This window comes from Pipra filicauda, unplaced genomic scaffold (genome assembly GCF_003945595.2).
Source record: "Pipra filicauda isolate LSUMZ 115617 unplaced genomic scaffold, ASM394559v2 scaffold58_size5111680_pilon, whole genome shotgun sequence".
Taxonomy (NCBI): Eukaryota; Metazoa; Chordata; class Aves; order Passeriformes; family Pipridae; genus Pipra; species Pipra filicauda.
The window spans coordinates 1,920,269-1,973,662 of record NW_024104742.1 but is presented as its reverse complement, the minus strand read 5'-3'; the positions used below and the strand labels follow the sequence as shown (position 1 = coordinate 1,973,662).

The 53,394-nt window shown below is 41.6% G+C and overlaps 1 protein-coding gene across 2 annotated transcripts; it reads left to right on the top strand.

Moving 5' to 3' along the window:
• The first annotated feature begins 252 nt into the window (after positions 1-252).
• Positions 253-53,103, top strand: KIAA1210 (KIAA1210 ortholog). 2 transcript variants are annotated; one of them, XM_027716394.2, is made up of 12 exons: positions 253-553; positions 28,826-28,902; positions 33,444-33,612; positions 37,869-37,998; positions 39,933-40,091; positions 40,650-40,715; positions 43,565-43,777; positions 44,272-44,374; positions 45,452-47,032; positions 47,788-47,936; positions 48,423-48,528; positions 50,942-53,103. In XM_027716394.2, the coding sequence occupies exons 1-12, from the start codon at positions 540-542 to the stop codon at positions 51,112-51,114; spliced, it is 2,940 nt and encodes a 979-aa protein (XP_027572195.2). In that variant the 5' UTR covers positions 253-539; the 3' UTR covers positions 51,115-53,103. The 2 variants fall into 2 exon arrangements, with proteins under 2 accessions (XP_027572195.2, XP_027572193.2); XM_027716392.2 differs by lacking the exon at positions 253-553 and adding an exon at positions 12,914-13,072.
• The last annotated feature ends 291 nt before the right edge of the window (positions 53,104-53,394 follow it).

Sequence of the window (53,394 nt, the reverse complement as noted above, 5' to 3'; positions counted from 1 at the left end):
TTTCGGGCGGAGGCGGGGGTCGGTCGGGCCCCAGGGGTGTCCGTGCTGCTCCCGTGGGACCCCCCCGCCGGTAACACGGTGGCGGGAGGTGGGGCCGGTGCCCGGTGCCCGCGGGGCGGGGCCGCCCGGGGCGGGGGCGCTGAGCCGTGCGGGGAGCGCGGGCGGTGAGTGGCGGCGGGGACCGGGACAGGGAGGACGGGCGGGCGGGCGGTCACCGGGAGGGGCACGGCCCCGGCCCCGGCCCCCGGCACGGGAAGGGCTCCTGCCGCCGCTCCCGCCCTCCCGGCCGCTCGGTGCCGGGGGAGCTCCTCGGTTGTGTCGGGCGTTGCACACGCGGAGCCCTGGGCGCTCGGCAGCTTTGGGATAACGCTGGCGGGTGTTCCGTGGCGGAGGAGAGCGGCGTGAGCTTTCTGCGAAGCATTCTTTGTTCCGATGCTGTATTCACCGGCTACCGGCTCCCTACGTCTGCGAACGCTCCACGGGCATCCTCGTCCCGAACTACAGACTCGCAGGCTTCCAGTGTCGGATCTCCGCATTTTATGCTCCAAAACAGGTTTTTAACCCTAAGTTAGTTAGCTGGAGTAGTTATGGTTGTTAATATGATCTGGAGTTTATTTTGTCTCTTGCAGCGTTAGTGGAATTGCTGGAATTGGCGGCTGTCTCCCAGGAGTGAAGTCTTAACACTGGTATGGGCGCTGGGAGAATCCATGTGATCTCAGAGCTAGTATGAAGGAGTGACGTGAGAGAAGTAGTAAAGGGTCAGATACATGAGCTGTAGTAGATGAAAAGACACCCACTGTGTAATTTCTGTCCTCTTTGTTTTGCTGAGACACTCCATAGCTTGATCTTGCAAACAGCTGTATGCAGGAGTAATGCCTTAATGACTTTGATGAATTTCCTGTGATAACTATCCTTGTACAAGTCAGTGTGGCTCATGTAAGGGCAACTGCTTTCATCCAGGTAACAATCTGCAGGCAGGGTATGAGCACAAAATATCCAAGAACCTCAGCAAACCACCTCCAGTCTTTTCCATAGTGTAGACCAAATCCTCTCTTGAAAATTGAGGAGTTTCTCATTTAAAATGTCCCTTTTCCCAAGTAATCTGAAGTATACTATTAGGAACCTTTAAAACAGAAAAGCAGGTTTGGTGGCATTATCTTTTATTAACAGCTTCACCATCGTGAGTTTTCTATTTCTGTTTCCCTCACACTATATAATAGATGATAATTAGGACTCCAATACTTTTGCAGGTACACCGTAAGATAGGAAATACAAATATATTTGTCTTGCTGTTACAAAACAAATACAGTGAAAAATTAATCCAGTGATTTCATGAGCATGGAATTACTTTTTGCACTGTTTGGTTGTTTATAGTTTGGACTTCTAGCTATATAATATACAGACCACGTTGCCAGTGCTTCAGGCCAGTTCATGAATACTGCACCTGGAAAGTTACACTGACTTAGTGAAATTGCTCATGTGTCGGCAGATGACTTATCACAAGATGAACACAGCTGCAATTCTCCAGCTGAGCTCCTACACACCATAAGAAAATGCAGCCCTGTTGCACAGGTAGGGTGTGAGGTTTGCAAGGATTCCAGAACTGTCCAGTACTACAGAGAATTTTGATCCATATCTGCAAAACTAAAAGTTTACTCGGTTCTTACTCATTATAATATAAGAAGCGCAAAGCACTTTTTCTTACCTTGGTCTTTATGATTGACTCAAGTTTAGCTTATATGTAGATGAATGCATTTAGGTATGTATAAAAATGCTTTTTCTAATATGCGAAGCCAAGTTACTTGGATGTTACACGAACCAAAAGTAAGCTTCTCCTTTTGTTTTAGATCATTGTGACTTAGAAGACTTTTCCACTTAAGCTGTTTGTTTATGTTTCTGTCAAGATTTGATGGAAGTTTTCTGAAAATGAAATGTCACAGATTCCTGTGACCACAGTGATGGAGACATGCCCAGGGCAGATTTGATGACTCAAAATTCTTTGTCCTTTGGAACCCACAGCACAGGGGTTTTTTTTGCTATATTCAGACATTTGGGAACTAAATGCCCTTTTAGCTTCTTTTTAGTATTTCTGGGATCCAGCGAGTGCAGACTTATCCAGCAAAAGTTAAATTTTACCACTTTAGAAGATTTACTGACATTTGTTTCTGTTTCAAAGTTAGTATTTGTGTCTACTTGTTTCTTAACTTACCAGTCAGAGAATTTGCTACAGACAAATGCACACCTATGTTTTCTTATACCAGATGATGATGTATGGCAGTCAGAGAAGAAACAAGAAATTGTACTTGGTCCAAAGACCTGCTTAATACAGGCCCATTAATGTATTTAGAGATCAATGGTTACTTAGAATATTTCACAAGAAAGCACTCGCTGCCAGTGCAAATACTGGGATCATGCATAAGCCTTAAGAGAAGGGCTAAGATGTTGCTCAATTTTGAGCAGCTGTGAAAATGGGCACTCAGGAACAGTATTTTGTGTATGTGGGAGTCTGAAACATTTAATACAAACAAATACATCTTTAGTTGTTCCTGCTTAATCTCTGCTAAAATCCACTATGACTTTGACCAGAATGCTTACTGTATCTGATACTGTTGACGTGTGTTAGACATTCATTCATATGTATTTATTTATTTATATGAAATCTCTCTCTATGTAAATGAAAAGGAAATACACATGGTTTAGCAAACTGGGGAGCTGATTTTTTTTTCCCCTCCTGAGGATTTTCAGTAATCCTTATGTTTGTACTGTGGACAGTGTGCGTGGTGTGGTTGGTCTCAATATCTTTAGTTATGTAACATAAACATCAAGCTGTGCTGTAAGTCAAACAGGGGACAAAGCAGTGTGACTGTAGTCTCTGTGGTACATCAGACTGCAGGCTGACACTATGATGGGAAGAGTTGAGTTCAGTGGAAAGACCGTCATTGATTTTAATGAACTGTGGATATGGCCCAAACTCAAGGATCGGTGGCTTGGCTTCACTGGAATGCCACCAGCATCATGTTGAGTCATGCGTGCACAGATACATATACATCCTCTTAAAGTTTAAAATAGCTTTCAAAAGGAGTGCCAGTGCCACAAGCAAAGATACCATTTGTATTTCATCATTTCCTTCTAAATGAATTCAAACACACTGCATAAGATTTTGGTACTTAACACCGGATTTAGTGGAAATGCAGTTCTGTCCCCTCATCACTCCCTCAGATGTGTTTCTATGCCAGTTCTTCCGTCTGTTTAAGGTCAATCTATTGTGTAGTTTAAGCATAAAGCTACCTAGATATCTCTCCATCTGGAGAGGTTTATCTCCATATCTTCAGTTGACAGCTTGTTTGTGCAATGAAAGGAGTGCTACAGGTTAGAACTTGAAACCACCTCTTTGGCGAGCAGCACTGAGATTTGCAGCTGATGGTATTAACAAGGATTGTTGTAACTACTGTTCTTCCCTCACTCCTGCTGACTGTTGCAGTTCCCCCCAAATGCCATGAGATCTCATCAGGTCATAGCTCACACAGCCAGGTGATCGTGCAAGACTGAACATTCTTCTGAGCAAACAAAACCAGGCAAAACTGTCAAAATACATGCCTAGCCACAAAGCTTAAAAGTAGGATCTTTAATGGTTCAGAAACTGAAAATGAAGAGATCACCAAATGTTTCCAATACACCTGCTTGTTTAAGGCATCACATAATTTTACTGACTCAGGAATGCTGAATTTTGGGTGGCTGCACTATTCTAAGCTCTTAAAACTGTAGGAAGCAATGAGAATCTTATTTCCCAGCTTCTGTTGAAATTTCTGCTTGAAAGCCTGTGGGGAAAAATGGAAGTTAGTGCACATACTTATTTTGCTTACAACTTTGATGCTGTCTTTAGGGCTGACCTCAGCAAAATGGCATGTCAAGGAGTCACACAGCCCATCCTGCTTTCACTGCCATTCTTTGGCTTTTCATCTGCTGTTCCACCCTCTCTTCTTTCTGCTGAACATGCATTTCTTAAATTTAAATGACATTTGCCAGTAAAAGAGGCTGCCATTATTCATAGGAGTCTGTTAAATATTATTGCTACCATTTGCCAAAAAATGTTATAGTAGCTTGTAGTCGTGTGTCCTTTCCTTTCTCCCAGTTAATATTTTATAAGACTGTTTTGTATTCCACTAGATTACAAAGGAAGGATACCCGCCAGCACAAAAAGGGTTAATGCTCATGTATTTGGCTGGGTCTTTGCTATTTTGAGTGCCAAGACTCTTTTTTTGCGCCTTTTTTTTTTTAGTAAGATTCCTAACTTAGCAGATTTGGAGCTGCAGCTCTTGCGGTGTGATGTGGGGACATTTGTCTCTCCCTGGATCCTGGCATCTGGCAAACCAGCATCTTTTCCCAGTCCTGTGGCACATTACTGCAGGCAGATAAAAGGGCTCTAAGGCTCTTCCTCACGGTGTCAGGATAAATTTTATCCCATTGTTCAAGAAGCTATTCATGTATTTCTAAGCACTGGTGATGACAAGAGAGGGAAGGTTTAGAGAAGATGCATCCTCTGATCCTGTTTTTCAAAGCAGTGTCAGGATTTCTGAGCTCTTCTGAATTTACCCTTTTTTTTTATATGATACATTTAATTATCTCAGTAAGAGGAAGTGAAAGGATGAGTGAAAGAAAGCAGGAGAGGCAGACAGTGTGGTATACTTGACATTTGAGAAATGACCCAAGAGTTGATCTACAAATTTAAACTATAAACCCTTAATATAATTACCCAGAAACATGCTAGAAGCCGGGAGTGTTTATTAATGGTGCTTGCTTGATTTTCTTGCTTTTTCAATCTATATGTTGTATTTGAGTTTACCTTCAAGTGATATAATACCTCATAGGGAACTTGTGGATTTATATAATTGGCTTTATATCTGAATTAAAAAGGGGGAGATGTCAACACAATTTTATAGAGAATGGTGCATAGAAAACCTCCTATGCATTAGGAGACTAAACTCAGCTGGCGATACCATCTAGGAATTGCCTTCTGTACAATAGTAATGACAGTTTTTTCCAAAATCCTTAGTTCTTTGTTTGTAGATGTGTTAAGAAAGACCTTATTTACAGATGCATAAAGCTTTAATTTTTTAAAGATTTTTGTCCTTTGAAAGAGACATAGCGTGCAGCACATCAAAGTAAATTTCAAAGCCACAATGCAACGTTTGTGTGCTCTTAAAGGTTCAAGAGCAGTACAGTGAACAGAAGAACATGAGATTGTTTATACACCTCTTGTTAACTACCAGCAGGTACTTCTTTGAGCATTTATTTTTTTGTTGTTTATTTTCTTTTTTTGAATCTGTCTTTCACACACCATCACTATGTTGCTACTGTGCTGACGGGAGAGTGGATTTAATGAGTTGAACTCCTAAAACTGTGGGCTCTGCAATAATTAAAAGCGATATCTTATTGTATAAGAAAATACATTGCAATGTTAAGGTTCTTATGATAAATGTTTCGTGAGAGGATCTGAGTTTGTCTTCGTGGGGAGGTGCTGATAAAACCTGTAGAACGGGTAGGTGACTTTGCAGGTACGTGGTGACAACTGCTCCTCTTTCTGTTTGGACCCACAGTGTTGCTGGCATTTCAGTATTTGAAAACTACCTGGATGGAAGGATCCACTTAGTAGCAAGGATTCAAGGCTTGATGCCAATACCAGTGGATATCAATTTTGTTCTCTTTAAAGGAGCGGTGAGGCTGAGAGTGGCATTTATCCTAGGAAAGCTGTTGGTATCCCCTAAACTCCGTGGTAAGGCAGAAAGATACTAAAACAATGGACTTAAGTTTGTCGTGGCTCTTAACTGCAGCTTTTTTGGATACCACTGATCCTGGGGTGACAGACCCATTGGCTCAGTGATCAGCTTAAAGTATGTGCCAAGCTCTGTGGTTGGGAAGGACCAAGCAGAGATCCAGTTTAAGCAAGTGATTATGTGACTTAGTGACACAGAACTGTGGTTTATTCAACAGTTTTAGGTAAAATTCTTCTGCAATTAGCTTATTTCCTGCCTCTGGATATTTATTAGATATTTTCCCTTCCCATTATAGTGGGAACAGCTCCAGCATATTTAAGAGACAATTGAGAGCACACTGGGATACTTAAAGATTGCCAGAACTTGAATCCGAGTAACATGTTAGGCTGCTGTGTAAGGACTCTGCTGTGCTATGGGTCTGTTCTGGAGAAACTGGCTCAGTATGAGGTATTTTTTATTATGTGATGATTTTAAAACTCTGAACATGAGAGGTCAAATTAGGCAGTGCACTCGCTGATTTCTAATTTAATTTAGCATTTTGATGCCAGTGCTCCTGTAAGAATTCCCACAGCTGAAGGCTGGCTAGTGAACTTACAGTTATCTTGGGTATTTATAGGGTGACTATTCTTGTAGGGTCTTTCTGGCTGTCCTTATTGAGCAAGGGAGGATGGGGAAAGACTCTAAAACACAGTTCCAGGCACCAGGAATTTTTGAGTTCAGTTGCAGTTTATGGATTCTGGAACAGTCACTGAATTACTTGTCCTCAGTTCTCCCCACCGTATCTGCAGCATGGAGTAATACATTCTGTGCAGAGGGACACAGGTTTGGTATCTCACAGATATCAAGTGGTAGGAATAAATTTATTATTTCTTAATATTTTCAGTTATTTTGCAGCTTGTGGAATGAACCAGGTACAGTATTCATGCTTTTATACAGAGAAAAGATAACAAAGAAAACACAATGTTACCATTGCCTACTAATTTAAGTTAAATGTCAAGAGTATGCCATTTTGACTTTTATTTTTCTGTTTGCTTCCCCTTGGAGCAATAAAGCCTGCAGGCAGGACATTCTGGGACTCCACTGCCCTTCTCTGAAGGTTAATGGTCACCTTATCTTTAGCCTTGTGTTCGCAGGCTCTGGAGCCAGACAGCCTTTTCCCCAGAGCTGTGCTTCCGTGATTTCCCGTATTATTGCCTCAGCCAACAGCCACTGAGATGGTATCAGAGATGACCTTCACTTTTGAATTTTTATTTCAGTTTCAGTTGAAATTCAGGATGTTGATGGCTTTAGGAATATTATTCCAGATGTGGGAGTCCCTGATTCTCCTCTTGCTTGTACCTGCACAAACGAATCAGAAGTAATTCTGTTGAAGAGGTGGGTCTACATTAGCGCAAAGCTAATATACATGGGAAGTCATTAAACTTGATTGCTGTTCACAGCACAGGCATTAGTGGCAATGTTGATCTGATCTGTCTCCAAGGGAGCTTGGCGAGAGTGTTGGAAGGACATTAACTGGATCTATCCCTAGAGGGGAGTTTGGGAAGAATGGGGCATAGAAAACTCAATTCATTATTCACATCATCTCAGGATATTTGTTTAGACTCAGTAACTGTTACCTCTGATGTTCGACATCTAGACTAGGCGCTGGTCCATGTGCCTGTAGCTACACACTGTGTTCTCACATTTCTTTCCAGATGCTCTTGTATATTGGTGCCTGCCTGGACACCGAGAAGGAAAAGTTGTGTTGTTGGAACTTAATATTTTTTAACACGGTGTTTTCTTAAGTCAGAATCTGCAGAAATAGAGCTCCTTTGTTCACCTTCTGCACTACTCCCCCTTAGACAAAAGAACCACAGTTTCCTAGTATATAAAATATTGACCATGCTAGTATTTTCACAGGAAATACCAGCTCTTCCACTGTGTCAAAAATAATCTGCTTTTCATTCAGATTCTTTAAAATCTTAGACTTTAGCTTTATGATCTTGGATGAAAAAAGCAGAAATGTGAGAGGCAGCACATCCTGGCTATATTGTCTGTGTATACAGGGATGCTGTCACTTCTCTATTAGTAAATTATATATTTATATGCAAATAAATCCTTGTACATTTGTAAAATGTCAAACAAACAATCTATCTCTGGATATGTATTACTTGTTTGTCAATTGGTATTTTCTCTCACTGAAGTCTGAGGTTACATCTGTGATCCTGTTGCAAATCTAGAGGAAATTACCTTTTGAATGACACATGGTCTGACCTTCATCTCCAGATAATCCAGGAAGAGTTCACATTTGGCTGTGGGGACACAAAGGATAGATTTAGAATACCAGTATTTTTGGCTGTATTTTAGAATTCAGTAATGCACTGGATATCCCATACTGAAGTTTATCTTCACTCATTCCTCAGAGGTGAAGACAGTGTGTTTGTGGTAAACTGCAGGAAACAATTCAGACTCAGAGCTACCAAACACTGGAATCAAAGAGATTACATGTATTGCTGCTTTCTTTGAAATATTCTTGTTATTGAAGGAGATAGCAGGAAGTCCTCTAACAGGGAATAACAACAACAAAAATCCCCCAAATCCCACACATTGTACACAAAGTGTGAAAATAGACTTAATTAGAGCAACACACAGTAATTAGACTCCAGATAAAGTATCATGGCAAATTCTTCTGGTTTATATGCATGAATAAAAAGCAATTAATAGTGCATAGTTGGAGATGTCTGACTATACTCTCTACTTTCAGTTTCAGAGATAGGCTTTGACCCTCATTTTCCTTCTGATATTAATCACAGATGGATGTATAAACTCTGCAAGGCAGAAATCCTCTTATCTCCACTTCTTTGTTGTCTGCAGAGTGCTGTGTTTGATTCTAACCCTGTTTGTTTAAAGCTCTGATACTGCAGCTTTTAACAGCGGTGCACGTTTAGTTGTTTCTTTAGAACTGAAGGGCTTTCACAGAAAATTTCTAAGCCAGGCTGATTTGCCAGCCTGGGAATCTCACTTGTAAGAAAACTGAATCCATTTATCTTTCAGGAAAGTATTTTCTGAGAATCACGTTTATGCTGGCACACAGTTGCAGAGCGTTGTCAGGGGTACAGATGCAACATGCATGTAAGAAATGCATGGAATCTTCATGGCATAAAATCCAAGTGCCCATAGATCAGTATATGACGGCTCACCCTGTCACAATGGTGACAGGGGAACTGCAAACCTCCTTCGGTGAATTCTCAGCTGATAGACACTGTTTTCAAAACAGCAAAACTTACCAGAGGAATGCATTCAAAATGTTACAGTGACTAGGAAAGAAGAAAGTAGACTAGATTTTGGTAGAGCTTGAAGGCTAAAAATGGGAGACTAAAGTCTGCCTTGTTGAATTCAGTTCAAAGACATAGAAATCTAAAGAAAATCTGAAATGCTGTGGTCTATTAGTTTGCTGTGTGATTTTTACTCCTACCTCTAAATTTGTTTAGTGAAAAGTTCACATGAAACTTTTGTCCCTTTCTGGAAAAAATTAAAAAAAATGTAAACCAAACGTCTATGTTTAAACACAGTTTGTGAATCATGGGATTTCCTAACTGTGTGACATCTGGTCCATCCCTGCTGCTGTGCACTGTGTCTGTGTCCTGATGGACAGAGCAAGCCAGCTTTGGATGGGCAATTTGTGAAGTTGGAAGTGTTTGCAATTTGGGAGCTGGGGAGGCAAGGATGTGGTCAGCCCTTAGAGACCCAGTTGCAAGGGGCTACAAGAAAAGCAGTAGCTCTGTCAGACATGGAACATGTTTAGAATTGCTGGTTGTGTGTGGAGTTCCTGACACCTCTGCTGTCAGGCTGCTGGTGTGTACCCTATGTATTTGTAGTATGTATATATTTGAATTTCCTCCATTGGATTAATAGTTGCTGTTGGTTACTTATGTTGAAGAGGCCTTTTTTTTTGCTGTGGCACAGATCACAGTGCCTGAGAAATTAATAGCTTGCTGATTTTAGGAGCTGTATTTTGGTGCAAGCATTTTTCAGTGATTGGGTTCCTGGACCTTGCTCAGACTTGCCTCCCTCCTTTGGAGAAATTGAGAAACCCATTGGGAAGTTTACCAGGCACTTGGATCTCTGCTGCTGCCCATTCATTGCTGCTGGTACCACTGCGGGAAGGCAGCTTCCCACCAGGACTGCTCGTTCTCCCAGAAGGGGAAGCAAGGTGGATTTGGATGTGCAGTGATCACAGGGGGTGGTGCAATGTTGGGCTGTTGAGGGAAAGCAGTGACAGTGAGTTTGACAGTGAGTTAAAATGGGGAAGGCCATAATTTTCAAGTGAAAGTAGGCCTGGACTGGGCTATTTTAATCAAGCCAAGCCACAAACTTTAGAGGAAATTCAGATCTGATTCAACTTCCAGGTGTTTAAACTTGCTGTCTTCCCTATCTTTAAAGAACCATCTTTACTTTGCCGAAGTCTGTATTTGTGGTTATTTGGTGTTCACTAACTTTCCAAGTTAAAACCAGCTTTAATTAATTGGCAGTAGAGCAGCCTGTTCACTTCAGCACTTAAATGAAGAGCTAATGCAAGTGTAGCAATGTTTGGCTCTCAAACCCAGGGTGCAGCACATAACTGCTTACTTGCACTGATTTACCTGTGGATGAGGAACCATGATATTTATCAACATCTAAGATTTCAGACCTGTACCCAAAAAGCTCAGTGTGTAGCCATTTGGAGCTGTGCTAGTGATAAAGAAGCAGAGCAGTGAATAATAAATCTAACATGAAGTGGCTTGGAGAGTGATATGAAGATAGAGAATCAAAAAGGATTAAATCCTGAGGTAGGGTAATTATTTTTAATGACTGTTTACTAGTTTTTGCTTCTTGGAAAGTAAGGGGGTTTTGAGATGGTGCAATGGGTCTTGCTAAACTGCCAGTTGCTGGGAATGGGACTATGTCTGACCTAAATGGAACCCAACAGATGAAGATTTACATGTTCAGGTAAGTCACTTCAAGACAAAAATGCATGAAAGAAAACAAGAATAATGAAAGGAAGGCAAACCATCTGAGGAGGTTTGGAGACAGGGAATCCGCTTCATGGTAGCAAAAACTCCAATCTTTTGAAGCTTGTGGGCTGTATTCTACACCAGGTGAAGTGATGAAATTCTTCCAAAGCCATCAAGATTGCACCCTTCCACTGGCTTTAGGGACTGTGCCTTCCCGCTGGAAGGCCATTTGATCTTTCCAGCTTTTAAATACAAATGTGAATTTTTCATGAGGTCTCCTTCATTTCTTACTGTACTACAAATGTTTCTGTTGGCAGCATTTTCTGAACTAAATGCCAGGCAAATTTCAGATGCAATCCTACATCCAAGGTTTTGAACATTAGGCCAATCAGAAGGTTTCTCCAGTAATCTCCAGGAATTCCTTCCTGGTAGTTGTTACCCAATAACTGAAACCTTGATTTTGCATTTTTTTTTCCTGTGGGCTTTCTCTGATGGGTGGAGATTAATGCTCTCTAGTGAGCCTTTTTCTGCTGGGATTAGGAGTTCAGTATGAAGTCATTGTGACAAATGCAGTAATTCAGGACAGTGGTGAAACTTCCTTGGGTAAAACTTCAACTAGTGTTACTGTATTTTTGCTTCTTTGTCTTTTCCCAAGAGACAGAAAGTGTATCTGCTCGAGGTCAGGTTTGATTTGTAGTTCTTGTGTGGATGGCATTGAAGCTGGCTGCTTGGAGAGGCTTTCACTTGCCTGCTAAGTGGGAAACTAGACTAGAATATGATTTGTTTCCTCTTTGTGATGGCTCTTGCACTTGCTGTCATCTATTATTTGTGTCATGGCTTTCCTTTGTGAAGGGGCCTTAATAGAAAATAGAGAAATGGAGTTGTCTGTTCACAGATTTCAAAGTTCTGCACTGGTGGAAAACTGCTGTAGCTGAGTCACTTATGTGACTCCTCACCCGAGGCCCATTTCTCAAACTTCATGTTTCTGTTATCAGAAAGGTATTAAAACAAAATACTTTTTTTCCTAGTATTCCAGAAGAACTGCTCCACCTTAGATCTGGTCTTGCTTCTCAATGCCTTTAAGAGGAGCTCATACAGAAATAATAATACTGCCTCTTACTGGCTTGCCAGAGCCAAGTATTCAAATGCAGTGTACTAGCTGAGAAACACAAATAAATGTGGTTTTCTTCTGATCTTCTAGGAATGACTGTAAATATTTCTTTTGCTATTATGAGAGTTATGAACTTCCTACTTTCAAATATATGTGCATTTTTTAAACCAGGAGCTGACATTCTTAGCAAGGCACGGGACTCCAGGAACAGGCTGACGTGTTACTGGCTGCTGCTGCTCCCTTGTTGTGTGCAAGCGGCACAAACAATGTCTTGCCTCATATCTCTGCTTTTACCTCAACAGAGGCCATTAACAGCCATGATGCAAATTCATTTCCACATGAATTTAATGCAATATAATGTCAGAAACAACAGCTATGTTGTCCCCAGGACTTGGGTCATCCTTGTGAATGAAGCTGCTTGAGGTTTATGTTCCCCAGCATTTTCCTCCTTCCACACCCAGTGAGGGTGTCCTTAGTTGTGATAGTGAGTAACAACCATTAGTGTATTGTCAGAGGTCATCACCAGGCACTAATTTTGTCATATGGGTCTACTGGCTAATTTAAACTCTAGAGCTTTTAACCTGACCTTGCAATATTGCAGGGATGTAGTTGGGGTTTTTTCCCCTCTGTTAATGTGTTAGAATAGATTATGATTTACAGTGAATTGGGAAAATGCCTGTTTTGGAAGGTGCTGGGCACTCCTTACGTGCTGGAGAACAATTACAGTTTTTACTGGTTATTTCTAAGATGTTGCAAGTATTTTCTGTAGCTTTTCTCTGTCAAAAAAAATAACAATAACAATTAATCTCCTCAGGGCTTCTTCACATCCTAATTACAACCAAGCCTCTCATTAGTCCCACAGCGAGGCAGAATCAAATGCCATATGGTATTTTACACTTAGGATGCTGCGCGTACCAAGAGCTGGAAGGAGACAGGAAAAGGGGGAGTTAACAATTCATAACCATTTATGGAGCAGGCACAGCCCTCCTTGGACCCAGTTCAGCAGAGTCTGAGGGCCTCAGATCAGGAACTTTATCTGGCCAGTAATTGCATCGGCACGCTGGCTGCCTTGTGCGCGCGTGTGGGCAAGTGCTGAGCACGACACAAGGCTGCAGAACCTTTTGCTGGCATCCACACACAGGGATGAATTAAATGCACACACGCCTCCCGGGAAACACCATGGCTGGATTCTACGGGTGCCTGAAAAGTAAAAAGTAAGTGCCATGCTGAGCCCTCCCCTCCACCTTTCCAAAGTGAGCTGAGTCTACTGAGTAGTTTGAAAACCTGTCTTTGTTGTATTGCAGCTGCAGCACTGAGCAAAGTGCTTATGCCTTGGGACTGAAGCACCATTCTGAGTGCAGAAGTGCAAAAAATTAGTCCTGGGTAAAATATTAGTGTGGTGAGAATTGGTCATGTTTTTTTCCTTCAGAGGTGTAGGCATGAAATATTGAAAAAGGAATTAAGAATCTTTTCCTGTTTAATTATAGCAGGAGGAAAAATGTCCTCTTCCTTAGTGATTAGCTATATTGTTTGTATATTAACACATAAAAATGAGAAATACAGAAATGTACATTGGCTTTTATAAAAGCATTCAGCTAGAAGTCTGGCAGTAAATGCTCTTTAAGAACTTGGTGTGCTCAGTTTTTCTATAAGCAATCTGAGGTTTGTTTCTGTAATTGCTCCCTGTTGAGAGATTCAATTGTATTTAAAAGGAATGTTTTTTTATTGCTTCACTGACATGTTCTGTTGGAGTAGACTATAAAGAGAGAAGAGAATGAGATAATGCACATTAGTGTTTGTGCTTTAAACCACCATGAAGATGCATTCTGTTTCTGCTTTGACATTCTCCCTGCTAAGGAATGGAAGAAAATTTCCTGCTGCCAAACCCGAGCAGTGGTTTGATCATGTTTTGCGCCAGCAGACTGCAGAGGGCTCTATTCTTGCACCCAGTGTGGGATTACAGACAGGGAACATGCACAGTGGAAGGCAAGTGAAGCTGTGTCTTGAGGCTTAGGATGTGAATGCTGATAGTTGAATGTGTAAGTCCTAGTTAGCAGAGGGGAAAACATAGTTCAAAAGTGGTGATGGATTCGTTTTCCCTCTCCTAAAGGTTGTATCCTTCACACTAACAGTTTGTCTCATGTTACTCTGGTGGAAATGTGCATTTTCAAAGGCACACAACTCTATTGGATTTCAGTTAGCGTTTCCATCCCATATTGACTCTTTTCCTCCTCTGAAATTTGCAACAGGGAATTAATATTTGGAATGTAAGTTTGCTTTAAATAAAGGAAGAGTATGCCATCATAACTAGCAAAAGGTTTAAGAGTGAGTCCTGATGAAGATAGGTGGATTGGCACTTGAATTGACAAAAACCCTCCTGTTTACATAGTTGGATTTATGCTGAGAGGCTTTTTTCCCCCCCAAATTCTCCAGCTTCTAATGCATTTAAAACAAAATTGAAAGTCTGAGAGGCTATAAAGGCTGGCAGATGAAGCTTTTTACATGTGGTATACCATCTCTTCTTTCCGGGTAGATCTCCACCTGATTTATGAGGAACAGAGCTTTTTTTCTTCAACAGATTTTTCTTTCTTGATATTTTCCAGTTAGGTCTCTACACTTGATAATATACAGATCATATATATTCTTTAACCTGTTATTTCAGCCCTGTGATGTGTTCCCAAGTGAATTAGTGCAACTATTAATACTTTGCAGTCTTTGCAAATTTTACGTGCTGCTTTGGCTGTGGTTATTAGCAGTTAAAATAAGTCCAAGACACCCGTTGCAGTAATAGTGATGTTTTTAGCCCGAGATTAATTTTGGATGAAATTTGTTTGGAGTTTGATGTGAAGTGTTTGTCTTTCTGGACAAATGCGTCATTGGAATGGCTTCCCCAAGTTCTCACGTGGTCATTTGACCTGTAGGAGTAAGTTTACTTTCTGAATGAAAGCTCTTTTGGAATGAAGTGGCTTTTATGTGTTAAGCAGTTGGCTTGGGCACCAGCAGGAGCTTGGCCAAAGTGGCACAGAGCTCAGTGCAGGCCATGAAACCTGCCATGGACACTGGGAGAGGGTTCCCTCCAGGGCCTTGAGCTGCTGAGTCCAGCTAAAGCACCTGGGCTGTTTTAAAAGCAGCTTTGGGTAGTGCTTTCCTGTGCTGCTGTCACATTTACCTTCCCCACGTTTTGCAAGAGAAAGCAAAGGCTCTGCCCTGGTGCAGTAATGTGTGGCTGAATCTGATCTTTGTGCACAGTCTTGTACCTGTGTTTTTTTAATGTTCTTTTACGACATAAAGAAAAAGGCCAAAGCCTAATCCAGATAATTGTACATCACAGCTCCAATCTTGGCTGCTATGTCACTGAAGTAAAACTTGTAGATTGCTTTCATATTTCTCTTTAGCCAGCTGAATAACCTCAAACTGTTCTTCTGGTAAGTTTATAGCTCATCACCCTTGTTGCAAAGTTTTGGTTCTTTCTCGGTCCAAGTGTGGTGTCAGAAAAAAAAATTAGATCTGGACAGATAGGATGAAGTTTTCTAAAACCTGTGGAGGAATCTTTTCATATGTTCCTCAGTTTTTGGTACTAGCCAAGTATGTTGTTATAAGCTGAAAATGTGGTTGCTTGAATAGTAAGGTTCACTGATGGTCAACACAAACTGCCAATTTCCAAAGACAAAAATAGTGTGTTAGAAGCTATATAAAATAGCTGGCTGAAGGTTTTATGTGCCAGCTCAGAACTGGTTTGTATAGCAGACTATAAGAAAATGTATGTAACTGGTCTGCATTTAATGTGGTCACTCAGGATTTCACGGTGCCTTCCACAAACAATCCTAGAATTATGGACATTTCAATTTGAATGTCTTCTGCTATGCTAAGCTCTGCACTCTCAGTGGAGAATTGTGTTCTTTTTCTATAGTCCAAAATTGTCAAAAAATGCTGATGTGCACTTTTGTCCTGCAAAGAAGTTTAGCATTTGGGTAAAGCAACTCTATCAAGGAATACATCAGTAGAATTTTCAATATATTTTTAAATTGCTTGAGATGAAAGTAATTGCAAATGCAGAACAATGTTATGACCACAAATTGAGTAAAATGTGTTTTCTAGGTTAGGTGCTGCTGCTGTAGTTTATATTGCCTGTTCAGATGAGTGTCAGGAAGAGATTTTGATGTTTGCTGTGTTTATTTCATAGTTGGTACAGTGCTGTCCACCTGACAGATAACCAAGCTGTCTGTTCACTGCCTCCTGCACCTTCACCCCAAGCCCTCTTGTTGGAGAAGCTCATAGGAGACAGTGGAAGGAGTGCCAGAAATCCCTTTGTCCTTGGGGCTAATTACACTTTTATTACAGCTTTCATGTGTGGAGTCCTTTGAGCCTTTTGCTCCCCATCCACAGCAAGCAGCTGCTGTTTTAGCTCGGACAGTAGCAAGTGAATTGGAAGTGGTTTAAAGCTCCACCAACTGCTACTGAAGTAGCAACTTGACAGTTTAAAACTGTTGGCTTTTCTCTGTCAGCAGCTCATTCGCCTCCTGTGGCCTCTCTCCCTTTTTGGAGCCATGTAATCACCACGGGGTCTCAGTAGCTGCGTGTACTGACTGCCTGCAGTACATGATGCTGTGCTCTTTGGCATGGTTTTAGATATGCAGCGTCTCTCCAAGGCTCAAAGGCTGTTTAAAGCAAGACACTGAGTTCCCTGGCCATCCCTGCCTGTGTATCCCCCTGCATATCTGGGCTTGTCTCGACTCAGCAGTGGTCCATGGGCTCAGTGCCACTGGCACAGTCAGAAGGCTGTGCAGCTTTGGAGTTGGTGCTTCCTGGGAGTTGTGGCAGAACTAGTGGTCGTGTGGTGAGCTGGGGATCTGTCTGTGTGGCTGATGAATTGTGGTGAAATGCTTTCCATGAACACTTAGGTGTTCTTAAATATGTCTGTTTACATGTCTCTATTGTACATCACTTTGACACAATGTTTCCCAACAAGGGCAAGAATGACTCATTAACAGCTTTTCAGTGTTGGTTTTTTTGAGGTGAAAATATCTGAGCATGATAGGTAGTTTCTGCCCAGCAAAGCAAGTTCACCTGTGCAGAGACAATCCTTGGATCCACACAAGAGTGACAATATTAGGTTTCAAGAAACAGCTTTTGTGGAAAGTGGAGAGCTCTCCCAGCTGGGGCCAAGTTAGAGAGGATGAGCTGAGGTGAAAGGAGTCCTTGGGCTTGTGAGTCTCTCAAGGGAATCTTTCGATACACAGCCTATGAGCATGTTCCTGTACTTGGCAATTATACAGAGTGGACATTTGTGAGCATGTTGGTTTTGGCCCACAAGGATCATTCAGTGCTATGCCTGGTATTAAATGTGCGGAGGCTTAAGTCCTGTTTTCCTATTCAAGAATGGTAGAGAGGGTAAACAAAAGCAGTCAGGAGGTGTCAGAGCCATGGCACTGCAGGCAATTGGGCACAGTTAGTACAATGGTGCTATATTAGTAACAAAAAAAATCAACTATTTCTCTGTTGATTCATTCCATTTGACTCATCTCTGTGCAAGAAGTTCACTTCTGGCTTAATACACGAGTGAGTCACTCCACATCTCCCAGTCCTCCTCATTCTGTTCGTGCTTCTCTCTGGATGGTGTTTGTTTTAGCAGCCACAGTGGTGCAGTGTGTTTGCTGGCTGTAGGCAGAGGAATTCCAAGCAGGCATGCCAGTTTGTTTGGTTTCAGCCCTTTCCCTATCGCCGAGGTTCTGAGTATTTGACAGACATGCTGTCAAATGGACCTCTAATGCTGCTTGTCCTACATCACTTGCACTGGAGCAGAAGCTTCTTGGTTTGGGACAGTCTGCTGAATGTGATCCTCACTCTTCTGCATCATTTGACTGCCAGGTTTTTTGTCTACATTATTTTGCCAGACTGAGCCATGAAAACATCGTGTCACAATTTTGCCTTGTGTAGACGCTGGCCTTTGTCTCTTACACAGAAACTTCTGCTGCTCAAGGTGTCTAGCTTTGTACCCTTACAGCCAACTGGAGGGATTAATTTGTCATTTCATCCTCTTGTAGAGGTATAGAAAGTTTAATAGCTGTGATGTAAAGGGCTAGAACTGGCTTTAGAAGCTGAAATTTGATGATATGTGGGACAAAAATGTAGTAGGTCCAAACTGTACTTCTGGTAGATAACCTACCTGAGCTGGTGTAGAGCAGCTAGAGCTGATTACCAGACAGACTTGGGAAAATCTCAGATAAGCCTGTCCATGGGGAAACAGGAGAAAAACAGCAAGGTAATTCCAAGGTTGATTTCCACTTCCCCCCCCCCCCATTTCTCCTAGGGACTGCTGCTGTTAGAAAACAATTGAGCACAAGGTACTCCACACTAATGCAATTCAAGCTTATAGTTCTGCATTAAATCTGTTAGAGTCTTAAGGTTGAGTAAAGTTATTTTGGATACAGCAAATACTAACTGCAGACTCATTTTATCTATCTTGTTATTTTATTCATAATTATTTGTATCAAGATAACAGGTGACCCTCCAAGGCCCCACTGAGGGAGTCACTGTATAAACAAACAAGAAAACCCCCCAGTCAGTTGATTTCCTGTTTGATTTTGCTTGTAGATGCTGTTCATCACTATGTTAATTGTCAGGGTTGTGCCAACAGCTCAACCTTTCCAACACAATGTATGTGAAAAAGCTGAGACCTGGGCCACACACATCATTATTTGTTTCTTTAACTGCATTGTTATACTGGTGTGTGCTGCTGCTGCATTCATACATGTGTACAGGTGCCACAATGTTCTATAGTCTATCATATCCTGTCCCCATGCTAGAGCATGCTGGTATCTTTGCAACTGTTGTGGTTTAGCTCCAGCAATTAAGCCCTGAGAGAGAACTGGAAGGATAAAAGTGAGAAAACTTGTGGGTTGAGATCAAGACAGTTTAATAGGTAAAGCAAAAGCTGCACATGAAGCCAGAACAAAACAAGAGATCCATTCCCCACTTCCCATGGGCAGACAGATGTTCAGCATTCCCAGGGCAGCAGGGCTCCATCACTTGGGAAGACAAACACCATCACTCCAAACTTACCCCCTTCTTCCTTCTCCCCCAGCTTTATTGCTGAGCATGAGGCCGTATGATCTGGGATATCCCTTGGGTCAGCTGGGATCAGCTGTCCCAGCTCTGTCCCCTCCCAGTTCCTTGTGCCCCCCCAGACTCCTCACTGGTGGGGTGGGGTGAGGAGCAGAAAAGGCCTTGGCTCTGGGTAAGTGCTGCTTGGTGATAAAGGAAACATCTCTGAGTTACCAGAACTGTTTCCAGCACAAATCCAAGCCACAGCCCCCTACCAGCTGCTGTGATGAAAATTAGCTCTACTTCATCCCAGATCAGCATGCTCTTAGAGGGAATTGTAGCACTCATGGTCGGAGCAGGGAAACTTGGCTGTGCGGACAAAGCCACCCAATCTTGCTTTTTAACCATCTAGCCAGAGCTAAGGCAGCTTTCCATCTTCAAAGTCTCGTGGTGGTTGTTTCTTTTGGCCTCTGAGATTCAAGGATCTGGTGCTAATTAGCAAACTAAATGTTTGACTTTTATTCATGATGAATTCCTTTATGCTTATTCATTCTCAGAAAAATGTAAGTGTGTGCTTCTGCTGGGTCTTCCAGGTATCACTCATCTAACAACGCAGTTCTGACCCACACAGTAGTTCTGATGCAAATAGGATGTGTTTGAATGCTCCAGCTCAGATTTAGAATGGAGACATCATGGTAATCATCAACCTACCTGAGTATGTGGGAAGATACAGACTTGTCAGGGGTGTAGAAGAATTGTTTTTTCATTCACTCTAGCAGTTAAACTGCTTTCCAGCATCTCAGTTTAGTGAAAAGAATGTTTCAGAAGTTGAAATGTCATTGCTTTCCCTCAAAAACTTGCAACTCTCTTATTGCTTCCTTCCTTTCAGCCTTGGCCTATGAAGACCTTACAGAATGTCTGTCCCAATCTGATTCCCTCCCTGCTTCCCCCTCACTGCCTACTTTTCAGTACCCCATCCTACAGTCCTTGTTGTCTTTGGTGTCACCTTTCTGGGTCTTCCTACTGTCATGTACCATCTGGGTTTTCCTACTGTCACATACTGTCTCTGCTCCCTGATGCTGCTGTACCACCACCTTCAAAACACAGTTGAATACAGCTTGATACTCCATTGGTGCAAAACGGCATTAGCTCAGATAATCTTATTTTAGATGATCCTGTTTTAGAGAGGTATTTGTGTCTGGAATCCCAGAGAAGTAGGATCCCTTTTTAGCAGTTGCTCATACTAAAGTGAAAGGTCAGTAGTTGCCCTTGGGACAGAAATGACTCAGGAACTGCACTGAGCACATGGATGATACTCCTTGGCTCCAACAGTTCTCCATGAGCTTCAAGACCAATTGTACTCCACGAGCTGCCTAATTTGAGGCTCTAGAGAGAGCAGCCAGGAAAGCAGAGCAGGGACAGCAGGAGGTTTCCTTTAGAATAAAAGAAGGAAGACCATCAAACTTCACACACAGCTGCAGAAAAGCTTCTCTGCAAGCACTGAGGCTGCCTCAGGCCTTCCTTGATCAGGAGCCAAAATAGGGGCTGAATTACAGAGATACCCACGGGCAGTGGGAACTCAGGGGATTTAGCCAGCCGGACACAGTATGTTTCAACACAGGAAGGAGCTGGCCTTGTTTTTATTTTTGTGTGTGTACAGGCAGTAGATACTGCCCCAAATAGGTTTTGGGACTTCACATGAAGAGAGATTTCCTGAGCTTCCTGCCAAAGGCAGCTTTTGAGACCACAAAGCCTGTGTTTTATTTGCTTTCTTATGGCCAAAAGATGGCTGACTGGTTTTATGATGTTTTGATCCTCAGAGTGAAAATTTGTAACACAATTCATCCTGGAAATTTCTGTTAGCCTCTCCTTTTTTTTCAGTGCATTTTGCATTCTTGACCATTAAATGTCTTTATTATCTCTTCCAAGAGACATGTCCTGGGAAGTTTGATCTATCTGAAGATTTCATTTTATTTTTTCCCATTCTTAAGCTGCTCTTTACCCCCAAATTGAGGGATAAATGACTGTTTTGGAAAGACCTTAACAAAAGAAAGCTTTAGACATAGCCTAAAATTCCATGTTTCAGTTCTGGCGTTCAGTTCTCTATTGTTTCAGCCTCATTTCCCCTGCAATAGTCAGACAGCTTAATTTGGTAAAAGTGCCTCCAGACTCTTTCTTTTAGGCTCGGGATGTAATGATTCTTCACATTTTGTGAGAATAACATCTTAGAAATCACTGTGACTCAAATACAGGGGCACGGCAGATATGCAGGCTATTATTGTGAAATTTTATGGTTTTTTTGTTATTTATCTTCTGTGTAGTGGTAGCACTTGTTAGCAGTGTCAGTGGGTATGGTTCCAGCATGCTGGTTTCCTGTAGGAGAGGTAGTACTTAGTTCTTCTATAGGGCTCATTAGGCTTTTCAGGCATTCAGCGTGACCATTTTGATTCCACAGGTAAAGGAACTCCAGGCTCCTGTCAGAAATCCAGTAATTTGCCCTGATATCCAGTGATAGAGCCAGGAAAATCAGTCAATCTACCCAAGTCCAGCCCTGTAGTCTCCATCTGCTAGAATATGTTTCAAGACAAGCTCTGTCTCATAGATTTTACTGTCTAAACTACTAATTGTCACCTTCATGGTTTGCAGATATTGGCAATTTCCATTAAGTTTTCTCAGGCACACAGTCTTTCAGGCCCTTGTAGAGCGTGTTGAAGCCAGCTGATGGCAAACTCTTTTCCTTATCTGCCTTTTGCTGATCCCTGAAAAGCAGCCCATGGACTCCTAGGGCTCTGCACACCACAGGTCAGATCCCAGTCATCTAACTTTATGTTTGAAGGCCACAGATGAAACAAAATTAATTTAGGACTTTGGAGAGTAGGTAAAAAGCACACACACAAGCTAGAAAACAGTGGCCAAATACGCCCACCACCAGATCTGGGATGGAAGATGACACTTATTTGTTGAATTTACCACTTGAAGAGGCAGAAGACAGCAACTTGACTTTTATTCCCATACTTGACTCTCTGACATCTTGACTCTGCTAGCATGAGGCATTCAGAGATAGTGGCTTGACATTTCCTGTTGCTTTGCTCTGGAAACCATTTCCAAAGGCAGCAGCACATAGTGGGCGTAGCTCCCTAACTGGCAAAGGCAGCCTTTGGTTACATGCTTGTTGATTTTTCAATGCATGTTCCCTCTCCTTCCAAACTACTTCAAATGTATCCATGTCAAGTAGATCTGAGAGTATCTCCTACTGCTGGCTCCTTAGCGTGGTTGCTGGAAGACTCTCCTGCTTCTTTTTACTTCTTTTTAGGAAGAGTGGAAGAAGATCCTCATTCCAGCTGCTTCCTGAAATTTCCCCAGTGTGACAGTCTGAAGAAAAAGAATTACTACATGGGAAAAGCACTGACCTACTCCTATGCTAATGCCAAATGGTGGAATTCAGCTGTGTTATTTAACGTACATTCCTTTAAAATGGAGGCAATCTGGACCCAAAATCTTGGCTGAGCTCTTGCATGGTTTAGATCATGACTGTGTTAGCGCCAGTCTCGATTTGAGCAAAGTTCTGTCACACTTCTCCTTATTGGTGCTGACCAGAAAATGCACTGGAAAAACTGCGCGATAAATTATTACCAATTATGGGCTATTCAGAAACATTTTCCTTGGCTTTTGGGAAACAGGTAGATATTTGCTCTACTCCCTGAGCAGATACAAACTTGCAGCTGAGATCTTCTCACTGACAGCAGCTACACAAGATCATGCTAATAAGCACTGTGGAGTAATTAGGTGTTTGAGGGCAGCCTGAAGTGCCATGTCCAAACCAGGTTAATCTGTCTGGTGTGGGTGCCGAGTGTTGCAAAGCTCTGGTAGGTGGGACTGCAGTTTGGCCTCTCGAGCTGAGTACAAACTAACAGCTGCCCTGCTACTGGTACCTGCCTCAGGTGTAAGGTAGCACAGGTCTGTGTATGTGTCCTACAGGTGTGTCCCCACGTGCAGGGAGATGGTTCTGCAGGGCTAAACAAACAAATGCCATGAGTGCTGGGAGGGAGGGAGCCTGTGGAGATGGGACAGCATGCAGGGAACACAGGCTCTGACTCTCTCAGTTCCCGGACTGAGTAACAGTGCTTATGAATTTGTCTTATTTACCCTTCCCCCTTCTTATCCTCTTGGCTTCTCACACAATTACAGACTGAGCCTGTGTGACTGTATGAAAGGCATTTCCTCCTCTTACTTTTTTTTTTTAAAGTCGGCTTCAGCCCACCAGCTGCTTTCCATTAGTGTTACACACACACTCACTAGGAGGGCAGCACATAATGCTTCGGGCACTGTTGAACAGCAGAAATCCTTCAGAATCGCTGTCAGACAGAGGCTTCTCAAAGTAGATTGTAGGTAAAAAGAGTTCAGCACATTGGGACCTGTCTTCTGGCGAGCCTTCGTGGAGAAGCCAAGGTGTGGGGACAGAGGGGGGTGAGGGGGTGTTGTCTGAATGCAAAGTGTGAAAGCTGTGAACAGATCTCTCTGTGTGACCAGTTGTTGGCTCTGGATATCTCATCAAGGGCAGGAGCTGAATGTTGTCTGTTGCTATTATGACTGCCTGCTTGATTCTGGGAGAATATTTTATTGATATTAAATATTATCTAGATGCTTATCCAGACTTCCTGATTGATGCTATTGCTGTATTATTTGTGATCCCTGGAAAAGGACCTTAAACTTTCTTAAACTATCCCTCCTTCAGTGACAATTAGATGAGCAATATTCATTAACTTGGTAAACTCTTCCCCTCACTGTTATCAGTGGAGGCAGTAGCAAGAATCCTAATGCTGTTTGTGCTATTCTCCTATGGCTACATAAAGCAGTCACGGGAAGGACCCCGTGGGAGATACCAGCTAGAGGCTGGCAAGAAACCCTGGGAATTTCATCCTAGAAACACTACACTCCAGAAGAGCGCAATGGGATCAACTGTGCAAGGTCAGGTCCTGGTTCCTGCTGTTGTGTTGGATTGTACCCCATTTCAACAGAGCTGTGTGTGGAATCCCACACTCAGCATGTTCCGTGACTGTGGGCCTTGAAGTGCAGGTCACTCATCTCATTGCATGGAGAGCAAAGGGATATTTGGTTGTTGTGTTTCTGATGTGCTCAAGGGGTGTGGAAATTGAATAGAAATCTTGCTGGCTTTGCTATTGCTCCGTGATTGACGCTGAAATCCTGCTCTGTGGAGCTACAGGGGGTAAACTTATCCTTCACCTATTGGATTAACAAGTTCATTGATAGCTACCTTGTTGGGTGCCCAGAGAGGAAAGCCATCATTTTGACAGAATAAAGTCCTCTAACGTGCTTTAATGAGAGAGAATAAAATTTAATCTGTTGGTCACCTTTTGCTGAAGACTGTAATTTGAATACTAAACCATACTGAAATCTGTGTTTTTTTGAACCTTGCTTCTTAGGAGAAATAGAGGGGCTTTCTCTGAGGTCCTGCAGTAGCTTGAAGAATGTTCTGAGGGAGACTGGCTGCAGGGTGGTGGCCTAGAGGACCAGATGGGGGCATGCATTTCCCTGTGCTGATCCGTCTTGCTGTGAAACGTGTGTGTCCTGAAATCTGGAGCATAAGCTTGATTTCAAATAATTTTTGTAGCATGAAGGAAATTGGTCTTTAATAGCTCCAGGTAAAAATTTCACCTCTTTGTCTTGGCTGCTTACCATTGTCTGTCTTCTGTAGGCTATGAAGATGCTAACTGAATAGAGTGCCTCTGTAAATAAAGACTCTTCTTGAGTCTTTATTTCTTCAAGCATTTATTTAATAGGAAAGAGGCTGTTCAGGGCTCAGAGTCTCCTTTGATCTCTCTGTCATAAGGCCTTCCGGAATGCTTATACAGAACCATGGGACTGAAGCTGAAGAAACACTAAAGGTGGGGTAGGAGCTTGCTTGCTGTGCAGTCTCCAAGTTTCCTGCTCCCTTGGAGAGACAGCAAGGAGGTTGTGTCCCTTTTCTGAGGCTGAGCAGAAAGCATTTGTCTTGGGCCTTTGTTAAATGCAGGAAACTTGAGTCCTGTATAATGTTAACTTCCCAGGAGGCATTAAATACACAAACCAGGCAGTGAAAGGGAATTGTCTTTCCTTCATTTAGCATTTTCCTACCCCCCATGTACATGTTAAGTCATGTGTTCAGCTGGGAAAAGCGAATGGTCAGAACACCATCCTGAAACTTTATTCTTTTGCCCTATCACTGCCCTCCTATAGAGCACTCCAAATATTTGTCCAGTTGCCTCGGTTTGCAAAAGGGAGACAAGGACATTTCTCCAGTTCCTGGAGATTTTTTTCTTCTGGCTCATTAGTTCCTGTAATGAGTCGAAGAGCTCCAAGTGAATGCAACACGGTAGGGTTATCAATGGAAATTTTGTATGGGATAGCAGGGAGCCTAGATCTAAACCATCAAACCAAGCAAGGGTAGTGATTATTGCTAACAAAGTCCTGTTGTCTGCTTTGAAAGTACAGCAAGCCCTTCAACTTTGTATGAGTTTTATTGCTTTAAAGTACACCCTAGCAATGCAAATAAGGTCCAATAATGTCAGTTTTATTTTTGTGATTGTATCTATATAGGAAGCCACTGTTTGCAAGTAATTAATTAATTCATAGTTGTGGTAATCCAGCCCATCACCCTGTGCAAGAAGAGGCAAATACTGTGCTTTCAGTAAGTTTTCAGTCTTTTCCATGGCCCTATGCAGCAATTGATACAGTGGACTTACTGAACAGGGCCAAGTCTGGCTTTTGAGGGCAAGAGATTCAGCATCTTGTTTGGCCTTTACCTCTGCAGCAAGAGGCCTGTGCATATAACAGGCATAGCAAATGCTGTTAGACAGAGGATTAAGAACATGGTTAGAAAGTTGTGGAATGGGGAAATGTGTCCACTGTTCCAGTTCTAGTGAGAAGCAATCGGTAGGTGTGACTTGACAACTCTACTATCTTGTCTGGCCATTTCTGTTGCACTGAGGAGACAGTTTCCTCCATCCCTCTGCAAGCTCCTTCTCCCAGATGTCCTGTAGCACCTGAAGGGTACCAGAAATACTGCTCTAAAAGGCCATCTATTTAACCTGCTATTTTTATCAAAAAATCAATACACATACAGGATTTCTTTAAAACTTTGTCTCTAATGGTGTAACGCTCTGGGAGAGCTCACAGGGTGCCAGCTGGATTGAACTGATGTACATGGTATTGATACATCCTGACACTGCATCTGTCTGCTGTCATTAAGGCCTGGAAGTGGTGAATGTCTGGAGGTTCAATTGTTTAATGCCTGTGCACTCACATGTATTTGTATTGATGGGGTTTTGTCCTCTTTTACTCCATTACATTGACCCCCAGGGTAGGGTTTGTGGCTCAGAACATTTGCTAGCTGTTCTCTGTAAAGTGCAACTCACTGTCACCAGAAATTGGAAGTCTATGTGTCATCTAATTGCTAACTTTCCTCCAGGTATGTTTTTAATGATGGAACTTCCACTTAAATATATGGTTTTCTCTTTTAATTCAAATACTTGCTAACTTAAAGCTTGGGAAAATCTGTGATGTTCAGTTCACTGGAAAAAAGATGGTACTGTGAGGAGGTATAGAAAGGCACCAAACCATTAGGTCCTAAATGGGGCACCCTTGTAATTGACACTTGAGCTCCATGTGCCCCAGAGAACTGTAAAATCGAGTTAATGCTGGAGCTGATTTGACTTAAGAAACCGCCCCAGAGCCGAACTGCTTTGCAGTTACAATTCTACTTGTATAAAAGATATACCATTTGGAAATATATGCTTGCAGTTACAATAAACACTGCAGTCAAAATATCTCCAATGCCTGGAAGAATTCTGAGTGAGCAGCTGAGATGATCGAGTGATTTAAATAAATGTTGAACTGGTGCAAACAAAGCTGGATCTGAAAGCAGCAGTTTTCTCTTGCTTTGGTTTAATTGAAGGTGGGTAAAGCAGGAGTTAGAGGTCTAAATGAGCCAAATTCCAGGTTCACACACATTCTGTGAAAAAAAGCTCAAGTCTGGAGACTTGCCAGTTTGTTCTTGTAAATTTGTTGAATTCTTTCTTGGTGTTTTATTTCAAATGCATTTCCCTTTCCCTCAAGAAAAATCTAATGCAATATGCATGGTGTATAAAGTTGAGAGGGAAAATTGGAACAAAATTTCTTTTTAATACAGAGAAAGAGTCTATGAGAAAATCTTCTGATGACTGCTTTAATGAAAATATGCAGGAAATGCAAACTTTTTTATGGGTAGATGATGAGACATGGGGGAAAAGGGATGAGAGCTGAATGGTTACAGTCATCCAAAAGCAGAAAATCTTAGAAGTATTATTTTTTTGTTGCTTCTCAATATTGTCTAATAACTGTTTCAAAAACAACTTCAGTGTGTCTTAGTTAGGAAAGGTATAATCAGTCCTGGTTGCTGCAATGGCTTTTTCATTACCTTTTAGCAAGTTGGGGTGAGATTATTTGGAGCTATAGTGTGTTGATGCTCTCCTGTGTTCAGTGCTAGCAGGTGATATTAGACTGCACTTTGCCTCTCCTTTGTATCTCCCCCTTTCCCACTCAGAGTTCAGCAGTGTGGCAGATTGCATTCCTGCACGGCTCACACAGGGAAAACTTACTCCACAGCCTGCCTTTCTGCAGGAGCCCTTTCTCTTTACTTCCATGGGCTGCACTTTTCTTTTTTCAGACAGACAGTCCCATCACCTCTCCCTCTGAGTTTGTGCACCTTAAGGTTATCTGAGAGTGTGGGCTCATAGGAAAGTCCCAGTGCTTTTGGGCATAACCGATTACGGAATATGTGGGTGATACAGAAGAAATAGAATAGTTTAGTGATTGACCAAAGTAGTACAGAATCACAGTCTTGCTTGCTGTTGAGGTACTTGACTTGGCAATATTGTTACACTACTTTGAGGCGGAAAATATTTAGATGAGATCTATGCAGAAGAGGGAGCAGGATTTGTTTCTGGGTAATTTCATTTGTTTGTAAAGATTTCTTACTCTTCAAGTCCTGACACAGTATATTGGAACTGCTAATGATATAAAAGTACCACCTAGGTATCTTCCATAACAAAGGACAGTATTTATGAGCTGCCCTGCTAAACTGTCACATTTCCATTGTTGCTTGACATTTGTACTGTAACTCTCTGGACTGCTGCTTCATTCCTTTGTCTCTGACAGACACTCATTTAGGAGTCTTGGAAAATACAAGGTGGAGCCAGTTAACATTGAATGATCTTAAAACTAGGCTGAACTTTTGTTTTCATCAGGGAGGAAGATGATGCCATCAGCTAATTTGGTTGATCAATAGCCCTGCTGGCGATAAGGTTTCAGAGCTTGTGGCTAAAAGCTGATTGCACTGTATCCAAAATAATTTGATCTATTGGTTTCCACAAATGTAGCATAGCCCAGAATGATGTTTCAGTGCTGATGCTTAACTGGTTTTAATAATGCTGACAGACTAGCCTGGTGCCTGCTGTGAGGACACTGTTAAACATGAACCCTGGGCAGCAGAGCACTTACTTACATTTTTTACAGTAGCATGGAGCTGTCACTCTCTAGTGAAGGTTCATTATTCTAAGACTGGGAAGCGTTACAGTGTTTGGTGAGCAAGTGTAGTGACATCTTTCATGAAAGCAAACTTTGATTCTGGTCTCCTAAAAAGAGAGAGGTACTGGCAATAATTAGACTGGTTTGTTAGTTGTGGCTGGAGAAATAACTGTTATTGAAAAATGAGGAAAAGCTCTGTGGCCAATGTACAAAAAAGTGTGCAAGCCATGTTTGTGATAACCATTTGGGCATGTGGTCTCAGAAAGAATCCAACCATGTTCTTTCTTTATGTGGGCTGGGACCATATTCTACTGGGGCAATGGACTAAAATTTAACTGGCGCTTTTATTTCTATTTCAGTGACTATATCATGGCTACGGGACCCACAGAGGTCACACAGTCACCTGAATCAGGAGACACAGTTGAAGAGTGCACAGGTAAGCCGTTGTTCTCAGAATGTATAGTTGATTTGGAAGTCAAAATTTATTTTCTTCAGGCAAAGGGGTCTGTAGTGAGTAATTTTGCAGTGTTGTTTTGGTTTTGTAGTGTAAAAAATCTCTATATGGCTTTGTCAATTGTCAGTATTATGGGAAAGGTTTTTTAATGTGCAATAATGGAGCAACATATCCTGATGGAGAATATTCTTTTTGGTTCTGAATTGGATTTCTAAAAGCAGGATGTTAGAACTTGAAGAGCTGATTGTGTTGCCTGCTTTGGTAGATCCTGCAGAGGTGGGAGCTGAGCCTGTTAGCCAGCTTCTGTCTGTGGCAGCTGTATTAGTACCCCCTAATATTTGCCACCATCAAAATATTATTAGAAGAGAGAAGCAAATGGCAAAGTGACTGTTAGTTGAACTCTGCATGGCAGATGGAGAGAGGTGAAAAAAGTGTAATGATGGATGCTCAGCAATGGCTGGCTTCTTAAATTTGTAATCTAGTTTGTCACACAGTCTAGTGCTATCCTGTCAAACTGGTGAGCTTGTGTGAAACCCATGAATGAAAATTTTGTACTCAGGTTCACTAGAAGATTCACAAAATGGATCAAATTATGAGCTGGGTGACAGGGAAAGCAGGAGATGGCTCATGATCTGAAGTGCTGGCTCTACAACCACCAGGAATATTTCTGTCTCTAAATGAACAAAAACGTGAAATACTTAAAGGCTGCTGCTCTATTGCCAAGGTATTCAAGAGACACTTGACTGGATCTGGATAAAGCCATTTGAGGATCTTTTGTTTACTTCCAGTATAATGAAGGATTGCCTCACCTCTTTATAACTTTAATTGGTTTGTGATCTAAAGGTTCCAGGAGGCTAAAATCCTCAGCCTTCGCAGTCTTGTCAATTAAATTGATTTCTTGAGGTCTGCCTTATTCACGGACTAGTAGCAGAGGGCTTCCAGTGCATGCTGCTCCTTCTTGATGGCAGCAACCAGGTCACTGACCAAAACCTGTCAGCATCCAATGTTACCCTTGCTGAATTCCATGATTTTAATGCCTGTCTGGCAATATCAGGTATTTTTTTATGGAGTTACAATAATGGTATTTTCTGAGAATTTTGTCTATGGATTAGGGCTTTTGTTTTCATGTGTTTTTATTGTTGAGAGTATCCAGTCCTTGAATTTGAGGGGAAAAAACATAGAAAATCTATCCTGACTGTACCTTAGGAAGTCAGAGACCATAGAAGATCCCTGAATTAACTGTTTAATTTAAATATGATCATTGAACTCCCAAATCAGATGCTTCTTATGCTTTTTACAGTCTCAGTTTTGCACTGGAAGAAGCATCTATCTTTTCTATCCTGTTATAGGAAAGAATGATTCAAAGAGCAGAAAGTCATGTGTTAATTCTCTGTGCACAGAAGACACAATGAAATAGGCAGTACACAAACAGTAAAAAATACAGAATATACAAACTTTACAGAGAAAGCAAAATGGTTATTCCTGCTCCTTTTCTGTTATAGTTGGCTAAATCATAGTTAACATAAGCAATTAATATTTGGGAAGGCTTTTGCTTTTTAGGGCAGTAACGTTTAAATTTAATATTTTATTTTTAATGCCATGAAATTTAAGATTAGTAACCATAAGAATTCAAAAATCATGAGTCATTGTTCATCAGCGGGTGAAGGGGAAATAGATGTAGTTGTCTGGGCTTGGATTTTTGTTATGCAATGAAATTTTTCCATCTTGAGTAATAAGACCCTCTCTATATTATTAGTTCAAGTATCAGAGAGCACTCTACCAATTCAGTGATATATTGAGCTACTTCACAGTGCACTGAATTGTTACTTAAATGTAGCATCCTTTTAATGGTGTGCAAAACCAGTGCACAGCTGTTCACAGCAGGAAGCAAATATGGGTGCTGTCCTTCTGAACCATGCCTTTTGTGCCAAATGCTCTCACACAGAGCAGCCCCACAGTTTTCATCCAGCACTAAGTGTCTAGTAGTGATTTTATCTTTTTTTTTTAATGTAATAGTATGGCAAGCACCAGTCTCTGGAACTCCAGGGAAACTTACTGATTCCTCACTCATCTGAGACAGCTGAAGGCTTGGTGCTGAGCAGAGAGTGGTTGAAGAGGAGTTCTTGCTGGAGGGGATGTACCCTGCACATCACATAAATTAGAGGCTTAGAGAAGGCACTGAAGTAACTGATGTGTCTGCATCAGAGGACTCTCTGTTGCACAATGATACCCAAACCTTGTCCCATGCCAGCTGAGGTTTACTCCTTGGCGGTTTTTGCAAATCCTTTCCATGGGCTCCACTTTAAAGTTAGCACCACTTCTGATGTAGACAAGTATTTGGAGTAGTGTTTGGCAATGTTAGCCTTTGTGGTAAGACTTATGTCTGTTTCTCTTAAATGTCCATGGATTCACTTCTTTTTTGTTATTGTGTTGTGGTTTTTTGGTTTGCTTTGTTAACACTCCTCTGGGTCTCTGGAAATACCAGCACCTAATTAAGCTCAGTAATACTTGCACTAAAATCCAACTTGCTTTCTGTCTGTACCACTGTCATCTGACCAGTGTACGTGACAATGTCCTTGTTTCTCATTCAGACAGCTTTTGAGTTGCAGAGCTCTTTGCCTGTATCAAAGTTTGCCATCTTGTTCTTTGAGTCATTGGACTGTGTTAGCAGACATTGCTGAATTGATAGTTTTGAGGAACTGCTTTCATGAAACTTTTTAAACTTCTGTTTTGCCTATCTAAAATAAACCAGATCAGCTTTGACAAGTTTCCTGGAAGAATACCATGCACATTGTCTTAATTCCTGATATGAAAGGCAGGAATGGTCAGGAGGTGTTTCTGAAGACTCTCTAAAGCACCCTCAATATGCTTGTTTTCTTTGAGAGGCTCTGTGGTCTATTCTTGCTGTGTGACCTCTCTTCTCTTACCAGTTCTTGCTTTGGGTGCAGCATGGAGCTCACTGAGACCCATGAGAGCCTTAACAAATCCAAAAGCCTTGAGATCAGCTCTGTAGTCTGATCCAGGCAATATGACCTGTATGTTTGCTGTGACTGTCTCATTCACTGATGAGCAGCCATGAAAGATGGAAGGGCCTTCCACTGACAAACCCTCCGTAAGAGCGCCACATCCCATTATTATTCAGATGAGTGGTACTCCAGTGACAGGTTTGTTCCAGATAGTTTGAAAGATAGTTTGGTCTCAGAGACAGCCCCAGTCCCTTGGAAAGCAACGTGCAGGTCTTTGCTGGCTGCTGCTGCTCTGCCGTGTCGCCAGTCCACGCCGGACAGTGCAACAGTGTCCTGCGTGTTCTGACGTGTGGTGCTGGCACTGGTCTGGAGAGCAGGGAGGAGACAGGGTGAGCAGACCTCTGTATCATTGTTTGTTTCTCAAAGTGGCCACTGTCTGATGCAGCTGTGCAGTGGCACAGTTTCAGCCCAGATAAGGCCCATTGGCAGAGGTCCCTACACGTACAGGGCACACGCTGAGACAGAGCATCGGCGACTAAATCATTACTGGGAGAAGACAATAATTGTGTTGAAATAATGCCTTGCTTATGAAGGAATCCTCCAGCTGTGGGCATTTATTATGCCAACTGCTGTAAAGTATTATTGAACGGAGAACTTGGCTCAGATCTGCAATGATGTTATTGCTCTGCCTATGTATTTTAGTCAATCACGGGGGTCTTAGTACAATAGTTTGGCCCAAACCACTCCAAAGTGACCCCTCAATGTAAGGGTCAGTGACAAAATGCAGTACTTGTCTGCTGAAAGAAAGTAGACTTAAGAATGTTAAAGTATCTTAGATTATTGAAAAGGAAATGTCAGTGAAACTTCATATGGTTTATTTTGTTATTTTTTAATTTTTGTTTAGACAATGGAAAATTTGAAACCAGATTAACAGTTTTCTATTTGTGTTCTTAGTGCTGCTGTGTTTGGGACTTTTGTGTCCTGCAGGGCAATGTCTTAATTTAAGTTTGCTCCACTGTCCTTGAAGGACTTGCTTTTATTCTGGGACAGTGGTTTAATGTGGAAACAGATATTTTGGTTTTAGAGTTTATAAATTATTTTGCCAGTTTCAATCTTTTTGGCAAATTTGAATGTCCTACAGGTGTTGTCTCCTTATTGCACTGAGTAAAGAGAAAGCAGAACTAGACTAAACTAAGTAAAGAACATTAAGAGTTAAAGACATTGACAGCAATTTTTTATTAAAAATACAGCAATTATGATCGGTGTTCAGTTGTAGGTAGATACATTCTCTATATAATGGGTATTTTTGCATAAACTAGAACCTAAGTAGGCACCACTATTGTCAGCTTAATGCCAGTGTTGCTTTAGAGGCAGCAGATGTAAGAACTGCAGCTTCACCTTTCACTGGACTCTAGCACTGAATAATTTAAAAGGAGCTGACTAAAACTGAATGGGCTGCCTTAGCTTTAAGGCTTGCTCCAGAATTTAAGAGATAACATTCTCCAAGCTAAGCAATACCACCAACTTTCATGAATTTTCATTTTTCTCATCTTGCAGGAAAGAAAAAATCCAAATTTCAGACTTTCAAGAACTTCTTTTCCAAGAAGAAAAGGAAAGAGCCTCCACCTCCCAGGGGGGAAAGTAATTTAAAACCTTGCCAGTCCAGCAGCGATGTCAGCATCGCTGCGCTCAACGCTACTGCACTTCATTCACCGAAGGAGGCTGGGTAAGCTGGCAAGGAAGGAAAATAAATAAATAAAAGCAGGCCTCTCACAGCAGTGGGATGAAAGCATGAGTTGGCCCCTTAGGAGCAACTTCTGTCCAAGTTTGTGCAAAACAAGGCCTAATGCTGATGAAGGAATTCCAGGAATTTCCTCTTTCTTTGCTAGTGCTTGAAAAGTCAGACTGGAGAGGAGGGGGAGGGCAGCCAGGGGCAGGGGTGATCCAGCCTCTCAGTCTAGAACTGCAGATAGCCCAGATTGTTTTGATTGGTTTTAGTGTTTGAAATCTGTCTTGGAAGGCCTGATCAGCAGCAGCTTTACAAGAGGATGATGTTTGAGTAGTGTTAATACAGAGAACACGTGTGGAGTGGCTTTTTTAGCATCAGTGCCCTCTATCATGGCTGCAGTAAAGAAAAAGAAGTATTTCTGGTATATTATCAGCATGTGATTGCTTCTTTAACTTTCTTACCTAGACATTTAGGCATAGATAAAGACTGAAGGCCCCTGGTTTTGTGTCACCACCCCCGGAGGGCTGGGCATGTGAGTGAGGTTTACAAGTCCATGAGGTGTGTCCAGAGCAGTTCTCAGACCCCTGAGTGATGTTAGCTCAAACCCTTGTCCTTTTTTCAGTCAGTGTTGTACAAGCTATCAGCTTGCACTGCTAACACTGCTTCACTGATGTTAGACCACCAAACTACACAACACTTACATTGCAAATCTCTGACTGAATCTGGGCTGGGACAACCCTCTGAGCATGGTCGTGTCTCTTGCCAGGCATGTTGTGGAACAGTATCAGGTAACCTGTAAATCTGGCTGTTTTCCAGCTCTCCCACCCTCTTCATCCTCCCTTGTTAGCCACTAAACCAGGCCTCTCTTTGGGTTACTCTACACTTCGGGTTGTGGAGCTGCAGACTAACAAAGTGTGACAAAACACTGGCCATGTCCAATGGCTTGCAGTGTTTTGTTGGAGGGAGCACTGGATGGATGTGACACTGGCAGAGGGCATGAACAGGTGACTAGAGTGGGACATGACTGAAATCAGCACTGCTGCCAGATGCTTTGTATCATCAAATAGAGCATTGGGTGGAGCATTTCTTCTGGTGGAAAACTTACAGATGTTACTTTCTCATGGGTGCTGGCTCCTCCTTGCCCCACCTTTCCCCACTCATTCGGTTTTGTTTATGCAACTGTATCATGAAAATGATCTGGGAATGAAACAACAATCTCTTTGTTTTGTTTGTTAGCATAACAGCAACAGAGTAAGTGACCACACAACCAGTCTCCTGGGGTAAGGGGAATTAGAGTGACTCAGCCCAGTCCAAAAAGTTTAGAGACAGCTGAGCTTACCCCATCAGCCCATAGGAGGCAGCTGTCTGCTCCAGAGGCACAGTCGGTGCAAACTCTTTCTCTTGCCCTTAACCAAGTATTTGAAGTCCAATTGCTGTTTACCTCAGTGCTATCCTCCAGTGATTATGAACTGTTTTGCAAGATCAGAGATCAGGAAATGAGTAAAACCCTTCTGCTTTTTTCCCTTAGAGATAGGATTAGATGGACTATCAAAAAAACTTAAGGATATGTTTATACTACTCGAAAACCCTATTATATCCAGACTGTGCATGGCATAAGCACACTTTATAAGTACCTAAAGAGACTGAACTATGTAATCCTATGGAAAACCTGATCCTGAAAGCCAGTGGAAATACAACTTGTGGAGGGTTTATAGCAGGACCCTGAGCTTTGCAATTTCTGGCATGCAGACTATAAAACCCAGTTCTAGAACAATGCTGCTCTTTGCTTGTTCTTGAGGCAGAAGCACTGGTTTTCTTTTTTTCTTTCTTTTTTTTTCAAGCGTTGTTTTAAAACCAGGTGCCCACCAAAGCTGCTCTGTCACTCTCCTCCTCAGCTGGACACGGGAGAGAAAATATAGTTAAAGGCTTGTGGGTCAAGATACGGACAGGGAGAGATCACTCACCAATTACCACCACTTTTCATCCCCCTACTTCAAACACTAATAAAAGGAGTGGGGTTGCAGCAACAAGAAAGGGAAGGCAGCATAGGCCACGATAGGTTTAGGAGCTGCTTTCCTGCTGCCTGCAGAGTCCCATCGTTTCCTCAGTCATGGCAGCTCAAATGTTGATGCACATGAATGAATCGAGCATTTGTATGGGGAAATCAGTGTGGAGATACAGTGGTTAAAACATCTGGGCTTTAGGTAGTGCATCTTTAGCGTCAGTGCAAATATAAATACACTGCCTGGAATTACACAGGAATGCAGATCTGCACATAAGCGACTCATCTGTACTAAAGCTGCAGTTAATTCTATGCTTAATCTAATGCTCTTTTTGTGACTGCCAGAAGAAAATACAGTAATTCTCTTGCAAACACATATGATACACATGCAGAGAGAGGAAAAGAGAAACAGATCTTGAACTGGCAGTCTAAAGAACAAGGAAACCTTAGCTCTGATTGCTAAGGAATTCCAAGTAAAGGAAGTGAGGAAATCCCCAATTGGAAAAGTTATTACATTCTAATGCACATGCATTCTTTGCAGTAAATAGAATATGCTAAGTAATAATGATTATACATTACAGTAAATAAAAGTTGCATGACTGTTTTTCTGAATGCAGTAAAATTATGTCTTGCCCATATGGAGTATTTTCATGCTGAAAAGGACTATAAAATCAAGCACACAAAAGGATGGGATGGCTTTATTAACTCTAATCATGAAGTAAGGCAAGTGCCTTGCTTGTGTGTAGGACTGCTGTCCTGTAGACTAACACAGACATTAACCATCACTTATAATGGGAGGAAGCACAAACTCTGACCTGTGCTGTGAGAGAAAGAGCTCAGATTGCCTTTGACACAATGTAAACATGGAGCAAAATTATTTTACCCTACTGTGAGACTCGATATAAGTGTAAACTGATTGACTATACCTTTGTGGCAACAGGAGGGTTAGTCAAGCAGCTAAAGGAGATGTCTCTGGAGATGTAAAGAAGGGAGATGTGGGAGGAAAAAGAGTAATTTTTGGGGTGTTTTTGCATGGTGTACTTACTTTATGAAAGCTCACAGTCCTTCAGGGCTTTCTTCTAAGTAGAGAATCTGTGGTTGGGCAAATAACAGAGAAATATTTGACTTTCTTGCAGAAGAGTTTTGACATCCTGGATTTTTCTTGTCAGAGCTGTGTTCCTAATCATCCTGTGTTACCCAGAATCAAACTTGCAGAGGCAGTGAGCATTTCCTGAGCCAAGGAATCTTTGTAACTTGAGTTAGTGGTCTCATGGCCTATGATGAGAGAATATTAGTTAAAAACTAGGATGAAATCCTGGTAGAGGCCATCCTTATGGTCTTCTGAACAAAGTAATGTACAGATAGTGCTTGCCTATGATGGTGGAACTTGGTGAATAAATGATATGAAGTCTTCCTTGTTGTGCCAGCCAAGGGCAAAATTTTCCCTGGCCAACTCAATAGCTCAAACCAAATCAATCTCACTTGTTACAACTCAGTTAACAGTTGTTGTGGGAACTCATCATTTCTTCACTGGGCTGAACACCCAGTGAGCACAGAAACAGAGCAGGAATATCTTACCTGGGTACTTTAACTTGGCCACGGATAGGTGTGTAAATATGGACATGGACATTTGTCCCACCTACATTTTTTAATACATTTGGGATCTGGAGATGTTCCAGATACAGGTGAACACAACTGTTTTTATTGCTGGACCTGAGAGGATTTGAATCAAGTTTGTTAATGTAACAAAATTTAATTTTCTGCCCACATTTGCGAGAAGCGGAAAAATAATCCCCTATCTTTGGCAGGTATGACACACACCAGGATGCAAAGTTTGTATCCTGAATGTCTCATGCTTGGCCCACTGCCACCCAAGGAGGGCAGGGGATTTCTGTTGCCCCCCTCTGCACTGTAGACATTTCTCAGGGTGGTGTGCATCCACCTAAATTCCAACATCAGACTAATCACCCTGGGCTCCCTCTCTAGTTTACACAGACTGATCTGTGTGTTCAATGCAGATGCTGAGTAGTCTGAAAACAGACATCTGCATTCAATCATCATCCTAAAATGTGTTTCTCCTCCCTTCTGACTATAAAAGAAGCTAGCAGTGACTACCTTAAACAATTAACATGCACAAATCTGAAGTTAAGTGAGATGCATCCTGCCCTGGAACTCTTTATGGTCCTTCTGCCCTGGTGAAATAGTGTGGGGAAGGTACCCAGTGCACTGACCACTCTTCCTTCCTTCCCAGGCCCAAAGGAAGCATGGGAAACAAAGCCTTGTCCCATGACAGTGTCTTCATTTTTGAATCTGCACCAGGAAATGTGGCAGGTGATGTGTTGTCTCAGGAAAACATACCTGGAAGAGTGAAAAATTTGCAGGTGAGAACATCATCCCCTCATTCGTGGTGCTGCTTTGTGTGAGCTGTCTCCTAGGAAACTCTGTTTCTTGATTCCTTTGCTGTGTGCCTTAAGATTTTGCTGACTAAAGTGTCCAAAGGCAGATTTACTACTTTTGGATCTATTCTGCCTCTTGGAAGCTGCATCTTTGAGCAGTGCTGGTGCTTTCAGCCTTGCCCAGATCTCACAGTGTTGGAGTGACATGAATCCAGCTCATGGACTCTTGGAAACTTTCCTTATTGAGCGTGTCCTCTTTCAGTGGGATTTATATTCTTTACTTCATAGCTACTGCTTTTGGGTTAAGGCCATTTATTTATACTATAGTGTGTCCCTTACACTGTTATTCTTTAAATATTATTTATGTTATTTTTTTTGGCAATTCTGGCTCTGATGTTTTCACTGTACATGCTACCACCAGTGACTGTGTACGTGTGTGGGATGAAGGATATGTCAGGGTGCTCTGACAGCTTTATTTATATGATTATTCTTCTGGTCTTTGCCAGCAAAGGATACTGTATTCTGCTAGATCATTTCCTTCTTCCAAGGCTATACTGAACCCTCCTTGACAGCTCCCTTATGAACTGTTGGGTATATTAAATGCATTTAAGTAACTGCCCAGCTTGGAACACTGAGATAAAAGTTTAAGGTTTTTCCAGGGGCCGAATACAAATGGTTGATAAAGCAGCCAAAGGCCATTGAAATTCTTCTTTTGCTCAGTGTGAGCTTCATGTTGCAAACACAATTGCATCACATGGTAAGTAACTGAAGATGCATGGAGGGGCTTGTTCATCCATAGGACTGCAAAATAGTCAAAGACATTTTTTGTACAACAATAGGAGTAGCAGGAGAAATCATGTTTATATATGGCAGAACTTTGTTGTGGGGGAAAAAAGCTCTTTTCATGCCATCTCCAGTCCACTGTGCCCTCTCCTCATCCATCCATCATCCTGCATGGTAATGTAATACTGCCAGCACTATTTTTGTAGCTGTAAGAGACAGCCTTTTTCTGTGAGCTTGACTCATGTCAGAATAAAAGCCAAGCACTAATAAAAGCTGTTACTTTCTTAGCAATCTAAATTAACTTCTACCACTAGAAGACAGAGTGTAAACTCAGAGTTTCCCCCATACCACTTTGCTGTCTGCATGTAACAAATTTAATAAATCTAACATAGGATGTTGTGCAAAGACACCAAAGCAAAATTGACTTTCTGCCTTTTCCTTCCCATTAAGTGCACAGGTGTGTTGTATGTCTTGTGTTGCCCATATATTGCAATAAGGGCTAGAAATCTGTTTGAACTGGAGGACTGGTGCATTAAAGGGTGACATTGTGCTACCCTGTGTGGCTGTTAGATCTTGAGGAATTACATTGCATATTTATCTTGTTGAATAAGAATTGCAGCTATTTAGATCTATTTTACAGAGATATAAATGAATACATATCTTGCAAGAAAACATAGAATTAGACCTAGAATTTCCCAATATGGTTTAGTAAGTAAAGAAATGGAAAAAAACCAAGTCTACATGTTTATCTTGGGAATATTCTGTAGAGATGTTTTCAGTTGAAGGACAAAGTTTCTGTTCAGACCTTGTTTCTATTCCAGCTTTGACAAGGCTGACAGACTTAAGCCAAGAATTTTAGTAATGGTGTTTCCTGAAATCTGAACATTTTTAGTTTGAGGGAACATCTGGCTGCTTGTGAGTTTGCAGACTTTGTTTTATTTTTCTTGGGTCAGGGTCTGCCAGAGCATTCTTTTATGCAATCTTGGAAAAGAATCCCCATATCCCTTTGCAAACAAAGCTGTTCCTGGCTGCTGTTGTCATTCTTGCTGTTAATAGGAGCAACTGCATTAAAAGTGTCCAAAATGTTCCCTATAAATAATGCCATTGAAAGTCTATGTTCTAAATTTCAACCACAGCTTCAGCTGCAGCAGAATGTCAGACTTGGATCACCTCCTCTTGTTATAACTGGAAAGAAACTGGAAGATGCAGGTGCTGTTTCTGAGGATGATGGTTTACCTAGAAGCCCTCCTGAAATGTCAACCCTTCGTGAAGTTCTGACAGATTTGCCAAACAAGGTATAATTGTCACGTCACCTTGATGACCACCTGTACAGAAAAGAGAAAATCTACCTGGAGAAGGGGAAGACCTTTTTGCTTGCTTGTGATAAATTGTGATGGTATGGATCAGTCAGAACCAGAAAAAATTAACTAGGTGGATTTTGGACTTGTCACTCTGAGGGATATCTAGAAAGTGACCTTACAAATACCCTCTCTGGGTACAATGTTCTATGCTTTTGTGTAGACCAGTACTGAGACAGTTGTGACCTACCTAATTAGCAAATGAATGATTTTGGACTGCAGAGAACAGGCGAGCATTTGTAAATTTGAAGATTTTAAAACAATAAGCCAAAATAATTTTATAAAATATGTTGCCTCATGTGGTCAACCTTCATGGCATATCTCATAGCAGGATCCCAATGAAGAAATGAAAGCTACTGTGTAAGGCAGGAACTCAGTGACCCTTCCTTTATCTTTCCTCTTGTGTTTTCTCATAATTAGCACTGGATATCCAGTCCCAGATAATTCAGTGTGATACTTCCCTTGACTTACCCTCTTCCTTATTTTATCCCACAGTCCTCCAACCCTGTTCAGCGTCATAGCTCTTTGAGTTTAGGCGGCACAGACAGTGAAGATGAACAGGTAAATAGCTACTTTTCCTGCTAATAAACTTTCCTGAGACGGCATGTGTGGTGTCTGTATGGAGACAGTACAATCATTTTACTTTTTAAAATTTATTCTGGGTACAGTGTATCCCAGGAAACAATTCTTTTGCGCTCCAGAGTGAGGCAAGCGATACTGAAAATGTGCCTCTTTGAGTTTTGAATAAGAAATAAAGTCAGGCAGAAATCTAGTGGTAAGTGGTTTGTTTGAACAGCATAGTCAGTTCTTTGACAAAGTATGAATCTGTAAAGTTACACAACAAAAAACTGGACAAGGCAAAGCACTTCAATGTCCCAGAGCCCTAATACCCAACAGCAGTAATAGTTAAATCACACCTGCCCATCAGCAGTGGCTTGTGAGCAAAGCCCTGCATTTCTCTTATGATTGCAGGATCAACCCTTCCTGATGCCAGGTATTCCACAGGAAAAGGTGTGTTTTAATTAGCAATTTTCTTTGTATGATAAATGACCATCAGAAGCAGCAGGTCCTGCTGTCAGAACAATGCGGTCTATTCCTTGATCAGCTTGGAAAAAATTTACAGAGGTTGTGTTTTTGGAGTGGAGCTTAGAGGACCTTCACCTTGACTGTCCCTGGTGCTTGAAGCTGAGTTGAATTCCTGCCCATCTCATGCTTTCGAAGTAAACCCACAGTTTGCTGTATTGCCTTTCTCTAGTGTTAATATTATGCTTGAAAGACCAGTCAGACCACAGTTATGCCAATGCCAAAGGCAGCACCAGTCCAACAAAGCTGATTCAACTCATGGGATAGCAACTGTATAAGCAAAGCAATCTGCCATTTAGCTGAGAAGGGGAATTTATGGGTCCAGAACAGCTACAGACCATTTTGGCCCAAGCTTTGCAGTCCTCCACGCAGAATCCCTGTTTGAGAACCTCACCAGAGAGAACACACTTTAACACTGTAAAGGAAATAGTTGGTAAATGAGAAACAGGATTTCAGCCTAAGCAATCTGAAGTTACACAAGGTGTAGTGTTTTACATTCTGCTGTTGTATTGATCTTGCTGCACGTGATACTTACTTCATATCTTTGCCATGTGTTGCTTCACTGGGATTTCTGAGAGCTTCATGCTGCTGGCACCTCTGTGTGAAACCCAGATGTGCAACCCATGTAACATCTCAGGGCCTCCTCTACAAAGACCCACTTTCTGACTAACCTAAAGCTGTATGTGAGGCTGTCACTTGAAGAGAGCAGCAAGTGGCTTCACAGAGACGTTCGCCAGCGTTACCCAGCCTTTGCCAAGATGGCCTTTATGGAAATCTAACTTCCTTGTTGGCATCTTCAACCCAGGCTGATTAAAAGCAGAACAGAGTCTCTCAGCCTGTGGGACTGAGGTAGTGTTTTGTCAGGAACACTCTTTAGGAGATGGGCCTCCTAGCTGCAGCATCCTCCTTGTGCTGGCTCCTGCATCTGCCCAGTAAGCAACAAACACTAAACTGATCTTACACTTAAATACTGATGTGGAAATTCTGTGTCTGCTCCACTGTTTTTGAAAGACTATACAAACTGTCAGTAGTCTGAGACAAAATTATCCTGAATCCTCGGTGGATTAAGGAATTTGCCATTTATGTATAGCAATAGCTCAAATACTGGCTTCGGTTGGTTTTATATTACATAAACACAACTGTAATTTTATAGCTGGAAAACAGAAGAACTTGTATGTAGAAACTAGAAACAATGTTATTATTTTTTTAAGTTCTAATGATCCTTACAGGTTTATCATTAATCTTGTAGAATTATAACAGGAGTTAGCTTATTTACTAGCTGTGTTCTTCTTCCTCTGTTTCACAACGTGTAAATTTTTCATGAGAAGAATCTGTGGTTTATTTCTCATCTAGGAACAAAAAAAATTAGTGAAGAATAAGGAAGAAAATAAAGAAGAATTTTAGCGACCTTAAACATACAAAAAAATGTACCTTGACAATTTCTGTAGATCAGATGGAAAGATGTTTTCATTATCTCTAAAACTTCATCAGCATACATGTTTTAAATGCTGTGTTATATCCCAAGGCAAAACAAAACTGAAATCTGAATGCCAGACACAGTGCAATGGCTGTGTGTCACCTTGCTTTATAAATGAAGCTTGTTTGGCACGTCTGTGACATTTTGCAGATGTTCCAGAAAGTTTGGTCTACGTTTCAAAACAGTAGCAAAACCAGTCAAACTGCATCTTTAGGGGGTTTTCTATGAACACTTGTGTAAACCCTTTATTTTGATAGCCTAATCTGAGGTTACTGCTCTTTAGTTCCCCAGAGCAGCATTGCTGCAAGGCTGAGATCCACATCCCTGTCTGGAAGGTGGTTCTGGGGTACTTGTTGGACAGAAGCATTTGATTCTCCTGAAAGTGGATATTAAAAGAGAAAAGTGGCTATGACAAATTTCTTAGAGATAAAGAGAAACAAGCACCCATGCTACTTTTGGTGGTTTCCGTACTTTTTTTTAATACTGTATTCCTGTACTGTCGCATAACTGATATGGGAATGCAGCTATACAAACGGCACCAGTGTCTCCTGCTGGTGTGTGCATGTACTGCAAACGAGTTTTCAGATAAGAAATAAGAAGACAAGCTGAGGCTCTTACTGTGGGAAAGCAAGAGACAGGTGTTTCTCACTCTGTGTAACATACAGCTGAACACACAGAACTGAGTAATCTCTATGCAAAGATGACTTTAGGCAAGTATTTTAAAAAGAGGTTTTATGCCCCGAAACACAGCCATTTCAGACTTCTGAAATGGAAGGAGGTAGCAAAGGAACTGTTCCACAGTTGTGGGGAAGCCAAGCAGAATGTCGAGCATTGTGTTTGTGTTTTACAGACACCTTCTGGAGCTTCCTCCAGGCCCATCAGTCCTTCCTCCCCTGCCACTCCGGGGGTCTCCATCTCACGAGGCAGCAGCTTCCTTCCTGTTGACTTCACCACCCCTGCCAGTCCCCTCGGCTGCCTGGACACCTCAGCAGCCAGGCACAGGATTGCCATAAACCCTCGGAAACAGAAAGGCTTTACCAACAAGAATCAGCAACCCCTCCAGGTAAGTGTTTTCCTGAAAAGAATCGCTCAGCGGAAGGAAACCAATGTGAATTTTTAACTATTATTTTAAATAGTTTTAAATTTTTTTCTTTCTTATCCATGTTCATTTACTTCTTCTGTTGGAGGAAGGGAAACCACCTATTTTGCACCAACCAACCAACCAAAAAAAAAAAAAGCCTTGGAAAACTTTAGTATCATGGAAACTGAAGAAAGTGCAAGTTTTGGTTTTCATTATTTAGCCAAAAAGTTGGTGGTTATGCTTCATTTGTAAAAATATTCCTGTTGTTTGAAAAGCTAGCTGTCAGTTTTAAAGAGGCTTAAGTCTATTTCTGCAAGTCTAGTTCTTAACTGGAGTAGTGTATTAACCACAGTGTTGGTAAATTACAGGGTGGAGGTTTTGTGTCTATATTTTGAGTATTCATAAAAGTTCATGTGTATAAAATAAAACCTTTGTGCGTGGTTCTTTAATTAAAAGATCCTACTGCACTTCATTAGGTGGAACAGCTGGAAAATGAAGCATGTATTCCTGCAACTCCAGAAAAGAAGGAGAATTCAACAGAATTACTTGAGAGTGACAAACATAAAAGTGATTGGGAAGGTAATAAAGACTTAATTGTTGCTACTTTAGGTGCTTGAACTCTGACAAGACCTATTTGAATTTTAAGTCTTTTAAAACTAGTTATCTTTTGGTTTTATATCATAAAATCAATCCTGGCTGCTAAAGTGTTATGATGGAAAAAGTCATGTACACTCAACACAGTGGTGCTGAAGTGGTGAACTTTGAGGGCAGCATTAAAAAATACATAAAGTGAAAGCACCATGTTCAGAAGTACCTGTCCTACACAGCTGTTTGGGTCACATTGGCTACCAAATTGAGTTCCTTAACACTAAGAAAAACCTTAACCTCAGCATTATATCTGTTATGTGTGACAGGTGACTTTGACTGGCTTGTGTTTACTAGGTCTTACTTTGCTACTCACCCCCTTATCAACTGAATAGCAGCTAATTGCCGGTAGTTGTAAGTTGTAAGACAAATTGTAAGTTGTAAAACAAATGAAATTTCTCCAAACAGCACCAAAAGACTTTTCTCTGTAGCACTGCCTTACCTGGCTGATGGTAGTGCAATGGTGTCGTGGGAATGTTGGCACTTTGTTGTCAGGGCAAACCCAGTGCTATCAGGCATCAGTTGCTGGGTATGCAGGCACATCTAAGCTATCCAGATGATCAACAACCCGGCTTGAAGCTGCAGGAGGCAGAGCTACCTGATGTTGAGGTGTCATGCTTATATGCAGAGAATTCTCCAGGTCATTGTAGACAGCCTTTTTAGGCATATGCACGAAGAAATGTCTAGGGAAATCTAGCTGTTAGTCTTACAATTAGGGATATGCACAAAAAACAACTAAACAGCAACTAATTTAGTACACCTGAAGCAGACAGCAACTTTCAGTCATTCCCCGGATTCTCTGAATTGGATATGTTCAAACTAAAAACTTTATTAGTCTTTCACTTGGACAGCCCTTTTCTAAATATGCTTTTAACAGCCTTATTTATCTGTTAATGGTGCCCAGACGTGGGACACTCATGTTAAATGACTGTACTGTCTGGAATGAATTAGTCATACAGATGGTGTTTGAATTATAACCTTTAAGTGCACACTCTTCTCTGTTTAATACAGGATTATCAGCCCAGGTGGGACAATTTTCAAAGGGAGGCAGTTCTGTGGAGACACCGGGTGTAAAAACTCCCGCTGATGCTGCCTGTGACTCTTGTGATTCCACAGCTGTGGCAGGAGGCTCCTGTGCTTTGCTGCAGGAGGATGCAAGCCTTCCCTGCATGGACCATCATCATACAGCAGCCACACTCCCTCTGAGACCTGAGCCTTCTCCAGTGAACCTGGAGGAACACCACAGTGCAAAAGTGTTGCACTCTTCAGATGAGTCTGCTGATGAATTGAAAGAACACCAGCAAAGTACTGGGACTGAAGTACTTGCACTTCCAGAGCTGCAGCAACTCAAAGGAGAAGCCGTTGTGTCTCCAGACATACCAGCAGCTGACTTGTTTAGCAGTGGTGCGGAAACAGAGGGCATAGATATATTGGCAAGTGTGTCCTCACTAAATTCTGTGGACCCAAACATTAAAGCCCAGGAAAAGGGGGATCCACTGTTTACTGGCAAAGTAGAAACCTGCTTGGGTACTGCTGAGAACCATTCCAACTGTGCTGTCCCAGGTTCTGCACTAAGCACTTCACAGGTTGCGGTAGCTGATTCAGAGTCTTGTGCTGGCGTTGAGACAGTGGCTGTTTTGGAGCCTGAAAACAGTTCAGTAACAAGAAATAAGAAAGAAACTTGTGAAATTATGGAATCTCAGTCACCCAAAGGCAATGCAGAAAAAAACCCAGACACTGCTGCATCTGTCTCGGAAGCAGGTTGCATGCTACCTCGCGGTAAATTGGAAGAATGTTTTAAAGCAGAAACTGTTCCTGTTTCAAAGGGTAACAAACAGGCCAGCACATCATGCATTTCCGAAAAACTTTCCATTGGGTGTCTTGCCTCTTCGAGTTTGGCTGGCTTGAAGAGTAATATACCTTCTGATGATGACAGTGGGGAGTACCAGATAAGCAGTACGGATTCTCACAGAAAACCAGTGGAAGGCAATCAGTCTTCAGATGAAAATGTGAAAACTCCACTGAAGACTCCTTCTGCTAAACCAGTCCGATTTACCATTGCACCAGCATGGCAAAGATCTCTCTCAGGGGGTTCAAATTCAAAGGAAGATTCCTATTCCAGAAGTTCCCCAACATCCCCTATAAGACCAGAGTTCTTTGAGGGAATGACAAAAGAGCACACACGTTTTGATGCAGTCATCCAGGAATCAGCAAAAACCAATTCAGATAGATTTGATCAAGACTGTAAGGACAGAGATCTGCATTTGAATTCTTTTATGGAGTGGGCTGACCATGAAACTCAAAATGCTGAGAACCCATTTGGGGTCAGACTAAGGAGAACATCTTCTTTACTGAAATACCAGAGTGAAAGCCGTGTAGAGTCTTCAAAGCTGATCCCCTCAGCTGTTCCCATTGCTTCTTCTGCTTCAGCCAAGGAGGATCAGAAATTGATGGGAACTGGGAAGCCACCTCCAGGCCTTCCTGTCAGCACAAAATCAGTTGTTAAAAAACCTGATCTCCTAGAAGACAAAAATCCCCCCAAGACCAGATCAGAAGAAGTGGCAAAGAAGCAAAATGGTCATAAACCTTCAGGTATTTATGCTGTATTTTTAACCAGACATTGTAGAAAACAGTGGTCATATAATAGGCTTGGCAGAGTGGCAAACAGAAGATAAAAATCCTCTTGATGAGGACCAAATTCAGTCTTGAGTTCGTCAGCACTATAATTTAATTGGCTTGATGATTTGGCCAGTCAAGAGAATTCTTGGCTTATCTTAATGAGGGATGTGTTCCAGCAAGAATAACAACAATAGCTTGAGGGCTATATCTGAAACATTTCTGGTACAAGGGACTTGTGCATATAGTCAGAGTTTTAACACAGTTTTTAAAAACTTACTGCTGTTTGGTAGTTAATTCAGACTGCATCTGCTCAAACCTTAAGTAGAAGTTGCATTAGGTGTGATTATTTTTTTCTGCAATGACTTAATTTAAAATATTTAAAAAGTGACAAGGCAGCCTGTATTTTACTGCCTACATGAAAAAATCATGTTTAGCATATTAATTTAGTCTGCAATATAAGGATTTTGTTTCAAAGACAAAATCCAATTTACAACAACCTTAGTGGGAGTTCTGCCATTGACTTAAATGGAAGTGGACTCAGGTCAAAAACTCCAAAATAAACAGGAAAAAGCAGTTATTGCCAAGGACAAAATCATCAGGGAAGGTAATTTCATCTCCACAGTGTTCAAAGAGTATTACAGATGCTGAAGGATTTAAGACATGAAACACTAGCTTTAGGCTGACTTGACCTAAATCCCTTCTTTACTTCAAAAATGCTTCTTTTGTAGAAAAAGTCACTCCATATTTGGAAACTGCTTCCTCTGAGCCAGCTTGGGTCTCCATGGCAAAGCTAAAACAAAAGGGTTTCCAGGACCACCCTCTTGCCAAAGAACATAAAGCTGAAGACAAAGCTTTGACCAAAGTGGATCAGGAGGAGGTAGAGTACCAAGTAATGTTGCATGGGTGTGAATCCTGCCCTAGGTTGCCTGGGTGCTCTTGCAAACTGTTCAATGTCATCTTCATGGGAGGTGTGTTGTGAGCACTACCCAAAGAAAGATTTGCAGGGCTGGCCTCTAAAAACACTGAGACAGACAACTGATGCAAGTGAGCAAACACACATGTGCCTACACTGTCCCAGTGATTAGTTTCAGAGCTCCTGTATGTTCCTTTGCACTCCTCAAACCCAAACATTTTCAGAGCTTGCTTATTGCCCATAATGTATTTATGTAGCCCAAGAGCTGCTTTGAGCTGTATTAGCTTCCTCACTGCCTTCTCCCTCCCTCCCACAGGATGTCCCCAGCCATCCTTGTCTGGCTTTTACTGCATTTCCACAGTCGGGTTTGAGATGTTGCCAGGGTGAGCTTTATGAATGCCAGTGGCTAGTGGTTCAGTTGCATTCTTTTCTTCTCCCCTCATGCTGTAGCAAGGGATCTGTGCTAGTGAGAACATACTGAAGAAGAATCTGCCTTCCAACTTGAGCTCTCAGGAGAAGAAAATGCAAATGAAGACCAATGTGTCTGCAGCAACAGGTATTCTTTTTCTTTACATCCTTACATAGTGGCTACGGTTTATACCAGTAAGTGGTGTGGGTGGCAGGTGATGGGGGAAGATAGACCCATTTTTATAATCAGCACACTTTATATAAGGCCCGTTCAGAGTGTATTGTGTGTAAGTCAACATAATGGCTTGCTCTTTCAGCAGAGAAAGCAAGTGAGGAACTTTTATCTCCACTGCCAGTTCACAGAATGGCATATAAACAGTCTGGTGATTTATTACCAGCCAAGGTCAGTACTAAAGAATAGCAGCTGAAGTTGGAGAGTGTCCAGAAGAGAGCAGCAAAAAAAGGTCAGGACTTCTAGACCTCCAGTCAGCCAGGAAATACTGATGGAAGGGGATTTGTTTAGTCTAGAAAAGACAATAGAATTTTCTGTAGAGGCCAAGACTAGTCTTTATGACCTTTATGAGCTTAAAATGCACCAGGGGATGTTTAGCTTAGATATTAGGAAATACCATCTAATAATAAGAGTGGTGAGGTGCAGAAAATGTGGCTTGCATACAGAGTGTATGCAGTTTCCATTGCTGGATGTGTTGAAGAGATAAACACGTATCAAGAATAATTTAGGCAGAGTGAGTTTCACCCTCAGGTGAACAGAGGCCCAATGGCCCCTCTCCTGATCTGTTAGCTGAGTTTCTGGATAATAAAGATGCAGGGGAAGACTGTGACTCAGACATCGTGACTCACATTACCTCTTCCAAGGCTTCTGCTGGGCTGCAGATTATCCCTCCCTGCTTACTCAGTGTGGTGCCAAACCTCCAGCTACATATAGATAAGCTGGTTCTTCAGCTGTAAAAGCATATTGTGCCAGCTGAAAGCTATTGATTTCAGATACTGCCTAAGAAGATGAGAAATGCCCCACTGTGTCAGAGCTGTGGCTTTTCTGTTCCAGATTCCTGTTGCTGACACAGTAGGAGATGCTGTCTAGAGAGAGCACATGCACCTGGCCACTTTTCCCTTGTAATCTGCCAGCATCCAGAGTTGTTGTGCTGGAGGTTTTAGGTGGTACCTCTGTGCTGCTCCCTGTAGTAGTTATTTTTAGAGCTGTTATCCATTTCTGAATCTACAGGTTCTACAAAATGAGCTTTCTCCCTCAGTACAGATATCTGGCTGGCTCAGGATGTGTGCACCAACACAGAAGCTCTGATGGCAGTTGCCAATTAACTCTGTGTGTGACTAACATACTATAGCTTTTAGAAAGGGTTCTGTTACAAACCAGCTTTGTCTTAATGCTTCTAGGTGTAAAGTGAGAGATGAAATGTAAACAGGCCAAGATTTTTGCTTGGATTAGGTCTTCCTTTGAAAGGCTGGCACAAGCAGACTGGATTTCTGTTTGTTGAATCATCTAAACCTTGGAAGCCAGCAGCCTTCAGTCAAAATTCAGAACTTCACAAACAAATCTGCTACTCCTTTACTAGAACTTGCACTCTTTGTGGTCCTTGCAGCAGAACTACAAGTTTTTGTGCATCACCTCTTCCTAAGAATTGGCCTAGTTTCCTGATGTTTGATAACTGTTTCCTCAGCTCCAGAGACAGCGTTTATTTATAGGCATATTCTAGTGTTCCACACCTTGAACATCACGAAAAGCTCTGACTAGTGCTGATGTTTATGGAAAACACTGCTCCTCTGCTGCTTGCAATACCATGCCCTATTGTTTAGGAAATGTTCAGCACTGTCCATGTGTGAGTAGGAAACTGGGAATCACAAATGTAACCTCCCCTTTATTTAATTCCCATTAGCACAGCCAGCAGTTTGGCTAGTTGAAGGTGCTGGTGGTGAACAGGACGTAGACTTAATATCCAGAGATATTAATATTCTCAGTGTTGAAAAACATATACCAGTTACTTTTAACTCCACAGCAAGCCTGGGGTGATCCTTATCCTGCAGATATTTTGCTTCCATTTTCCTGTGTACTCAGGAGTTTTATTCCTGGATTTTCTTGCACTCACAGAGCAGAATTAGTCTGTGGAACTCCTTGCTGTGCACTTTAAAGGAAGTCAAGTGTTTGAAAAGATTAAGAAATTAATTAGCAGAGAATATGAATTAGAAAAATAACTGGTGCTATAGTCTCCACATGCTTGAAGAATTTTGAAGAATTTCTTCATTTATCAGGGCTTAGACACTTGCTGTTGGGACTGAAGAGAAGATTCTTATATTACTCACTAGCAGCTTGCTATCAATTTTCCCGTTGCAGTAGCTGGTCCTTGCCATTGCTGTAGCTGGACCAGATAGTACCAGAGATAACCAGTTTAGCAAATCTTCTGACTTATTTGTGATTCAAAAGCATTTTGGGCTGTAAAACAATTGCTTTAGAGATGAGGAGATATTACTGGCAGAAATGGAGTCTTTAGCCCTCTGATGAGTGATGGATATCTTCTTGTTGGCAGGTAAAGTTGAACCTATTTCTCAGGAAGCATCTGTGATTCCTGCTGTTGAAAAGGAAGCAAGGCACTCCTCTAACCTGCCAATGACACCCTGCAGTCCTGCTGAACCACCGTGGCTGTCCCTGGCCAAGAAGAAAGCCAAAGCATGGAGTGAAATGCCCCAGATTGTACAATAGGAAATGACAGGAGCATCCTTCTTCGTATTGCCAATAGCTGCGTTAACTCCATTTAATCCCTTCTTTACTGTGACCATTTTTTGGAGAAATTAGAGCCTTAAAGCTTTTGATCAGACTGTTGTATGTAAATACACGATGAAGAAATGCCATTGCAGGCTTAATTTGATGTATTAGGAAGCTGAACATTTCCTGCTACTGAACACTAGGAAAACTTGATTAATTTTTATATCCTTACACATCGATGGTGATGTTCTAAAGAGGACATGCTTCAGGCTTTTGAAACATTTCTCTAGCAAAATATGTTTTTAAAGTTTCTTTTAAAGAAACTCTTTCTTTTAAAGACCATACAGTATTTTGTGCAGTTGCTTTGAGCTAAGAAATTAATGTATGCTATAAAATAGATACAATGCTGGGCACTGACGCATCATGACTCATGGGCATTGATGTCATCACACTTCTTTCTCTAATGCTCTGGGATGGGCACTCTGACTTTGCTTCAGATTGTTAATGGATCTGCTTTGTGATAGCTGTAAGATCTTAACACATTATGAGTTAGAGCAGTTCTGGCTTTTGTGTGGTTTGAAGTCACAAGGCTTTGGTCTTGGTGCTTTGCTCATAGATACCCAGTGGAATGGCCCAGAGCCACACATCCATTCTCTCCCATGCACTGGAAAACTATCACGCTGCAGTGTATGCTCTGCTTTTGGTTCCACCTTTGGAAATCTGGGGTAATTTAGACATTCTGCTCAAAGAATCCATCCTATCTTTAATTATGGCAAACAGTGATTTTTTTCTTGTGTGTGAGATTCCTCAGCCAATTGTCTCTCTTAAAGAGTGTGTTGGGGATGAGAGCTCTGCTCCTTAGAAGGTGGCATCTTGTTTTCAAGAAATGCCACTCCCTATGTTCATGTGGATATGTATTTAGTCAGTTGTATTTAATATTAGTGATACAAGGGGCATCTGCTTTCCTTCTTGTCTCCTCAGTCTTTAACCTGTAACTCAACATCAGTCTGAGAATGTGCAGCTAGGGCAGGATTGTTCTCTCAGGGCCTGGCCTTGCAGTCACTTAAACTGACAAAAGTTTTGCTATTGGCTTTGAAAGACACAGACATTTGAAAAAGAAGCTTTGTAAAATGATGTTAGTGGCATAAGTGGCAGTAGCACTTAATGGTCCTTTTCAGTTCTTGCAGCATTGCACATTATATAGCTTCTGTTTACAGTCAGTGCAAGATGTGAAGGCTGACTTGGCTGATGGACTGTTTTTAGCTGGAAAGTTGGTAGATATTTTTAAGGATAATAATATCTATTGATAGGATTAACTGCAAAATGAAATAAATTGGTTTCAGATCAGCTCAAGCAAGACTTTAATCTTCCAGTCTTGGCCTGAATTTAATAAGTAGCTCTTGCAATTTGAAAACAGTATTAATTATGAGGTAGAAAGTGATTTTTTAATTTTTTTTTTTTTCATATAGGTGAAAACTTACCCAAGTAGGCTCAGAATCTGTAGATACTCTTTATTCTGGACTAAGACCAGAAAGAGTAGGAGTTTCACATTGGCTTGGTAATCAATGCCTATTTTATTACTTGTTTTTCTCTGCTTTAGGGAGCATATCTTCTCTTACAAAGAACTGAAACATTTGTATTTCTCTGAAACTTTTGACTGTAATGTAAATGAACATACTCAGCTTTGATTCCTGAAGTTTTGTACAGCTGCCATCCCATCACAAGCTTACTGACCCTGTGAAATACGGGCATTTCTATATTCAGTAAACTCTCTTCTCTTTTTATTAATATGGATTGTGATCCTTCATCCAAAGTACTGCAAATGATACTATAATCTCTCTTTCCCTGTGTTTGCTTTTGATCTTAATACTGTTCCTGTCTTTTATGTTTGGTATGTATATATGTTTTTGTAATCCTTGTCTTGAAGGAACCCTGTTTGTATTCCATTCCCATATTTGGTTTACTATTAAATGCTGTTGCCAGTGATGATGGTATAATTTCTGGGAAAAAAAGAGGGATGAATGGCCCCCATTCATTAAGGAAAAAAATAAAAAAGAGGTCTTTGGTCAATATAGGCTCTATACATGGATATACTGCACAGATTTTGTTTTGAGGTGATTTTGTGTGACCTAAGACTGGATCAACATGGCTGGTCAGACTAAGAAACTTTTCTAAATCTAGCTATTTAGCAGTTTAAAAATATCACCAGAGAGCTGATGGCTCTCCTTTTGTTTTGGAGTTATTGCTCCTCCAGTGAAGGGTTGGTTTGAAGGCAAG

Coding starts and splice junctions, on each gene's coding strand:
- KIAA1210 (XM_027716392.2), top strand. CDS start 13,011: ATGCACACACGCCTCCCGGGAAACACCATGGCTGGATTCTACGGGTGC. Junction 40,716..43,564: donor CAGACAGTGAAGATGAACAG/GTAAATAGCTAC, acceptor TGTGTTTTACAG/ACACCTTCTGGAGCTTCCTC. Junction 44,375..45,451: donor ACATAAAAGTGATTGGGAAG/GTAATAAAGACT, acceptor TGTTTAATACAG/GATTATCAGCCCAGGTGGGA.